This window comes from Schistocerca cancellata, chromosome 5 (assembly GCF_023864275.1).
Source record: "Schistocerca cancellata isolate TAMUIC-IGC-003103 chromosome 5, iqSchCanc2.1, whole genome shotgun sequence".
Taxonomy (NCBI): Eukaryota; Metazoa; Arthropoda; class Insecta; order Orthoptera; family Acrididae; genus Schistocerca; species Schistocerca cancellata.
In genome coordinates this window covers 825,445,473-825,517,561 of record NC_064630.1, presented here as the reverse complement: position 1 = coordinate 825,517,561, position 72,089 = coordinate 825,445,473, and positions in this window count along the sequence as shown.

The following is a 72,089-nucleotide window of genomic DNA, read 5'->3' as shown; positions in this document are numbered from 1 at the left end:
ATATTTACTAATTTGTATTATCTGAAGGTATTTTTGAGACAAATAAGGAAGTATTTACTAGGGAGATGGTAAGCTGAACTGTGCTTCATTCTTCCCTTGAAAGAGAAAGGTGGAGAAATTTTTCTCTCCCACTCAGCCTAGGTAGAACATAGTCTATGAGCTCTGGCAATGGCAGTGATGCAGAGACTGGTGGCAAAACAAGCAGATGGTTCCTGCACTCTGTGACAGCTGAGTTTGTGAAATGAATGGTTAGCCAGAAGGAAAGTTCAGACTACAGTGAGTCACTGTAAGTGAGCATGAAACAGCCATGAAACAAAACAAATCAGAAATATTAACACATGAAAGGATAATCACTTTAAATGACATGTACAAAATGCTTCAGAGAGTAGCAATGCAGGACAAGTGCATAAACACTGTCACGTTAGTGGAAATTCCAATGTGACATACCTGCAATGGAAACACCCTCCAGCAGAGCACGCTACAGCAAGCTATGAAGCCCAGATATCTGTGAACTTCCCTCCATAACGCAATCAGGCTATTCAGGGAATCCCAATCATTGTTGGACTAAAGAAATTTATTGGAGACAATTTATTGAAGATGTTGTTCAGCACCTGAAAAGAGTTAATGTCAATATGTCCCTATTGAACAGCAGATCAAAAATAAAAATTAACTGTGGATTAAAAACATGAGTTTTTAATTCATTGTTTATTGTCACTACATGACCTTTGATCAAGTCAGGAGAAAAAACAAGACTTGTTGAACTGTCATCTGCTTTGTCAGAAGAAAAATTTTATTTCATGTTGCTATCAGAATCATGGTCCAGTTTAAATGATGATACTGATTAGTTGTCACAAAAGTTGATGCACTTTTGTAATTTGTATTTACAGATATGTGTGAAATTGACTTCTCTGCTAATGTGTCAACAACAAAAAATTATTGTTCTGCAACACCCTGATCCTGAAACTGTTCCAGGAAATTTCATTCATACTGCCTAGTATGAAGTATATTCATGAAAATGAGAATCATTACCACCTACTTCAGGAAAGATTTGTATTAATTTTGAAATCATCTTCTGAAGAAAATAAATATTACCTTACCAGAGGAATAACTGCCACCTTCAGGTATACAGAAGTCAGTAATCCAACATATTTTGCATATTTTCATTTACTAATGTTTTATGCTATAATATTATGGAGTAACTCCGCACTTAGGCAGAAAGCATTCATTGCACAAAAGAAAGTAATTTCAATTATTTGTAGGGTTCACACACAAACATCTTGCAGACATCTTTTTAAGCAGCTGAGAACATTAACTATAGTCTCACAGGACATTTATTCAATTATAATTTTTTTATCAACAGTACATCTTAGTTTGAGAGTAACAGAGATATTTGCAAGTACAGTGCTAGAAGAAAAAAATCATCTGCTTTACCCTTTAATGAATCTAATTTTGACAAAGAAATATGCTACTGTTTAACAATCTACCCGTGGAAATAAAAAGTCTGATAGATATCAAAAGTTAATGAGGAAGCTGATTTCTGCTTGATTTACATTTAGAAGTCTCTTTCACTGAGTTATCCAGCAGATGGGACTGCTATCATATTTTCAGTCAGTACTGTCCTGTGGTGTGATCTTCCAGGGCAACGTAGCTAAAGGCCAAAAAGTATTTATTCTACAGAAATGTACAGGATAGGTATTGTGTAGATTTGGTAAGTGAATATTTTGCAGAAGCTTCTTCAAAGACCTAGGGATGCTTACACTAAAGTACCACTAGTTTTGCTCCACAGTGGTATTTATGGTTGATAGTGTGATCTGCAATGAAGTGTGAAGGTCAAAGCCAGAATAACAGCACTGAAAATAATTTTCATGTAGGTCAAGTGCTGCCATCTGCATTTAATTTACTGCAGTGGCTGCCCGCTAAGGTCATATATGGTGAAGGAATAGCAACACAACATAAGTTTATTGTAGCAGATCGTGAGGTGAAAGTATGTAAAAGACAGAGGCACATAAATCAATGTGAAAGGAAAATTAAGTGGTGGAGATAAAAGGATAAAAATTTGAGAGAGGAGTTTAGTGAAAATGTACTGGGAAAGGTAAAATTGTCAGAGAGTGTCCAGGAGTGGTGGAAAATAAATAGTGCTGTCATAAGGAAGACCAGGGAGGAAGTGTTTGGGTTAACATCTGGGAGAGGGGTGCCAATAGATATGGAGGCATGGTGGTGCAATGAAGAGGTGCAGAAGGTTGTGAAGGAAAAGAAAGACACTAAGAGGAAGTGGGATATGTCTGGAAGTGCTGAGGATGGGCAAGCATACAAAAGTGCAAAGTAGGAGGCAAAACGAGCCGTGGCAAAAGCTAAAGCTGAATCAGTAAGGGAGGCATACAAACAACTACAGAAAAATCAGGATATGAGACAACTGATACGGATAGGCAAATCAAGAGATAAAGCTTCTAAGGATCTAACACCAATAAAATAAATGAAAGATGAAACAGGAATAATTCTGCATGACCATGGAAAATTAATCCAAAGGTGGTTGAGTTATCTCGAGAAATTGCTGAATGAGGAGAATGTAAGAGTGAAAGCTGAGGAAGGAGGGGCAAACGAATGATTAACGATGGATATAAGTAGAGTTGAAGTTGAACGGGCAGTTGAAAAGATGAAAAATGGGATGGCAGTTGGTCCAGAGCAGATCCCCATTGAGATATGGAAGTGTCTTGGTAAAAAAGGAATTTAACTCCTTTGGGATTTAATGAAGAAGATTTGGCGACAGGAGGAGATGCCAGGCGAGTGGAGAACTAGTGTAATGATTCCAATATTTAAAGGGAAAGATGATGTGCCGGACTGCAGTAAATATAGAGGTTTTAAACTGATGACACACACACTGAAAATTTGGGAAAGAGTTATAGAAACAAGATTACGCAAGGAGACTGTGGTGTGTGAAGAACAGTTTGGATTCGTGCCTGGAAGAGGAACGACTGATGCAATAAAGTGTATAGTGGGCAGGTGTATAGTGGGCAGACACGGGGAGCTACAAGCTGATCTACATATGGCTTTCATTGATTTGGATATTGACAGAGTCCCAAGGGATGAAATACGGAGAAGCATGAGAGAGCAGTGTGTGCCAGAGAAGTATGTGAGGTTAGTGAAGGAAATGTACAGAGGAGCAATGACACAGGTGAGAAGTAGTGTGGGCATGACAAAGGAGTTTCCAGTAAAAGTAGGGCTACATCAAGGGTCTGCGCTTAGTCCCTACCTCTTTGACCTGATTATGGATGTGCTGGTGAAAGATGTGAAGAAGGAAGCACCGTGGAATATGATGTTTGCAGATGATGTGGTTCTTTGTGAGCAGAGCATTGACAAACTTGAGGAAAAGTTGGAGGATTGGAGGAAGGCACTAGAAGAAAGAGGGATGAAAATTAGAAGGACAAAGTCAGAATATTTTGCACTGAAGGATGTGCAGATGAGGTCTTGCAAGATCCAGGATGATGAGCTGAAATCGGTCTGCAAATTTAAATACCTGAGGTCGTACATACAGAGGGACGGAGGACTGAAAAGCGAGATACAACACCAAATAAATTGCAGTTGGAACAACTGGAGGAAAATGAGTGGAGTGTTGTGTGACAAGAAGGTGAGCACTGGGTTGAAAGGGAAAGTGTACAAGTCAGTGGTAAGGCCTGCTATGATATATGGGGCAGAGACATGGCCAATCACAGTAGCCCAGGAAAAGAAAATGGAAGTGGCAGAAATGAGGACGCTGAGGTGGATGTGTGGAGTAAGAAGGAAGGACAGGACTAGAAATGAATTTGTTAGAGGAGCTGTGAAAGTGGGACCCATGGGGAAAAAGATACTAGAGAGCAGACTAAGGTGGTACGGACACTTACAGAGAAAAGGGGAAGAGTATATCGGAAACAGAGCTGAAGATATAAAGATTGAAGGAGCGAGAAGGAGAGGAAGACTGAAGATGGGATGGAAGGATAAGATATCCAGGGACCTAAGGGAGAAAGGATGGGAGAAGGAAGAGGCAATGGATAGAGTACTATAGAGGAGAATGATCCAGAAGAGCAACGCCGACCCTACATGACATCGGACAAGGTGACGATAAAGAAGAAGAAGAAGAGTGGCTGCCCACTAAAGTGCAATTTGAAGTGTGATTTATTCATCTTGTTATGAGCAGTTTCAAGACAGTTGATCTGATATATAGGACATGTGTGAAGTTATACAATAATGACGTTTTGAAGAGAAATACAATGAATCAATTATACTGTTTCTGAAGACGGATGTATGTCATCTGCTTGAAATATATTTCTTACATTGGTATATTAACAGTTCCACATTCCATACGACTGATAGGTCGGAAACGCAAGCAGTCTAACATTACAGCCCGTTTAAAGCGCAGAACACTGCAGGCTTAGGAGAGTGTGTATTTATGTTCTCTCTTACCAATACCTTCCAGGTACTGAACCTAGAATCTAGAACAATACTTTAGAGTTGATAGCTTGGATGATTAACGTAAAACTGCGCCGAACTCCATACGTCTGGAGCTCCATCGTGCATAAAAATTATCTGTTTCCTGTTCTTCTTAACCATCTCCTATTACATCACGCCACTTTGAAATCTGCTACTATACATCGATAAGGAGTGCCTACCTCCTCGACATGGGCGCATCTCAAGAAATCTTGTGCATTTGGTTGGGTGAGGACTCGGCAAGCTCCATTCAGTCACACAACATGGAGTGTAGCGGCCTACTTTTGGTTGGTTGCAGATTAAATCCGTAACGGTGCTGCAGGGCGGTTTGGTCAATGACAGTGTGAGGAGGGTCTTTCACTCTCTAATTTTACCCTAAGACAGCGAGAATGTTCTGTGACTCCCATACGCAGAGAGATAGATCATAAATTAAGCACTATGCTCGAGGTGTTAGAAATATGTAGAGTGCTGTCGAGAACTAACAATGAATGGACATGTTGCACAGTCATCTATCCACGTTTGCAATGATACTCGCAAAAGTGGAGAAGGGGTGGTTTAGCTATGATGCTGAAATTGGGAAACATGCTGTCACATCATTGGTCGGTGTTGAAATTCGTTTAAAGTTGCTAAAATTGTTCGCAATATCAATGTGATGCTTATTATTAGAGTATATCGATGATGTCTTTTGCATAATACCCGTCCACTGGCATGCTGTTGGTTACCACATAATGACTGACTGACATCGCTTGTTTGAGTTGGAGAAATTGGTTTTGGTGGCTGGACAACACCTTCTGGGGTGGATAGCACCGAACAGAGATCTCCCACATGACTGCACTATGATGAATCAGTCGAAACAGAATGTAGAATCATCAGCCATTCCATGAGTACGACAGATGAGTTTATATGTATAGCTCGTGAATCACCTTTGGACTATAATTACGAATCTCTCCACAACGCTACCAAACTCTACCAGTTTCATTATGTTGTAACTATCTTTTATTTAAAATCATCCAGTGTGTGTGGTGTGTTATGGTAGCTGCAGTAACAATATGATTTACGCTGTGTGATGTCTAGTTTTCTGCTATAGTTCGTGGATCAGAAAGTGTTAATGTCAGTTTATAACCTGACACAGGCCTCGAAGTCATGGCGGAAAAACAAAATTTATGGCAGTGTACAAACTGTGCTACAACAACAAAAAATGTTTCAAACAATGAGACATGGCCACAGGGAGCGTGTCTTGCGATTTACAGTATAGTCCGCGGGTTACGACCATCCTCCTACAGTACAGGTGACGAAACCTTAAACTGGACTCTGCAGTGGATCAACACCTGTTTACTTAATAGGGTCGTCCCACATGGGCGGCAGCAGCAGCAGTTTGACATGCGAATTCAGAAATGGACGAGCTCTTCCATTGGGTATGCTAGGAGAAATACACCCTACACTATTCTGGGGAGCATTGCGACACCTCTCTCTCCGTGCTGGACCCCCAAAGCAGCTACACATCGCTGCCTAGGTGAGTTCTATATCGGATGAAGTTAGTGGAGCTTTTATAGTTCGTAATTTTTCTCTGTTGGATGGTGCAGAATAACTACGATACCATGTTGGGCTGATAGATGTGAATGGACACGGATCTGCTTCGGACTGTAGTATCTGTATCTGGTTTGGAAACGCACCACAATGAGCGCATTTCCGCCGAATGGTCAAAACATGGGTCCCGTTGCACTAACTGAGCTCGTTCTGTTTCTACATGGGTTTCTGAAGGTGGTGGATATGGCATTCTCCGACTTCTGCTCAGTTGCAAGTTGAATTGGAATGGTCACATTTACAAAGCTGTAGAAATGGCAGCAGTAGCAAGTTGCGTGTCGACTGACTAAAACCAGGTTGGAATTTCACTGTAGCAGATAGGTTTGAGAAAAGTGACTCGTTTCGAGATATGAGAGTGCGAAAAATATGAGTGAGTTGAGGTTGTAACCATTAAAGGACTTGTCAGTAGGATCCAATGCATGTATGTGCTTGAATGTAAAGACCTGATTCCAAATCATAGACATCATTTCTAGCAGATAGCGTAACACTGGAGATCTCAAAAGCTAGTGTATATTTTCTTACGAACTCAGTCAGCACATCATCTAATACTGTTTGTGATCCTTGTCAATCATTCATTTGTTGTCTTCCTCCGAGATGCTGTCGGGACGTACGAGCCTGTGGTGTAGCGGTAATCATCCTGCATTCTAAACTTATAGTCGCCTCTTCGCGTCCAACTATATTTTTTTTATTTTTTTTTTTTTTTTACCACATTTCAGCCCTCGTCTAAAGTTATGAGTCTGAGTGAACATTGAAGATAATTCGCTTCACATTCTACCCACCAGCAATAACAAGTACTTCCAGAAACAATTCCGCAGGACAGCTCGTAGCTGCGTCGCGATCAGAACAGCTTACGCTCGAGCGTTTCCTCGCGCCGCAGCGGCTACCGGCCACCGGCCAGACGCCACCCACCGCCTGAAATCCGGCGCCGCCCATACGAAAGCAGCGCGACCCTTTCAGTGCATGTATCATCTGTCATTTTCAAATGTGAAGTTCTAGTTATTATCTTGCAGTTAAGCATTGGATTTTGCAAACTTGAAAATCATGAACTACGGTTAAGCATTGTAGAACTGATACGCAAGTGGATAAAGGTTAAACATCCGCAGCACAATAGTTACTTTTGGTATAACAGAGGGGTGAATGCAGAGGAGGCAGCTAGAAAGAATTGAACTGTGTGTGGAGCGAGTGCTTTTGGGAAAAATACGCCAGATCATTCTGGCATGAATGATTTTACACATTAAGGAAGTCTCCACTACTCATATATGTGATGGATTACCATTTAAACATCATGCGAAATTTGCATTCAACAGGCAAAGTTCAGAAGTCTGGTGTAGGAGTACTGCGTGCTTTAATTCGAAACAAAAAAATTAACGGAGAGATTTTTATTGAACGTCATCAGGTCGCTCATTGAGCATTCCTAAGCAGTACTGTTACTGGTGACGCGTTATGATGAGGAATCGTTAACTTCCTAAGAAGAAATGAAAGGCTGAGTCCCACAGGAAGACGTAAACTCGAGCAAAGACTAGTGTGAACATAATATTTTACATCTTATAGCTCCAAAAGTGTGTTTTGGGCTACGGACTCTGTCCCAAGGAGACTGTGAGCATCACAGCTGGAATTTGTTGCCAACAGCTGAGACACCTTTCGGTCGCAGTGTAAGAAAATCGAGCAACAAAACTACGTCACCTGTGCTGCTGCATGATAACGCACTCTGTTGGTTTGAGCAACAAAACTATCCAGGAGATTGATAGGAAAGTCGTCTCCCAGGCACTTGTATTGATAGGGAAGTCCTCTCTCAAGCACTTGTCCCTCTCGTCATATACTCGTAAAATTTTACCTTTCCCGCTCTTGATCGATCAACCGTCAAGGCAATTCATTTATAGATGAAAATATTCTTAAAACTACACTGGTTTAATGGCATCGTTAGAACCAGTAGGTTTCTACGGGCGTAGAATTTGTAAAATACTTTAGCATTGTCAGATTGTTTTAGATATCGTGAAAGAAAATTCTGCTGCTGATTAATTTCTCCTTGATGATTACTGTTGCGTTCAGTAAACTAATGAAAAACGCAATTAAAATATTCACTCTACTAATACAAATTAAATTCAGCTTACTACAGAAACATCACGAGTGCAGTCTATCTAAATAAAGCATTAAGTCTCTGTAAGACGATTGAGCCTATTTTAACACGAATTAGTAGATATTACCGACTTTTGACTTCGATAGGTCTGTATTTACTTCATTTCCTGTATCATTCGCAAGTATAATGAAAATGTGGCAGTTTATAGATAAAATTATATCTTCACAACAACAAAAAGTATGTCGGCAGAAAACAAAAGTGGCATTATGAATTTGGCGGTACCGTAAGGTTTTCACTCTGGCACTGAGGGTTACTGAAAGTAACAAGACGAATTTTGCTCGAGCGTTGTCTTATGATTCCCTTATTGAGTTTGTTTCTGCCTGCTTGTAGCTCTGCTACAAAAGAATTAAAAATGTGGCTTTCAGCGAGTCTCGAAAGGCGAACGAAAGGAGCTTGCACCAGGTAGCCAAGCTTGTTACCTGGGAACTGGCTTTTTCCTAGAGTGGGTAGACATCATTTTGATGTTGAATTGTTGGCAAATGTCAGTCAGACGTGTGTCGTTGATTGAAGTGTTTCGGTGTGTTGAACTGGTACCAATGATTTTTCTATAGGTTCTTTCTGTCCCAAATAGAGAGTTGAAGTTTCCCATTAGTATTTTCACGTCATGTTGGTGAATTTTACTCACAGTTTTTTCGAGTGTGTTCCAGAATTTTTCGACATTTTCGGTGTTTTTCTTATTTTCGATGCTGGTGGGGGCGTGTGCATTGATGAGTGTACATTTTTTACTGGGGCTCTGAATGAGCATAGTCGTAAGTCGATTGTTGATGGGTGTGATTTCTTTGGCAGCGTTGATGATAGATCTGTGTTCGAGAAATGCCATGTCGAAGATTGGTGCGCCTTTCGCTACCTTTTGTTGTATTTTTCTGTTGAAGATGCAGTGGTTTCCGTAATGCAAGGCTTCATTGTCAGTTAGTCGTGGTTCTTGAAGAGCAAGGATGAGAACTTTTTGTCGGTCGATTTCTTATGTGAGATTATTCAGTTTTCGTGTTTGATCAATGTATCGAAGTTAAGTTTTCAAATGCATGTTTTCTGCTTGTAGGGAAATTTACCAGAGATCTTCGATATTCTCTGCCGTGCTAGCCTGGACTCCCCAGGACAGGACCAGAGGGTGTTGAAGCCTTTGGAAGCAAATATTTTCAGCCGAGCTCATTAAGCTAACAGACGGTGACCAGAGTAGCGGTGATTTTCACTCAGACGTGTCTGGCTTTTGGGTTCAACGGATTGAGTAGCCGTTCAGGATTGTGTCAGTATTTGGTCCACCCCAAGTATTTGATTTCCTCGGTACCACCCATATGTGGGAGGCTTTCCGCTATTCTCCTCACGGGATTATTATTATTATCATTATTATGTCATCAGCAAATCCGATAAGGTGTATCTTCCCACCACTGAAATAGATGTGTATTGTTCGATACAATATTTCCATCACACAAATATGGGTTATAATTACGCTGCTAGTAGACATATTTCTCGCTTTTTCTTAGACAGTTGCTAAATGTTACTCCTTCAAAGGAATTACGTGCGGAGCATTGTTGCAATACAGACGTTCAAATTATCCGATTTCTGTAATTTCATTTCGATACCATATCGTTCTAAATTGGATTCAGCCAGTCAGTCTTAATGTGGATATCCGACTATGGCTCTCATCATATGATAGACTGGGTAAACCACATTCTTAATCGGACTGTTGAATGTAGATCACTTATCTATGACAGGGCCTGAATTCTTAAACACTATAGAAAATACTAATACAATTAGCTTATTATAAATACGTTATTTAAATATGAATATATGAAGTAACGAGATAACAGTTTATTTACAGGAGCAGAGCCCCATCCATCATAGCAGAGCAGTGCAAGATTGGTTTCAGGGCCAAGAGAGGATAAAGCTGTTGCCGTTTGTTCCACGATCACCGAACATCAACCAGATAGAGAATATGTGGGCAGAGGTAACAAGGTCATTGCCATGTGACCTACAAATGCAAGCGACGTTTGGACAAATATAGAAAACGTATAGTGGGAAGCAAAGCATGACGCTACACTATCGACGACTTAATGAAATCAATGCCTCTACGCCTTCGAGAAATCTTACGTAATGAGGGTGGGTGGGTTGGTTAATAAAAGTATACTCGTAAACAAAACCCATGTGGACAATTATCTGAATCGGTCAAGCTTTGCTTTGTTGCAGCTCTTTAGCATATAAGTCCATTTACTTTCAGTCTCCTCCTTACAATTCTTGCAATGCAAAGTATTGAAAAATCTCATCCACTCGACGCCAACTGAGGAATTGATTGGTGCATGTGTTGTTCAACACACAGTAGTCGTCACCCTCACTGGAATCAATGACTGTGTGAGTGTGTGTGTGTGTGTGTGTGTGTGTGTGTGTGTTTGTGTGTGTTTGTGTGTTTGTGTGTTTGTTTTCATGTTTACGCACAATCTGAATCAATACTATTAACATTAGAGAGACAACCAACAATAAATATTGCCTCAAATATGACTGTAAAGTATTTTAATGCGATGGGAAGTTACAAAGTGAATTTTTACCCAACCCACGTCCTGCATTTCACGTTAAGTAAGATGTATGAACTCCATAGTATCGTTAGCAGAGACAGTGCGCTCTTGTTGTCGAGGCTCGCGACAAGTGCAGCGATTAGCAGTGCCCAATGCCGCCGCGATTTGTTTATGTTGGCTGAGCGTGGACACTGCAGCAGACGCTTCGCCATAAACAGAAAGAAATCACCTTGGCTCTGACTGCAGTGAGCGGACATTACTACCTGCATGTTCTTATAGTAACCAACGTGAGACTCTACTCACAGGTGCCATGGAGCAATTACAACGGGTATCATGTCATTAGTCATCAACATGTTAACCAGTGATGAAATGTCCACTCTATTCGAATCCCAAGAAAATAGGAAGCTTCTCACAAAGGAATGTGAGGTGATATCAAAATTTATCCAACATACAAAAATTAACTGCAGGGCTTTCATGTACGCAGTAGTAGCATACAAGGAAATATGTCTTGGAAGCAGATATTTCATTTCCTCTTCTCATACCAACGCCCTTGTTTTAGAATGAAGTGAGAAAATAAACACGAAAAACTAAAGTTCCTGAGAAGCATATGTCATTTCCTCTTATATCATAGCTTTTGTTTTAGAATGAAGTAAAAAAAATAAACAGTTTAGGGTTCTGAAGCATAATATGACACCAAATTCTTATCGTAGGCGCTATCGGAAACGCAAAAAGCAGGGAGCTGTCCATTCTCCCGCTAGGAGATTCTTAATCAAGTTGTTCATCAGAATAAGCCTTATGTTATTGTGCTAATTACGGTATGGAAAAAATACAACAAAGATGAGTTCCCTAGAGCAGTGAGGATATTTGCACATTTCTGTATTCAGCCATGACCGCCAGCTGCCACAACACTTCACAGAATCCATGCGGTAGGCAACACAACTGTGCGTGCACTTCAGACTTCATACAGTAAGACGTCATGAGATGGACGGAAACGTCAAATTAACGTCGCTTTCCGAGTCGTATTCAATCCAGAATGAGGTGTTATTAAGGTAGTTGAGCGTTCTAGCAGCTACACTCTGATAATTACTATATGACTATTCCGGTAGCCAAAGGAACCCGTTAGTGTGAAACCACCGGGAACTGCATTAATATCAAACTGCAAGAACTTGAGACAATACGTGGACTCTTCTCTTCACTGGGTGACCTATTACTGTTATTAAGGGTTCTCTCCGTCCTAGGCGTAATGCAAATGGAACTTCAGAGGCGCTTTCCGCTATTCTTGACAAAAATCAGCAACTTGTAATCACTGCAAGTTACAACTGTGTGATGATAATCGTACAGGTTGTAAGTAGTTGTGTTGTTGTTGTCAGACTGCTTACAGTAACGTTAATAGTGTCGCACATAATTTAGCGCTGACTACCTACTTCAGTAAAGATAGTGTTGCGGCGTCGTCGCTTCTCTTTATTTGGCATCAGCTTGAGTAATCCTATTTAACGACCATAGTACTCCATTCGCGAGCTGCTAATGATGCCGTATGACTACAGAGATCATAGTGCGGGAATTGCATTAATGCTGCAGTGAATTGCTTAAGAAATATTACCCTCAGCTATGCAGCTGGAATAACTCATTACACAGGTACTCTATGTCGCACTTGGATAAGTGATCAGTTCGCTGCAATCCTGCTTCTACTGTTCGTAAATACTTGGTATACTGATCATTCGTTATTTGACTAAGTATGCACTACAATCTGATCAATCTGATTCGCATGTATATGACGTGGGTTAGCGACGTCACAAAGCAATGACTAAGGGCTGTATGCCGTTGAATTCCCGCTACATTGATGGCAAGACAAATGTTCGAAAATCACCTCTATTGCCTCAAAAAACAATTACATCTTAAATATCGAAGGACTGACGTCCACACTGTCACAGCGCCTTGAAATACTGCAACGATGGCAGATGAAAATTTGTGACCGACTGGGCTTCGAACCTGGACCTCCTGCTTACTAGACAGACGTGCTGAGCTGACCACTGCACTATTTTATTTTTAATTTTTATTTTAAGTTGAGAATTTCAGCACCAGGTAGGGGGAGGCAAAGAGGGCAGGGGTCGAAGATCCGAGGCCTGGCCACAATGCCTCCCCTATACCTGTCACTGAGAAACTGCATCATTTCCATGTATTCCATTCTTGTTCCCATATATGCCTGAAATTGTAGAAAAAAATTGAAGCAGTAATTAAGGTAAAATAAATTACATTTTGCCGCCTCCAATGGCGTGCGTTCCTTGTAGAATGCGTTCCTTGTAGAACATAACTTATAACAGTGAAAAGGGTGACGGAAAAATACGTAACAAACATTCATTCAGAAATATATTAACGATTTTAGTTATTATGCACTGGATGCATATGAGGTCTGTAAGGAAGCCATATATTTTTCAACAAATGAAAGAAATTTCGGAGCCGGAGGCATTTTGCCAAATTAGAACAGTTTTGATTTTAGAGCCAACATAAAAGAAGATTCCAGGAATAAAAAAAGTGAATGAATAATATTCTGCTTCTAATCAATAAAACTGTCCACCTCTTTGTAGCCCACATAAAGCAATAGATAAAAAAATTTTGAAACTATTCCGTATATTTGTTATTCTTCTTCAGCTTAAAATGATCTTCTGCAATATAAAACATGTACTCTTCTAAGTTCGAAGTTTTGTTTGTTAAGACGTAAAACACAAACTGTCGAAGAAGCCACGAATAACTATTATTCTTTGCGGACGGGTACCATTTCCAGTCAGGTTGTGAAGCTTCAGTTATCGGTATATGACTTTCTGCGGTTCTGTTGATACTGCTAATTTCTTCCTATTCCAGTTCCAAATTCTGATTCTATTTTCACACAAGAAGATGTGCGCTACAGTTTCTACAAGCCGAGATTTGTCGCAGTATGGAGATGGTCTCAATTTGATTTTCCATAATCGTTCCGCTGTGGGTATGGTTTCGTTTACAACGTCGCACCATACGGCACTGACTCTAGTTGGTAGAATTTTATTGTTGATAGTTTTACAGACGTTCATCCAGTTTTTAGTTGGTTAATTTACCGGAATTGGGTTGTGAAGACGATGTCTGGTAATATAATCACAGACGGTTCTAGTATTGCTTTGTGCTGGTGAAAGTCTTATACAGCTGCAATCGCCATAGTACTTTCGGGACGTAATCTAGGCTGGCATCTATATGTGCTACATTAACAGGAGCGTTCCTGTCCTCAGGATCTAACGACGGGAACAGAAGTTTCGTGATGCCTGTCTTAGTGGCGTGTATTAGTTTAAAAGCACGTCCTTAATTCCAAGTCCTCCGTTTTGCCTCTGCAAAGTCGCCGTGTGGAAAAATAATTTGAAGATATTTTGTTTCCACCCATACCAAGGCGCTACAGCTGGTATTGTATGTGCGGTAACCTGCAGTATCGGTAAGACTGGTGTGGCATGATATATTTTGCTGAGTATGTATGTATTTATAAACTGAATTTTCTGCAGTCTGTCTAACGATCGCATGTCATGGTCCTTAAACAATGTTCCGATGATATTAAGTTTCCGCTCCCAATTGTTCGTAGCCATGCGCTTGGGATTCGCCCTTAAGGGGCTCCGGAACGCCCTATACTTGCAATGTTAAAATAACGCTTATAAATTACATCTTTCCTCATAAAGTATTTGAGGTAGGAAGTTGAACTTTTTACAGATTATTTATTGGAATATGGGCTACAACTTAACACAGGGATTTTACAAAATTTTTGTTCAGTTATTAAAGATGATTTTTTTTCAATTGTAATGAAAATTCACAACATTTTTTTGCAATTTTTTATTTATATATTCAAAAATATACAGTTTTTTGGAAAAACGCTGTGTTAAATTATGCAGAAGGTACTGTGTAACATTTACTGAAAGTTTGAAACAAATATGTTTGGAAGATCCTTAGAAAACATGTAATTAGTATGAGAAAATAAAAGTTTTGGGAATCGAGCGACAAAGATTGGATTAACTTTTTAGTGCATTCCAGGTCCATAGGATGGATTATCTTCATCCTCTGCAAACTCCTCCTCCAGCTTCCTCTTGTTCCTCCTCCTGTTTACTCTTGCTTGTATTTCTAGACTCTTTACAGCCCGGTCTGCAGCCCGAAGGCGTTCCTTGTCTAAAGCAAGCACCGCTCGTACCATGTTAGAACCTATCTTCATTCCCATATTTCTAAATACCTTGCACCTTACAATGTTGCCATCATTGAAAGTCGCAACAGCATCATACACACCAAAGTGAAGTGTTTCTATTCCAACAAATACAGTCTTGGGGATTCTCGACCATAACACTATTTACACTTTCAATGGGGTTTTGAGTTTTTCCGTGAATACACTTTTTCAACAGTTCAGGTGCTGCTAAGTCTCTGAAAATAGGTTAGCCACAACACATACTTTATCTCACATCAGTAAAATGTACCTGATGAACACGGACGTTAATAACAACACCATTTGACAGCAGTTTAACAGCGCCACAGTAGGTCACGCCCATGTAGAACACATTTCAAAAAAAATTTAAAAATAGTTGTAGTCTTCGGAATTGAATAAATTATATATCTATTAAAAGGTAATAGTCTGCAGATTCAGAAAACGCAAAAAAGTAAAAATTGAACTTTTCATGATTTTGAGCCTTTCCGGAGCCCCTTAACCACAATCCGAGTTGGAGTCTCTCGTCAGTTACATCTAACCAGTGCGCACCTATGGCACTAGTGTAAGAACCGAGATGCAGTATTCTGGATTTAAAATTTTGTAAATTTGTGAAAGATCTTATGGGACCAAGCTGCTTAGGTCAGCGGTACTTAAACTTACACACTACTTAATCTAACTTAAACTAATTTACGCTATGGACAACACACACACACACCCATGCCGCAGGGGGGGACTCGTACCTCCGACGGTGGGCAGTGTCGGGTCACAGCAGCCAACCTCTCTGTAGCACCTATCTACACACGCTCCTCGTCAGGGGCGAATTCCCATCTTTGCCGCCGCATACCACATGCGCTGTACCTTCCGCCCTCTCCGCCCCCCCTCCCCCCCCACACACACACTCGTCCATTATTCGACTCGCTCGCGGCCACACTGTATTTCCACGAGGGTTCGGACGATAACGTGCGTCTAGCACTGAAAACTTTCGATGACCTGTAGAGACCTGAGTAATTATTCAGCAAGTTTCAGGAGGAATAGTAAATATTGTAGGAGGTGGTAGTATAGACATATTGCAGAAAAAATGCCATATAACATATGTCCAATAATTATGGCATACACATAGTTGGGTTCAACGCATTTTCGTTTCGTATGTTGGTCCTTACAAGACCCAGTTGTCTACACTTCCTTGAAAATGAGCTTCCAGCGTTACTGGAAGAGGCTCATTTGGCCACAAGAATGCGTATGTTTCTCCAGCATGACGCGGCTCCTGCACATTCTAGTCGTCAGGTGACACATTATCCAAACCTAACATTTCCCTGAAGAAGGATCAGTAGATATGGGCACTTTTCTTGGCGTTCAAGGTCCCCAGACATTATCTCTTTAGATTTTTACCCGCGGAGGTGGTTAAAGGCGAAGTCTACAAAGAAAAAGTAAACCCAAGGGCCGATTTCATCGTTCGGATTATGAATATTGCAGCCCTCATAAAAGAGCGCAAAGACGACCTCAGAAGAGCTACACATGGTGTTATCAAGAGAAGTCAAATGTGCATTGAAGTTGGTGGGGAAATTTTTGAAAATCAACTTTGAACGTCCTCATTTGCTTTGAGTTTGTTAGGGTTACGTACTAACAGCTGTATCTCTGTACTCAATAAAAAGTGGCGGCATTTATTTGGAATTTTTTATGCAACTCGTCTGTACTACCACCTGCTAAAATATGAACTATTCCTCCTGAAACACCCTGAATATGGATATATGTGTGGTGTCTGTTCTTTAGGTCGGAAAGAAAAGACACTACGAATCCGGGTTCGAACCTGGTCAGGTACAAATTTTCATCTGACGCCATTGTTCTATTTTAACGCCCATGACAGCCTGGATATCTGTCCTTCGATATTTAATTGATTAACAAGGCTGCCAATTTCGATTCGTAGTGTCTGTTCTTTCGGAAATGTCCGAAAAGACACACACACACACACGCACTCACACACACACAATTTTTATCTTAAGTGCTATTCGGAAAATGTTTGGCAATTCAGTGATAGTGCCGGACTGGAGCTGCATCAACCTAGTCATTTCACTTCACTAGATATAGTTGTAATTTTCTGAACAATTCCTGTTTAATAAGTGACAGCGACAATGCCTTTCATCGTTTACTTTGTTGGAAACCTGCTTCTTTCTGCCCTAGCCTATGCTACAGCAATGAGTGATTGCTCACGTTCTTGATACCTTACTTGACGTGCTACTGCAATTGTAGCCAAAGATTCAAATCCCGCTGGAAAAGTATGTTTCAAGTCAGATGGTTTTGGTCCTCCCCTACTGTCATTGAAAACGATCACAACGAAATTAAGTATAGGAATCCTATAACACCCTTGAGTTCATACTGCAGTGCTGTGCAGATGAAAAAAGTAGTTTTTCACTGTTATCAGATGACAGATGGAATTTGTCAGATTCCACTAATTATGACTCCATTATTAATTGTTGGTTCACAGGCGCTTTTCTACCGCTTATTGTAACTGTTTTTGAATATTAGAGCTGGAAGAATAGAAACATCAAATTTTCGCCATATGGAATGTTCGAATTCACCTTAAGTCTTCGCGTTTCGAGCAGAATATACGTCAGAAAACCTGACAACAAAAGCCAGGCCATGCCTGTCTTCTGGCGGATGTGCCAGTAAGAGTGATCTCAGTAACAATATTGTACAGCAAAGATACATGGCTAACTCAACCACTGGAGAAGCTCCAAAATTGTGAATCACGTCTGGTGGATACGTTTTCAAGGTTTCGGTCCGATTAAGACAGTTAAACACAAATAACTATCGCTGTTATTAATTTATGCCATTTAGTTTGCATTCAGTGCATCGATGTATTACAAGTAATTGCACTCTAGCCTCTAAACCTAGTTACAGAAATGCGAATAAGACTCATTGAAATATAACGAGGATCTTGCGGCCCTTGCCACCCGCAACTTTGAGACCCAGCTATAGTCACTTCTGAGGTCACTCACAGGACACATCAGCTGGTATCCTTCCTGGCAGTATAACTGAAACTTGGCAACAGCGCAGAATATGTTTGGCAACTCTGTGACAGACGAGTTATTTCCTTGATGGCTCAGAACTATCCTGCTAATTTCACTTGATATTATCGTGTCATTTCAATTGAATACTGTGAGTGATTTTCTCTTGAGATGTGACATAAAGATATCAGTTAATGCTTTTGAGTCAACGAAAGTGGTTCCACACAGGAAATACAACTGCTCTCGTCTGTTATGTTGCGATTTATCTGCCATTGTGGCTACTGCGCCAATAAGTATGCCAAAGATACCGCACTTGTTCGCTAGCTCCTAGGTAACGTTCTTGCCTGTGAGGTGCATGCTGCCGGTGTTCGCCTTTCGAGACTAGCTGACAGCCAGATTTTTAATTCTTTTCTAGCAGAGCTACAACCAGCCAAACTCAATAAGGGAATCATAAGACAACGCTCGAGCAAAATTCGTCTTGTTACTTTCAGTAACCCTCAGTGCCAGAGCGAAAACCTTACGGTACTGCCAAATTCATAATGCCACTTTTGTTTTCTGCCAACATACATTTCGTTATATATATGAAGACAGTAACTGTTCTCAAACGAACAGATTACTGTTGTTGACCGTGCAGCTTTTCCCTGGAATAAAATATGACTAACTGAATTGTGGACAGCTGGGAATGTGAGTCTCACGGGAAGCGTGCAAGGGATAAGTCCCTGCAGTCGCGCTATTCATCTGTGTCCTCGGTAGCTCAGATGGATAGAGCGTCTGCCGTGTAAGTAGGAGATCCCGGCTTCGAGTCCCGACCGGGGCACACATTTCCTGCTGTCCACATCGAGGTATATCAACACCTGTCGGTAGCTGAGGGTTTCAGTTAGTCATCATTTATTCCAGGGAAAAGCTGCACGATCAACAACAGTAATCTGTTCGTTTGAGAACAGTTACTGTCTTCATATATATAGTTACAGGCTACCCAGCCATTGACCTTCGTCTGTGCGAATACGCACAGGTAGCCCAAACTCTTACGGGAATCGCCAAAGCGTGTACGAGTAATGAGTGAATGGGCAAATGTCTATAATGTAAATTACATATGTAGAATTGTGGACAGCTGGGAATGTGAGTCTCACGGGAAGCGTGCAAGGGATAAGTCCCTGCAGTCGCGCAATTCATCTGTGTCCTCGGTGGCTCAGATGGATAGAGCGTCTGCCATATAAGCAGGAGATCCCAGTTCGAGTCCGGGTCGGGGCACACATTTTCAGCTGTCCACATCGAGGTATATCAACAACGCCTGTCGGCAGCTGAGGGTTACAGTTAGTCATCATTTATATTGTTGTTGTGAATACATAATTTTATCTATGAACTGCCACATTTTTATAATACTTGCGAATGATACAGTAAATGAAGTAAATACAGACCTTTCGAAGTCAAAAGTCGGTAATATCTACTAATTCGTGTTAAAATAGGCTCAATCGTCTTACAGATACTTAATGCTTTATTTAGATAGACTGCACTCGTGATATTTCTGTAGTAAGCTGAATTTAATTTGTATTAGTATAGTGACTAATTTAATTACGTTTTTCATTTGTTTACTGAACGCAACAGTAATCATCAAGGAGAAATTAATCAGCAGCAGAATTTTCTTTCACGATATATAAAACAATATGACAATGCTAAAGTAGTTTACAAATTCTACGCCCGTAGAAACCTACTGGTTCTAACGATGTCATTAAACCAGTGTAGTTTTAAGAGTATTTTCATCTATAAATGAACTGCCTTGACGGTTGATCGATCAAGAGCGGGAAAGGTAAAATTTTACGAGTATATGACGAGAGGGACAAGTGCTTGAGAGAGGACTTTCCTATCAATACAAGTGCCTGGGAGACGATTTTCCTATCAGTCTCCTGGATAGTTTTGTTGCTCAAATCAACAGAGTGCGTTATCACGCAGAAGCACAGGTGACGTAGTTTTGTTGCTCGATTTTCTTACACTGCGACCGAAAGGTGTCTCAGCTGTTGGCAACAAATTCCAGCTGTGTTGCACACACCATGGGGCAGAATCCGTAGCCCAAAACACACTTTTGGAGCTATAAGATGTAAAATATTATGTTCACACTAGTCTTTGCTCTAGTTTACGTCTTTCTGTGGGACTCAGCCTTTCATTTCCTCTTAGGAAGTTAACGATAAAGGCATCATAACACGTCACCAGTAACAGTACTGCTTAGGAATGCTCAATGAGCGACCTGATGACGTTCAATAATAGTCACTCCGCAAATTTTTTTTTTTGTTTCGAATTAGAGCACGCAGTACTCCTACACCAGACTTCTGAACTTTTCCTGTTGAATGCAAATTTCGCATGATGGTTAAAAGGTAATCCATCACATATATAAGTAGTGGTAACCTCCTTAACGTGGAAAATCATTCATGCCAGAACGATCTGGTGTATCTTTCCCAAAAGCACTCACTCCACACACAGTTCAAATCTTTCTAGCTGCCTCCTCTGCATTCACCCCTCTGTTATACCAAAAGTAAGTACTGTGTTGTAGATGTTTAACCTTTTTCCACTTGCGACTCAATTCTACAATGCTTAGCCATAGTTCATGATTTTCAAGTATGCAAAATCCAATGCTTAACTGCAACATGATAACTAGAACTTCGAATCTGAAAATGACAGATGATACATGCACTGAAAGGGTCGCGCTGCTTTCGTATGGGCGGCGCCGGATTTCAGGCGGTGGGTGGTGTCTGGCCGGTGGGCGGTAGCCGCTGCGGCGCGAGGAAACGCTCGAGCGTAAGCTGTTCTGATCGCGACGCAGCTACGAGCTGTCCTGCGGAATTGTTTCTGGAAGTACTTGTTATTGCTGGTGGGTAGAATGTGAAGCGAATTATCTTCGATGCTCAATCAGACTCATAACTTTAGACGACGGCTGAAATGCGGTAAAAAAAAAAAAAAATAAAATAAAAATTGTTGGACGCGAACAGGCGACTATAAGTTTAGAATGCACGCCGATTACCACTAGACCACAGGCTCACACAACCCGACAACCTGTCTGAAGTAGACAACACTTCCTCCTAACACTTCTGCAACTTGCAGTGTTGCCAGATTTTTCAGATGGCCGGACTTAAGTGTTGTCAGGGGCGGTCAATTTTACTGGCCACCTTAAGTGAGCAACTCAGTCTCCGTGACGGCCCGCCGGCGGTCAGTTTTTATGTCTAAGACTGTACATCCGTCACTGACATTTATTACTGATGATTATATAATTTTTGTACTGGTTGTCACATTCTTAAGGTAAATACATTGTTTGCTATCCAACAAAATCTTTCCTTTGCTAACCACTTGCCTATTAGTAGTTAGAGCATTCAGTATTTAGAATCTTTTATTTAGCTGGCTGTATTGGTGCTTGCGGCATTGCTGTAGTTCGGGTAATGAAGATTTTTATGAGGTGAGTGACTTATGTAATGTATAGGTTTTTGTTAGGATTTCTACTAATTCGAGGCTATTCTTTTGAGACAATTTTAAAGCAGTCAGATCGTGTTACTGTTGAATATGATGAGTAATTAATGAATAGGAAAAGTCTGAGTTCTGTTAGTCAGGGCAAATTCTGTAGGTCAGTGTTGAACTGATAAAGATAAGCAAGGAGACTAGTTTCAGTACGTTCAGTTTCACTCTGCAGTTTAAACAGGTTTACTTGCATTCAGTTTCACTCAGCAGTTAAGGAACATTGATTAGGCATTCAGGAGTTTAAGTAAAATCTTTTAAATAAAGAAATTTCACCTTCTCAGTTATTTCAGTTTAAGTAAAAATTATTAATTAAGAAGTTTCACCTGTCGGCCCTTAGCCAGGGTATCTCAATGGAATCTTTTGATTTTTCTTATACACTCCTGGAAATGGAAAAAAGAACACATTGACACCGGTGTGTCAGACCCACCATACTTGCTCCGGACACTGCGAGAGGGCTGTACAAGCAATGATCACACGCACGGCACAGCGGACACACCAGGAACCGCGGTGTTGGCCGTCGAATGGCGCTAGCTGCGCAGCATTTGTGCACCGCCGCTGTCAGTGTCAGCCAGTTTGCCGTGGCATACGGAGCTCCATCGCAGTCTTTAACACTGGTAGCATGCCGCGACAGCGTGGACGTGAACCATATGTGCAGTTGACGGACTTTGAGCGAGGGCGTATAGTGGGCATGCGGGAGGCCGGGTGGACGTACCGCCGAATTGCTCAACACGTGGGGCGTGAGGTCTCCACAGTACATCGATGTTGTCGCCAGTGGTCGGCGGAAGGTGCACGTGCCCGTCGACCTGGGACCGGACCGCAGCGACGCACGGATGCACACCAGGACCGTAGGATCCTACGCAGTGCCGTAGGGGACCGCACCGCCACTTCCCAGCAAATTAGGGACACTGTTGCTCCTGGGGTATCGGCGAGGACCATTCGCAACCGTCTCCATGAAGCTGGGCTATGGTCCCGCACACCGTTAGGCCGTCTTCCGCTCACGCCCCAACATCGTGCAGCCCGCCTCCAGTGGTGTCGCAACAGGCGTGAATGGAGGGACGATTGGAGACGTGTCGTCTTCAGCGATGAGAGTCGCTTCTGCCTTGGTGCCAATGATGGTCGTATGCGTGTTTGGCGCCGTGCAGGTGAGCGCCACAATCAGGACTGCATACGACCGAGGCACACAGGGCCAACACCCGGCATCATGGTGTGGGGAGCGATCTCCTACACTGGCCGTACACCACTCGTGATCGTCGAGGGGACACTGAATAGTGCACGGTACATCCAAACCGTCATCGAACCCATCGTTCTACCATTCCTAGACCGGCAAGGGAACTTGCTGTTCCAACAGGACAATGCACGTCCGCATGTATCCCGTGCCACCCAACGTGCTCTAGAAGGTGTAAGTCAACTACCCTGGCCAGCAAGATCTCCGGATCTGTCCCCCATTGAGCATGTTTGGGACTGGATGAAGCGTCGTCTCACGCGGTCTGCACGTCCAGCACGAACGCTGGTCCAACTGAGGCGCCAGGTGGAAATGGCATTGCAAGCCGTTCCACAGGACTACATCCAGCATCTCTACGATCGTCTCCATGGGAGAATAGCAGCCTGCATTGCTGCGAAAGGTGGATATACACTGTACAAGTGCCGACATTGTGCATGCTCTGTTGCCTGTGTCTATGTGCCTGTGGTTCTGTCAGTGTGATTATGTGATGTATCTGACCCCAGGAATGTGTCAATAAAGTTTCCCCTTCCTGGGACAATGAATTCACGGTGTTCTTATTTCAATTTCCAGGAGTGTAGTTTCAAAAATTATTGCATGATTAGAAATTAGTTACTGTTATTGCTAGTGCGTAAATTTCCTTTGTAGTTGTAGTTTTTCATTATTGTACTGTATTGTTGTGAGCAAAGTCGTTGTGGTATGCATGTGGATTTGTACCAAGTATCTTGCAGTCACGTGTGCAACTAATTAGGTATTGATTATCTTTTCAGATCTTTTTTCATATGTTATTGTGTAAAATAGTGTGATAATCATGGCGTGTGAAAAGCGTAACACTAGGCTGCAAAGCAAATTGAGAAATGACAGTGAAGACGAGCGTAGCGTATTAGCACCACCTTCTAATGAAATGACAAATGTTATCCACAGTAATTTGGTAATAGAGCACAGGGACATAGACCAGGCAGTAAATAATGGTGCAGACAGTGAAAAAATTAGTGAACAGGAAAGTATCGTCGATCGATCGGCCAGTAACAGATCTCCTCAGGAATCCGAAATGACAGAACCAAATCTTGCAATTACCGTAGATTCCGGTTTTGCGTCATTGCACTTTTCTCAATTAAGTCAAGACTCACTCTCTGCTTTTCCAAATACGAATATTGCCGATGCAAATGCACTGCTGAAAAGCACAAAGGAACATGTTCCAGACACTAATACATTGTTATTACAATTTATGTAACAAATGGGCAAAAAGCTTCAAAGGTTAGACACAATGGAACAAAATCTTCATAAGTTAGACACAGTGTAACCCAATCAGAAACAAGAACAGCAAGAAATGGAACGAACACAGCGACAGCTTCATAAGTTAGACACTATTGACGAAATTAAAGAAACACTTGAACAAACACGCGAAGCGTTAACTGCCGAGTTACTTAAAATCGAATCTAAATGTCAAAAAGTTCGTAAAGATGTAAAAACACAAATTTGTAAGCATTTTCAGTCTATTTTTTCGCGACATGAAAATGCATTACAGAATCATGAAGCACCCATATAAGAACAGCAGATTATAGTGCACACCTTGCAAGCTAAAACTGACTCAGTTGCATCTACCGATTCGGTTATGCAACTTGCAAAAAATCAGGAAAACTTAAAGGACGCAGTAGATACGATTTCAACACAAATGGACACTAAAATTTGTTTGAGAAAAACACACGGAGGAAATTAACATATTATCAGGAAAAGTAACCGAACTTTAGGATCAGTTCACAAATTTATCTATGAAGGTAGATGATTTGAACAATACATGACCGGTAGCCTTTACCGACACAGAAGAGTAAGAAGAAATTAGAAAATTTAAACAAAATCAGAAGCAAATTAGTACGCAACACAAAAGAGAAATATGGTAAGTACAAGATCAGTTGGCACACGTAATAGAAGAACTACATATTTCATAGGATACTCACGTTTCGTCACGGGAAGAGAGGTTTAGGAACTACTGAAAAGTCACAAAATAGTAACACAAGGTAGATCGGTGATTTTGAAAGGAATTGGCAAGGTGCAGCGAGCCTTGGGATGGAACCGCCGACGCGACGTAACAATGACCGATTTGCGACTCCGAGTCATGATGACCTTGACTACAAGCTCTACATCACTATCAACATTAAAGAATACCAGTAGTGACGTTCATCCACAAGCTTGGCTTCATCAGTTTGCTCATTCCTTTCCTCCTAATTGGTCATTAGAGCACAGATTAGAATTTATGTGTGGAACCTGCCGCAAGAATGCGATCGATTATTCGTGACTGTCACAGTGAAGGAGATTTCTATCGTGCTGTCCTTTCTGCATATTGCTCCCAGGCTACTCAAGATCGAGTAAGGCACAGCATCACAATGATGAAACACTTCGAACAATGTGAATTTTCCAGCCCAGTGAAATATTTTGAAAATATGTTGCACAAACATCAGTATTTGTCAGACCAGTACAGCCCCTTGGAAGTCATCCGGATTTTCTTGATTAAATTACCTGTACACTTAAGACATGTTGTTTTGGCAGGACTTTGCAAAGATGATATCGAAGCTTTTCAAGGACTTTTGCAAGAATTGGAAATTGACACTGACAATCACATGATGCATAAACAGGAAAATAACAATTACAGGTCACATCCGACACAATTCCGTAACGACAGAAATAATAACTAGACACGACAAGGCCATTATTATAATGCACATCGTGAGCAAAACAGACATTACCCGTATGACAACCATCGGGAGAATAACAACAGTTGTAGCGAAAGATCGCTTCTCAGTGATAATGATGATGACAGACAAAACCGTAGAAACAGACAATATAGGAACCAGAACAATTATTATCAAGGGAGACAAAATAACTTCAGCCGCAACGGTCCACCTCGCAATTATGATACTGGGAGAAATTCTTCACAACGTGATCGTCAAGAAAGAAGTTACAGACATTACCGACATGACGACAGACGTAATAATCATGAAGACAGACCTGAATTTAATCAGAAATGGCGTGATTCAAACAAGTCAGGGCCCTCTCAACAAGTTGAAGTTGTAGAAATTAGATCTCCAAATCCCAGTAACGACGTGCGACAACAAAGAGATAACAGTCAATAACTCGCTCCGCAGGCAGCCACAAAACGTACTTATGAAACTGATGACGTAGAGCTAGCATTAATATTTATTAAGACAATTTTATGAACACAATTTTATGGGGAACAGACGGCACAGTCTTATTGTTGTGTGTATTTTTTTTTAGTTGCATTATTATATAACGACATTAAGGCTTACATACTTGGATTATATACCTATAACGAGGATATACTGCAACATTTTGCTGTACTTAAAAGGACATTCTTTAATTAAAATACTTTCTGAGAGGTCACAGATGATGCAGTATTTGGTTTATTTGACAGCTACATGATTACAATACGACGCTACTAATGAGTGACACAATCTTCATTATTGCATTTGTGCTGTATCTGTTATGTTTTGGTAATAACTTTTGTGGCATGGCTACAGTGAGACAGTTATTTTCGTAACACAACAATACATTACAGTGCAGTACTTTCAAGGTCACGGCAACAAACGAAATAACTGTGGTGTCACCGCCAGACACCACATTTGCTAGGTGGTAGCCTTTAAATCGGCCGCGGTCCGCTAGCATACGTCGGACCCGCGTGTCGCCACTATCAGTGATTGCAGACCGAGCGCCGCCACACGGCAGGTCTAGAGAGACTTCCTAGCACTCGCCCCAGTTGTACAACCGACTTTGCTAGCGATGGTTCACTGACAAAATACGCTCTCATTTGCCGACACGATAGTTTAGCATAGCCTTCAGCCACGTCATTTGCTACGACCTAGTAAAGCGCCATATTCAGTTACTATTGATATTGTGAATCATGTACCGTCAAGAGCGACGTTCATCATTAATGGATTAAAGTTAAGTATTCCACCAGCTACGTCCGTTTTTCTAAATTCTAATTTCATTGTCCTGTTCCAGACCTCACGCCAGCTTGCGCGAGCTAAAATGCGTGCATTTCGGCCTCCTCTAGTAACACGGTGTTGGCTCTCCTGCCAACCACAACAATAACTATGACATTTGTACGTGTAGTTCTTTACGCTGGTATATGACAAAGGTAAGTACATTGATTTTTGGAGAACTTTGCTTATAAACGACGATAACTACGTCACGTGGTACATTTTTTACCGTCAGCCAATGACAGAAATTATCTTACAGCAAGAAGCACAGTTTAGAGCTACAGGACATGCATTTGAGTGATTAATTTTTGTACTTCAAAGACTTTAAGAAATATTTGTGAACTACAATGATACAGAAAGTTTTCGGGGATACATTCCCTTCCGCAGTTTTAATCTGTAGTACCTAAGGGTATAATTACATTAACCATCATGGGGGTACACCTACTTTGTGTACTTTGCGTGTGGCAAACCCAAGGAGCTCTAGCTAATACGGTATTTGCTTATACAATTTTACGAATTGGTACCGTATTTCTTTAACATAGAATTACACAGCTATCTGGTCATTTTAATGAGAGAAATGAACATTTACTGTGTCAGTGACACATGCCTATGTAATTACACATTTCGATTACTTCACACTTATGAAATTGTACTTTGTCTGTACTTTGCGAACAGTTCACAATTTTTCGGAATCATCGTGATACTATGAGAGATTTGAGTGATGTATTTTGCATGGGATCACGATTTTTTAAGTATGTTTGAGGTAGATAACACTATTGAAAGAGCAGAGAATTTTTTTTACAGGTTTTAAGATTGTTGAAGAAAACTTCGACGATTTTGAGATCTGATTGAACTGTTATGATGATGTTATTACGATGACGATGTGTATTATGATGTTGAGGTATGTTTATTATCAGTAAGATGATGCTATGTGAAGAATATGATTATGATACGTGTTTATTATGATGAAGTATTGAGGAAGTATCGACGAATACGTACATGTATAATGAGCCAATGAATAATGAATAGTGGTTAGGAACTCTGGTTTGTGAAAAAATGTTGGAAACCAAGAACTGTACTTTAAGAGTTGTGGAAGGTGAGTATATATGTGAATGGGAGTACCACAATGCCGATGGAAATTTTTGGACACTGTTAGTCATGAGATTTCGTTTCTACACACTTCCATAAATTTTCAACCTGTGAAATTTTTTTATTGGTGTGAAGCTTTTCTTATAGCTTAAACTGCTGTCGTAAATATTTTGGTAAAGTGTGTATGTGACCTTGACATAACGCTGTGCTCAAGCCTCTTTGAAATATACCTATTGTTGTGTCGACCCTAAACCTTATTCGTGCCGCTTCAGCAACTTTGAAGCTTGCCACACTTCTGCAAGGGCTTGCATAGCTGTAGAAAAGAGAGGCCATTGACCTCACTATTGGCATTTCTTTGTAGAACGCACCAGAAACACGACACACTACTGCACGTAAAAAAATGATTACACTTTGGAGTTTGTACTTTGTGCTACTTACTGAAATGCTTATGAAGTGCTGAGAAATATTTTTACATCTACACACCTGATAATGACAAGTGTCTTTCTACGAGTGCTGAGAGTATTTTTACTGACTTATGAAATGCCATATGACTGGTGAATGATGTTTTATGCTTTGCTTTGTACATATTTGCTTATTTTATTTAATATCTGGTTTCTAGCTGCGCTGAAACATTGATTTTATAAAATAAAAAAAAAGTTTTAATACATATGCTAATGTGAATACTTTCTGTCAACAAATCCATTAAATAAGCATTTTATGATTCACATTCTTACAAAAAAAAAAAAAAAAAAGAGCACTAGGAAAGGAAAGAAGCATAAGCAGGAGAAAGGGCTAGTAACAGGAATTGCATACATAATTTTCTGTTCAAGGGCTTGATTAATTTTTTTTTGTAGAACAAGTTGTTGTGGTGCATAACTCTAGATTTAAGATGTTACATAGACATTGAAATGTAAATAGACATTTCCCTTATCTTCATTGCTGTCTTTACTGTAATATTTTTTCTGCTTGTGCTTTCTCATGTTTAGGTATAAGATATTGCATTTGTTGCTGCTATTTGTCAGACATTATCCTACTGAATTTTACTTTGTATTACTCTGACGAGCCAGTTTTACCACTGATTTACTTTTCTTGTTTACTGCGTATTGCCTTGTATTACTTGTAACGTTGCCTCTTTTTGCTAATTTAAATATGCTGCTGCTTGCTCTGCCACTTTGCATTTTTTGTCGTTCTTGTCTGTGTTAATGTTTGTGCTGCTGCACTGTCTCGTTCTCTAGTTCATATATCTTAGCTCAGTAGATTTAAGTTAGTTTAAGAGGGGGTATGCTATATAAGAGAATGAGTTATGATGTGTAGGGAAGATTTGCATTGAAAAGCTATAAGAAAAAAGCTTGGGCAAAGAGTATTGTATCATGAGGAACAATGATTTTGTTAGGTAGGATTTTCTTGGAAATAAATGATGAGGTGAGAAATATATGAATGTATAAATACAGAAAGCATGCTTAGATAGGATATTTTTGGGAACAAATATTGAAACAAGAAGAAAGATCTGTGGGAATTTAATGAAATTTTGGTTAGACTGCAGTACTAAATGTTACACTGAAAACAGACCCTGTCCTTTCCTTTATGTTATTCCTCTATGTGTTTGTGTACCCTTGTGTGTCTGTGTTCTTCTTGTCTCTATGTGTTTACCTGATAAGATAATTTTGAGACATATTTTTTTTCTAATACTAAGCTGCAGTCACTATGATGAGGAATACTGTTATCCTCAAATCTAATTTTTTTTTTTTTTTTACTTTGGGAAGATGCTTAGACATTATTTATTCTGTTATGGTTTCTTTTAATGCTCATGTGTCAAGTTAATGTTTCTAAGAATATTCTTTTTTTTTCATTTATTAACTAATGTCATAATTCCTGTAATACTCATGTATATGGTAATTTCTGTTCTTTTGTAAAGCCTGTATTACTACAAATGTTATCTGTATTATTACGTTCTTGACTGTAATGCTGTTTTTTGTACCTTTATAATTTTATTCTTATGCCTTAAAAATCGTAATTGTATATACACCAGTTCTTCAAATTAATTAAATCGTAGGGATTCATTTTAATGTACACACTTCTGTTGGTCATACTATATGTATAAAGTGTCAGAGGTTATATGATAGTGTTACTGCTTGCATGTGTGTTGATAATTCATCAAGGGACTGGTTAACAGCATTGCTGGTTCTAAGGATATAGCAAAAAGTTTGTGAGTGCACAAGTGGTGGTTCATGTACTTGCTACATTGTCATCAAGATTCTTCAATTGTGAGTGTGCACCCGCACATTCGCAATGGATGGTTACTGGCGATCTCTACAAGGACTACAGTGGGTCTGCACCTTATGTGGCCCACTACTACCATAATCTTTACAAGGACTACAGTAGATCTGCACCTGGTCCATTACTGTCATAATTTCTGCAAGAAATACTGTGGGTCTGCTCTCTGGTGACCTACCTACCAATATTCTTCAAGACTTCGACTGACTCTGTGCTCTGTTGTGGCTCATTACCAGTCTTCATGCCAAGAGTCAGCACCGTGGTCCTGTTGGGAGCACAATACTACTTTTTCAAGACTGCATGGAAGTCCACTACTTGCGTGTGCATTTTCTTTCACTGCTCAGACTTTGTACATAAAACTTTTAATGAATGATTTAAGACTGTCTTTAGGGACTGGGAGGTGATTTTATTTATTTATTGACCAACAGTCAATTACTAATTGTGTGCATGTGATCTATTAGATAAAATTTTTTGAGAGGAGCAAGGGGCTATGTAAGTAAGCTGTTTACGTGTTTCTTTGGTGGCAGCATTAATAACTCTGATGGCGCTGTGCGCACTCTGTAAAGACTTTTGTGTGGTATCAACATTCGATACCACACTTGTTAGGGGTTGTAGCCATCGACCGCGGTCCGTATTAATATCGCTGGACCCACGAGTCGCGACCAGCCCCGCTCCGCGGCTTGTTTCAAGTTTCTAGCGAGCTCTCGTCCACTCTTGCCTGGGACGTCAACTAATAAAGTAGCATAGCCTTCAGCTGATAGGGAGCAACCTCTAAGAAGGCGCTTAGTAACATATGGCCTAAGTGAGGGGCAGTAGCTACCTTTTTATAATTTCATTCGTCACCATCATAATAATTGGTGACGACTTTAAAGGTACAGATGTTTTGGAAAGCGGAACAGTGAAAGCAGAGCTAATTATATGTGTTTAGAGACTATATACCCGGCTGCGCCACCCATCGTCTCTGCATGGTGTCACTGATGAGTGCATGACATTTTTTCCTACTCCCATGTCTGATTATTTGATTTCATTGTGATGGCAAATCCAGAGGAACAAAAAGTACTGGCAGAACTGTTAAGATTACAGAATCAGCAGTCCAACACACTACTGGATGCCTTGGGACAGCTCGTCCAGGGACAAGAAGAAGCTGTGCCACAGGTACCGGCTGCACAGGAGTCGGCCGTACAGCGGACCACAGCACCGCCGTACCATGCGTTCGACGCCAGCGTAGAGAGCTGGCAGGAGTGGCAGGTGCAGTTTTCACACCACCTTGCTGCATATGTGAAAATTACCAAACGATCAGTTTAATAAGTCACGAATGCAAAATACTAACGCGAATTCTTTACAGACGAATGGAAAAACTGGTAGAGGCCGACATCGGGGAAGATCAGTTTGGATTCCGTAGAAATATTGGAACACGTGAGGCAATACTGACCTTAGGACATATCTTATAAGATAGATTAAGGTAAGGCAAACCTACGTTTCTTGCATTTGTAGACTTAGAGAAAGCTTTTGACCATGTTGACTGGAATACTCTCTTTCAAATTCTGAAGGTAGCAGGGGTGAAATACAGGGAGCGAAAGGCTATTTACAATTTGTACAGAAACAAGATGGCAGTTATAAGAGTCGAGGGGCATGAAAGGGAAGCAGTGGTTGGGAAGGGAGTTAGACAGGGTTTTAGCCTATCCCCGATGTTATTCAATCTGTATATTGAGCAAGCAGTGAAGGAAACAAAAGAAAAATTCGGAGTAAGGTATTAAAATCCATGGAGAAGAAATAAAAACTTTGAGGTTCGCCGATGACATTGTAATTTTGTCAGAGACAGCAAAGGACTTGGAAGAGAAGTTGGACGGAATGGACAGTGTCATGAAAGGAGTGTATAAGATGAACATCAACATAACCAAAACGAGGATAATGGAATGTAGTCGAATTAAGTCGGGTGATGCTGAGGGAATTAGATTAGGAAATGAGACACTTAAAGTAGTAAAGGAGTTTTGCTATTTGGGGAGCAAAATAACTGATGATGGTCGAAGTAGAGAGGACTCAAATGTAGACTGGTAATGGCAAGGAAAGGGTTTCTGAAGAAGAAAAATTTGTCAACATCGAGTATAGATTTAAGTGCCAGGAAATCGTTTCTGAAAGTAGTTGTATGGAGGGTAGTCATGTATAGAAGTGAGACATGGACGATAAATAGTTTAGACAAGAAGAGAATAGAAGCTTTCGAAATGTGGTGCTACAGAAGAATGCTGAAGATTAGATGGGTAGATCACATAACTAATGAGGAGGTATTGAATAGGATTGGGGAGAAGAGGAGTTTGTGGCACAACTTGACTAGAAGAAGGGATCGGTCGGTAGGACATGTTCTGAGGCATCAAGGGATCACCAGTTTAGTATTGGAGGGCAGTGTAGATGGTAAAAATCGTAGAGGGAGACCAAGAGATGAATACACTAAACAGATTCAGAAGGATATAGTTTGCAGTAGGTACTGGGAGATGAAGAAACTTGCACAGGATAGAGTAGCTTGGAGAACTGCATCAAACCGGTCTCAGGTCAGAAGACCAAGCAACAACAACATTGCTGCATATGACATCCGAGGTACAACACGGCTGCATGCGCTTTTATGTTGTGTCGGCGTGGTATCAGCCAGTTGTCAAGGCCTCACTCGCGACTGTGAATTTTTATGTTCTTGTGGCATATCATATTCTGACATAATGGTATGGGGCGCTATTGCGCAATCAGACACACACACATTAGAGAGCAAATTCTTAAATTATCTAAGCCCACCTTAGAACAGGTGTTAGACATTTTGGACAGTCAGGACACTTTGGACTTTGCTGCAAATTCTTTTGAGTCGCCTCCAGCTGTCTGTCAGGTTTGCAAGCTGTCTGCGCACGCATCACACATACCTGATGCTGTACCGACTCGGATTGCGCCTGCCCATTTCACTTCCAGGGAACAGACACGTGTTACGGGCCGTCCAAAGCCGCCTACTTTGCACTCGTGCCCGCAATGTAATGCTAAGCACTCGCGCCAGAACTGCCCACCACGCAAGGCCGTGTGCCATTTTTGCAACAAGAAGGTACATGTCCAGGCAGTGTGCCTCAACAGACAAAAATCTGACGGTCCGTATTATGTTTCTGGACAAAGTAGCATCTGACGGAACGGTTTCCGAAATACATCTACATCTACATACATACTCCGCAAACCACCATACGGTGCGTGGCGCAGGGTACCTCTTACCACAACTAGCATCTTCTCTCCCTGTTCCACTCCCAAACAGAACGAGGGAAAAATGACTGCCTACATGCCTCTCTACGAGCCCTAATCTCTCTTATCTTATCTTTGTGGTCTTTCCGCGAAATGTAAGTTGGTGGCGGTAAAATTGTACTGTAGTAAGCCTCAAATACTGGTTCTCTAAATTTCCTCAGTAGCAATTCACGAAAAGAACGCCTCCTTTCCTCTAGAGACTCCCACCCGAGTTCTTGAAGTATTTCCGTAACACTCGTGTGATGGTCAAACCTACCAGTAACAAATCTAGCAGCCCGCCTCTGAATTGCTTCTATGTCCTCACTCAATCCGACCTGATAGGGATCCCAAACGCTCGAGCAGTACTCAAGAATAGGTCGTATTAGTGTTTTATAAGCGGTCTCCTTTACAGATGAACCACATCTCCCCAAAATTCTACCAATGAACCGAAGATGACTATCCACCTTCCCCACAACTGCCATTACACGCTTGTCCCACTTCATATCACTCTGCAATGCTACACCCAAATATTTAATTGACGTGACTGTGTCAAGCGCTACACTACTAATGGGTACTTCCTGTCACAACGAGCCACAAGCAATGGAAATAAATATTGTAAGTTCGCCTCCAGGACCTGTGACGTTGCCCGAGTGTGACAATTTTGCTTGTGATGCCAGTACACGCAGATGCAACAAGTCCCGCCACGCACGATCTGCCCGTCAATATTTCCCAGTGACCATTGCTTCTCAGAATGACATGACATGACCGACGACAGAACAAACTTTTTGTAGACTTGAACATTGAGAATCATACGATTCCTTTTCAGTTGGACACTGGAGCGTCTGTTTCATTCGTGAATCGTAAAACTTACGAATTGCTTGGTTCACCCCCATTGCGTAACGCAAATGTTACGTTAGCTGCCTACAGTGGTCAAAGTATCCAGATTTTATGAATCTGCAGTGTATCAGCGACGTACCGTGGACAAACTCAAGTGGTTTCTTTTCATGTAGTGTGTTCACCCTCAACTGTAAATATTTTTGGTCTAGATTTATTTGATGTATTCTCCTTAACTGTGCATGATGACGTAGAAGCTGTCACTAAACGTGTTCCCACAAACAGTGTTTTCGAACTGTGTCAAGAGTATGCTGACATTTTTTCGCCAAGTTCAGGTTGCGTGAAAAACTTTCAGGCGCATATTGAACTGAAGGACAATGCACAGCCTAAATTTTTCCGCGCCCGCACAGTGCCTCATGAGCTTCGAGTTCGAGACAAAGTTGCTAAAACATGGCATGAACTTGAGGAACAAAGAGTGATTAAACCATTGACAGCATCACTATGGGCTTCACCGTTGGGTGTCTTAACGAAACCATCAACCAAATTGCGACTGTGCATGGATTTTAAAGCCACCGTCAATCCTCAACTTGTTGTGGCAACGTTTCCTTTGCCATGTCTAAAAGATTTGTTTGACAAATTGTGTCCAAGCAAATATTTTTCTAATTTATGTTTGCAACATGCATATCTTCAAATTCCTGTGGATGATGAATCCCAAAAGATTCTCGTTGTGAATACTCATTTAGGTCTCTACGAATTTAAGAGGCTTCCGTTCGGATGTGCCTCTGCCCAGCACTATTTCAGCAGTACTTACAGACTCCTTCAGTGTGTAATTACCTAGCTGACATCGTAGTTTCTGGTTCTACACAGCATGAACATTTGCATAATTTGAGACAGTTATTTGAAGTGTTACATGAAAATGGACTTACACTCAATAAGGACAAGGGTACATTTTTTCTGAACAGTTATCCTACTTGAGACACATAATAAACTCTCAAGACATCCCTCCAAGTCCGGATCATTTAAGAGCAATATCAGGGTTACCAGCGCCCAAGACAGTTAAAGAATTACAATCCGTCCTTGGAAAGCTCAATTTTTATCACAAGATTTTGCCTCATGCATCATCTCTTGCAACACCGTTACATCGACTATGTCGAAAGAACGTTCAGTCCAATTGGTCGCCTGAATGCGAACATGCCTTTCAGCAGCTTAAATCTGCGATGTTATTTAGTACATTTCTTACGCCCTTCGATCCTACAAAAGCTCTTGTCCTCATGGTTGATGCTCCCGATTTCGGGATCGGAGCTGTTCTTTCTCACAGAATTGGATTGCGCGATCGCCCGATCGCATTTGCATCGAAGATACTCTCTTTTGCGCAGCGTAACTACTCGCAGATCGAGAAGGAAGCTCTCGCTTTGATTTTTGGAGTTACAGAATTCCACGATGGTCGCAAGTTTACAGTTTACACCGACCATAAGCCTTTGAAGTCTTTGTTTCACCCGTCAAAGCCCGTGCCTCCGTGTACAGGTCTAAAATTTATTCATTTGTCACTGTTTTTGTCGTGGTACCGTTACGACATCTTGTATCGGCCTGCTGCCCAGCACGGTAACGCCAACGCGTTATCCCGATTGCCAACAGCAGAAGACACACTGTTCGACTCTTCCGAACAGGCTTGTATGTTCATTGATCTGCAAAATGATGATGCTGTAGAAAGTTTTACTGTTGACTTTCGTCGTTTCGCTACAACAGCTAACGATCCAGTATTAAGTGTTGTTTTGTGTTATGTCACTACGCAATGGCCTTTGTTTAAAAATCGGATTGGAGATCCGTTGGTCCGTCTTTTTTCTTTTTTTTTTCGCCGACAACGACTATTTGTCCACCATGTTGCATGTTGTCATCTTCCTCCACACGGAAAACGATCAGTTTCATGTGGTTGTTCCACGTTCTTCGCAGTCAGCTGTGCTACGACTTCTTCACCAAGATGATTGGCGTATAGTACAAGCAAAACAGTTAGCTCACCGTCACTGTACCTGGTTTGGAATTGATGCTGATATAACCAAGATTTGTTCTTCTTGTTCTGTGTGTGCAGAAAAGCAATCCGCACCACCGAAAAAATTTTTCTCTTTGCCATGGAATCGCTTACATTTCGATTTCGGTGGTCCTTTTTGGGACGCACAATCGTTAATTCTTGTTGAGTCTTTTAGCGGTTTTCCATTTATTGTTCGCATGTAATCAACGAAGTCGTCTGCTACTATCAAAACTTTGTCTTCTATATTTTGCATAGAAGGATTGCCACAAGTCATTGTCACCGACAATGGACCTCAATTTGTGCCTGCAGAGTTCGAAACCTTTTGTGAAGCTAATGGTATTCACCATTTAACTTCAGTAACGTTCTTCCCTCAGTTGGATGGAGCCACTTAAAGATTCGTTCGGACATTTAAGTCGCAATGTCTACATTGCACGACTCTCATTCTCGCGAAGACGCTCTTTTGTTGTTTTTATCTTCGTACCGATCTCAGCCCCGTGACGGTACTTCGTCGGTTGAATTGTTACACGGTCGTCCTCACCGAACTGTGATGAATTTGTCGCATCTTCCGCAGAGAGTTTCTTTGCCACGGCAGACCCACAAATTCTTGCCAGCTGATATTTTCCTCATTTCCGCGCCAATCGCCGATAGTTGAAAGTGTGCATTCTTCGCCATCTTGGCCGCGCTATATTTGTCACATCAGGTCCGTCTGGTGAGATGCACAGGCATCAGAATCAGGTGCGCCTCTTTAGTCGTGGGGTCTTTGCCGCTTGCCCTACGTTTCCAGTGTCGGTGCCAATGGGGCTGCCCCCGCGGAAACCAGGAAGTGCAGACTGTTCTACGATGGTGGACGGCATTGTAACTGGAATTTCCCTGTGCCCTATCACAGTCGAAGGCACCTGGTCCATATGGTCATCCGGGCGCTGCAGCGATGCTGGCACTGCGGACGACTCCGGTCCTCCACCCGGTGGTCGTAAGCCGTATTCGACGGCCATTCACAGATTAGCGGGGGAGGAATGTGGTGTCAGTGTTCGATACCACACTTGTTAGGGGTTGTAGTTATCGACCTCTTCCTTGCTCTCCTCATCCCTGGCTGCCAGCACCCGTAGCTTCATCTTCGTCACCCGACGACGCGCCAGTGCGGACGCCGTGTCTCGCGCCGGAGTCGCCCGCAGTGCCAGCATCGCTGCAGCGACCGGATGACCGTACGGACCAGGTGCCTTCGACTGTGATAGGGCACAGGGAAATTCCAGTTACAACGCCGTCCACCGTCATAGAACAGTCTGCACTGCCTGGTTTCCAGTCTTTGTTGCCGGCCGGTCGGGTGCCCCACCCGATGGAGTCGACCCTTCAGCTCCTCCCATTGTTGTTGAAGTGCAGACACCTCATGTTGACGTGCACCCTGGAGCAGGTTTCCAGGCGATTCCTGTCTCCCCACAGTCCGAATGGCAGGGTGCGGGTGAGCGTGCCTCGCCTGCAGTCAGGCTCCCCACCTCCTCGACTACGTCAGCACGGGGTCCTCCACCTGGCAGCCGTAAGCCGTATTCATCGGCCGTTCACAGATTAGCGGGGGAGGAATGTGGCATCGACGTCACTTGTTAGGGGTTGCAGTCATCGACCGCAGTCCGTATTAGTATTGTTGGACCCGGGAGGCATTCTGCGGCTTGTATCAAGTTTCTAGCGAGCTCTCGTCTACTCTTGCTTGGGACGTCAACTAATAAAGTACCATAGCCTTCAGCTGATAGGAAGCAGCCTCTAACAAGGCGCTTAGCAACGGATGGCCTAAGTGATGCATCAATGGCTATCTGTTTATAATTATATGTATGCAACCAAGAAGAATCCATGTACGACCAGTTAAGTACAATATATATTATTTTTTACCAACAACTTATAATTATTTTAGTCATTGCAGATCGAGACCATGCAGCAAGCAGTTTATCGACATTACTGACAAATCTGCTGTAACTTATTTGTCTCTATTTAGCATTGACCACCAGTCAACATTGGCGATAACATTTTGAACTGGGAGTCACATTCTTAAGGGGAATACATTGTTTATTTAACAAAATCTTTCCTTTGCTAACCAATTGCTATTAGCAGTTAGAGACTTCAATTGTTAGAATCTTTTATTTAGTTGGCTGTATTGTTGCTTGCGGCATTGCTGTAGTTCGGGTAATGAAGATTTTTTGTGAGGTAAGCGACTTACGTAATGTACAGGTTATTGTCAGGATTTCTACTAATTCAGGATCATTCTTTTGAGTTAATTTTAACGCAGTCAGCTTGCATTGCCATTGAATATTATGAGTACTTAATGAACAGGAAAAGTTTGTGTTCTGTTAGTCTGGGAAAATTATGTAGATCAGTGTTTAAATGATAAAGACACGCAAAGTGACGGTAGGTTCAGTTTACTCAACAGCATTCAGTATGTCAGTTTCACTCAGCAGTTTCAAAATTTTATTTTATTATTAAGTTTCAGGAGTAGGGGATGCATGATAGATTCACCTTGAGCATCAGGCTTATAATGTATGTGTTTATGTTCTGACATGTGCAAAGGGATAGCAGAGGGAAGAGTGTGTAAAGCCATAAGAATGGTACACATATTTCTATTTCTGAAGCCATAGCCGTCAGCAGGATGTATTTCCGATACTTTGCCCATTGTTAAATGTCATTCAACCAAAACCCCAATCGTAACATTTAATTGTAAGTGTAGTGATCAAATACGTATTGACCGATTTCGTAAGGTCATTCTGTGTATGGGTGGCCTGTGGTGGGAATGATTCACATTTCCCGTTAATGTAAGGAGCTGTCAGAATGGAGAGGCCTGTTGGAATGTAGGAATGTAGATGAATTAACCGTGTTTCCTGCAGACGACCAAATAGCTAATACTTAGTATGTGTTGGACAGTTTTCGTGATCAAGTGGAAATTTGAGAAGATTGAATATGGAGTTGCGTTTGTGCTGGACTGTTATCCCCCTCCCCCCCCCCCCCCCCCATGTAAATTGTTCGATTGACTGCTTCTGCACATTTCACGCCTTTATTTATTTGAGGGAAGATCGACTATGGTGTGTGCGTCTAGCATGTGGGAGTCACGTTTGCCGGTTCTTTAGACATGATAATCACCTTAGTTGACCTTGTAAATTATATGGATGATTTGGAAACTGTTACAGCACTGACACCGGTATTCGAGAATTGACATATCAGTTTGTTCTATTTGTTTTGTGTCCTCACGTAAAGGTCCTTGTAGACAAGATAAGTGATAAAATTTGTAGAGAAATGATTTACAGTCTATTTCTTCGGAATTATGATGCATGAGCAATCAGTGGGCTACTGATGTGTGATTGATATCGAGAGGTACCGCGAAAATGCATAATATTATGGCAAACAATGCGAAAATACATGTGTTCTTGTAATCCCATAATCTGGAGATGGGTGTAGAAAACAAGCAAGCAGGCCCACACTTCCGGAAGTGTGTTTGGTAGCCTTCTGTGTGAACAAGTGGAAAAGGGGCGGTGGACAGTGGTGCCTGCAGGTGTCTGTTGCATTATTCTGTGAGCAGGTCTGTAGGCTGTGCTGTGCTTTATTTGGACAGATTACGAGTACTGAGCATGTCTACTCATCAGTGTACTGCATTATTTAGAAGGAGTTGTATGTCTGTACTGAAATTACTTCAGTAATTTAGGAGTTGTTATTTAGAAGTAGTTGACAGGTCTGTGGGCTGTGTTGTGTGACCTCAAACATGTCAGAGCATGTGTTTTGTATCAGTGTGATAAATATACTAACTTTCAAAATCCATCCCTAAATAAATTGTTCCAAAATAAATACGCACTTTCCTGACTCTCTCCAGCACCCCTGCACAGGCTGACTCATTTCTGCACCACCTTCCCCCACCAGACCACCATCTCGGAATATGTCACAGGAGGGATGACAGCACCCTCTGGTGGCAGCATTGTGTACTAGGTCAGTTGGACTCGAGATCTCGTGGTGGAAACACTTCCTCCTTTTCCTGCCATTTCCCCCACCCCAGGCTGTCATCTTGAATTACGTCACAGAACAGACTAGAGCACTTTCTGGTGGTGGTACTGTGTACTAGACCCAGATCTCATGGCGAACACACTGTTTCCTGCCATCTTTGATAATGGTACTTGTGTCATCAGCTGGCGTCGTGGTGGCCATCTTGGATTACGTCAAAGATGAGAGTGCCCTCTGTCAGTGGTATTGTGTACTAGGTAAGTTGGAGTCCAGACCCCATGGCGACCATACTGTTTCTTGCCATTTCCTCCCACCATTTAGGATTACATCACAGGAGGGATGGCAGCATCCTCTGGTGGTAGTCCTGTGTACTAGGTCAGTTGGAGTCCGGATCCCTTGGCGACCACACTGGGTGGTGGTAGTGCCTCTAATTGTTTAAATAAAATAGTACATGCAAAATAATAAAGACTTATGTCAAGTATGGGTCGAATCCTCTCCCTGCCAATCCCTAGGAAGAGGTGGTAGTCGGGTGACTTAATTTAGTGGAGGTAGCCCAACTGCCCTTTCTTTCCCACCATTTTCTTATATTAGTAGAGATAGCCCAAATGACCCTCCTTTACTGCCAAAATTCGAACTTGGCGTCATTTCATAGGAAGAGGTGCCATTTGGATGACATAGATTAGTGGAGGTAGCCCAACTGCCGTTTCTTTCCCGCGGTTTTTTTAGAGTAGTAGAGGTAACTCTGGTGTGATACATTCTCCTGATGGAATTTGAAATTCCCGCGATTTTCTAGGTGAGTGGAGGGGGTGGTAGGTTATTGGAGGTAGCTCAATTGACCTATTTTCCTCCCAAAATTCAAACTTCCCACCAAAATCGGTCATCTTGGATGATGTCATCAGATGACGTCGTGGCCGCCATGTTGGAGGACGGCATCGCCGCCATTTTTGATAACGATACTTTGGGGTAGAACCTGCCTTGCCCCAATACTTACGTTCCTTGATTACATTATTAAAAGACTCGTATCAGGGGATACTGAACATGATAGAGTAATCACTGAATACAGTACACTAACAATCGCACAAAGCACAATGGAAACATCGGTACAAGAGCTTGTGAATCAATTTCAGAATTTAGATGTGTAGCAGGTGGATATGATCAAAGAAAGATTTGATGAGAAACGCAGGGAATTTGCAAATGACTTTTTTGCCCTGGTTAAGGGCGCAAGAGCTGCAAATTTATGAATCGCTCAAGACTGAACTACATGCTGGTGCACAGAGTGTGAGTCTAGAAGCGATACGTGAGCACAGTGCTTCTAACGACTTGGTAAAAAAATCAATTTTTATAGATGAAGAATGAGTAAAAGCACGAAACACCACAGTGGCGTGAACAAGTAGACACTGAGATCAACTACCTGTGGCTAGAGATATCAGCAGCGCAAGGTGCCATGTATGTTCCATCACCAGTAAGCATACATGCGGGTGATGCATTTCTAAATGAACACCTACAATTCGAAGAGGAGAATACACCAAACAGTTTCTACACAGACAGTTTATTCAGTCCAGTGGCTTCAGGACTGACATTATCTGCTATACTGTTGGAAGAGAGCATTCTGAAACGAGGCAGTCTCAGAACTTTTTTCCAGAGAAAATGTCACAACATCTGGGGAGTTCAGAAGAAGGTTTAGGGATGTGTTACCTAAAAACAGAACTACCAAGAAAGGATGAAATTTATAACAGCTTACAGACAAGGAAATGACACTTTTTAGGCCACAGAAAAAGCCAAAAATTTCAACATTAACGCAGAATTTGGAAGAAATTTCTTAAATAAATATTGCTCGGTATCCACACAGGAGCGACTTTGAAATTAAGTGTACAATACTGAGCCCTAAGCATAACACATGGAATTTTAAGAAAGTACTTTGAACTTAATCCAAACAAAATGAGATTCTCAGATGAAACCAGGGCTCACAAAGATGCTATTATACTTTGAAAATCGAAGTTACCCGCACAACACAAAGAGAAAATTAATCCATCTGGAAGTGGTGTGCATAGAGCAATTGAGCCTGCACTTGATTCGCTGAACTTGATACGCGATGAATGAAAGTGAAGCTCTCGGCAGCAGGTGGCAGTCAGTGGGTGCCACAAGAATCACACCAGAAAAGTGCTGTGATGGCACAGCAGTAGCGGACCTGCGAATATAAGCAGATAGCAAAATCAAAGCAGAACTCCGCATTTCTGTAAAGAGAAGAGTAATGATTACTTGTTCAATCTGGTATACAGCAACAGTCCAGACGTGAATGGTGATCAGAAAGGGCAAAATAGACACAGAACTCATGTGGGAATCACATATCGAGCCACACAGGACCATCCCATGTAAATAACATAAACTTAAAGGATGGGCAGATATCCAATCCAAGCAACAACTCGAACTTCAAACAGAGAACCAAAACTGGTCGCCACCACAAAACTAGTCTGCATGGATATTGGGGGTTAAAAAGAACATCATACTCCACCAACAAACTAAATACGACCATAGTTGGTCCTCTCGTGTGAGCAGTGCAGTTAAGTGAGAGCAGCACATATACTGCAGCACAATTATGCTGGGGTATAACGTGTATGTGCACAGTCATGTGTGTTATGCAACGATAGTGATGTATAAAAGGGCAAATGCAGGATTTAGTCCAGGTGGCCGCTAGTGCAATAATGGAAGGAGCCTCCCTATTAAACGCAAGTGCCATGGTAAACATTATGGTGAGAAATTTTTTGATAAGATGAGCGAGATCCATCGTATACCCACTTAGCCATTGAGAACCGGACGTTTTTGGGAGATATTTGTGTGAAATCGTGAAGTGTGAAGTGGCAGACGCAGCTTATATTGAATATAGGCAATGGAGCACTGAACTGCACATTCCTAATCATTAAAGGCTTAACTGTGACTGCATAACTAGTTAGAATTTATGCATGATAGGAACGGTATTAATAACCTTTCACGTGGTGTATCTATTGAAACCTAGAGCACAGCATGACAGATACTGCCAGAGTGACTGGGTATACATATTACAGAAATAATTACTGTGTGTCAATGATAAACAGTCTCAGTGTTTTGATGAATGAGAGTCATACTCTAATAGCAAGGATTTGTAATCGACATATCAGAAATTAATAAAATAATTGTGTCACTACAAATGAGATGTCAGATGCTCGAGCAGCATCGGTACTTAACTAGAATCGATTTGAGGGCTTCGTACTGACAGATCCACATATCAGAGAATTCCAGAAACTATACAGTATTCCTTCTTGGGGGCAGGAGTCATCAGTTCAGTGTACTTTCTTTTGCCCTAAATGTCAGCACCGTACATTTTATTACAGAACTGGGACCACAATTTCTCGACAAAGTGATGTCCTGTGTGGATGATTCTTAATAGCTACATCTACACATGAGAATCAGTTGGAGTAAATAGAAAAGATACTACATCGATGTGTACACTCTGGAGTCACAGTTAAACTAGAGAAATCTGAGTTCAGAAGAGACCAGATAAAATTTGTAGGCCGTATCATACCACCAGACGACAATGTACTGGATACAAATAAGGAAAAAAGCCATTAAGAGTTTTCCGTCATCAGGAACACAGAAACAACTAAAAGCTTTTCTTGGCCTCACCTAATTCCTTAGAAGACTGCTAAACAATGGTAATTTACTGAAGTTTTAAGAAAGAATATGCCATGATATTGGACATAGGAGTGTCAAGCAGCAGTTAATAAAAGTAAACATGCCTTAGTCCATTCAAAAATATTACACCATCTAGAGCGGAGCGGACTCTTGCATTGCTACACACGCTTCATGTTCAGGCCTTGGGTCATGATTACTGCAAAGTGTATAAGAAAATGGAACATCTGAGGTACATACAATGGGTTTTGCATGCAGAATGTTAACGGAGTGTGAAAGGTCATATTCAGCAACCGTCTGGACATGGTCTGGGCTTTGGAAAAATTTCATTATTACATACATGGAAAACGCGTAAAGGTATACTGTGATCGGAAAGTTTTATAATTTCTACTCGGTTGTAAATTGTTAGAGCCACATTTAGTCAAATGATCATTATCAGTGCAGGAACACAACTTCGAAACATTACACATAAGTGACAAGGATAAAATTAAAGCTGATGCTTTGACTAGATTACGGGAAAGTTTGCCAGACTTGGCAGACATAGTGGAAAAGGAGTCCAATTTTGAGGTGCACCTAATTAAAGAAGCTAAACACAGAAAAATTTACAAACTTGAAGCATGCTGAAATAGCTGTGGGTCAGCTACTTCCGTTAATAAATAAAACGAAAACACCAGTGCAAAATTGCTTTTTTTATTCACTCGACGATTAGTTTCGGGCCGCGACCTATTTTCAGATCATCATAACATAGCCAAAAATGGCATTTCCGAAGATGTGAAAACAATGCAAAAAATGTGCAACGAACAAAAAAATGGCTCTGAGCACTATGGGACTTAACATCTCGGATCATCCGTCTCCTAGAACTTAGAACTACTTAAACCTAACTAACCTAAGGACATCACACACATCCATGCCCGAGGCAGGATTCGAACCTGCGACCGTAGCGGTCGCGCGGTTCCAGACTGAAGCGCCTAGAACTGCTCGGCCACACCGGCTGCAACGAACAGCTACAGTGTGTACAAATGCCTAGTTATTCAAACATAATTGCAGCCAGACACGAAAATGCTTTGTTCGCCTTACCCAAAGTCGACGATGGTACAGAAACCGATTATAAGCAATTAATTAACCATTGAGTAGCCATCTGAAAGCTTTAGAGGCTCTTAAATCTCATGTCCCACTACACGAAGTTATTCTTTTGGAAGCGATTCTGACCAGTTTGAGACGTACAGATCGTCATGAGTGGGAAACAAAGATTTCTGTGTCCACTTTCACCACGTCTAATCACTGATAAATTTTTTGGAAACAAAGTGTCAGGTTCTTGAGTTGATCAGATTCAGGGACATCATCTCAAAGATCTGCAAGGAACTGTCGGTAACTCAAATCAAACGAGGCACGTGAGGAAGGCACATCTGGCCTGTGCTGATGCAGATGGGGTAAGTCAGTTTCGTTATGAACCTCGTGCTATCAGTAAATGCAAAGGGTTTCAAGCGCAAAATATCGACGAGCGTTGGGCATTTGTAACAAGAAATAAGATTTGTTTTTTGTGAATTAGCTCTAGTCACTTCTCTAGTAAGTGCAAGATTTTTCCTCGTAAGAGCTGTATAGGAAGGCACAACATACTCCCCAAAAGTCAGCTAATTCATAGAACAGACAGAATGGTGTATATGGAAGCCACTCCTTGGTCCATCAGAACTAACATAAATTGTAATGCTTAGTTGGCAAGCGCATGGGTAAGCAGCAGCCCACTAGGATGCTGCTAGATAGTGTGAGCCAGCTGTCCTTTATGTCTAAGGGCATGGCAGATGAATTAAAACTGAAACTACATAAACAGTCGTTTTCTGTAAGTGGAGTAAACAATGCCTTTCCAGCCTCCGTGTGTTTTACCTGTAACGCTGAACTGTCACCCAGGATTAGCGATTTTCATATTAGAGCTACTTGTGCTATTGTGGACAAAGTCACTAGTGACTTACTGGCAAGCTATATGGACCACTACCTGATCTTGAGTTCAACAATGTTGTGTCTATACAAGACAGTCTAGACACAGGGTGAGGTTACCGATAGGCACGCGTACACACACGCCGGCTGGCGTGAGTTCTGGAACAGGATAATTAGTGAATGCGATAAAGAAAAGAACGTAGCTACTAGAACACTTAACTTTTATGCATCCTTTGGTATACAGCAATCTTGATGATACAAGTGAGACTCAGTAAGATACATGCAATGTTACAAATGGCGCCTTGCTAGGTCGTAGCCATTAACTTAGCTGAAGGCTACTCTAACTGTCTCTCGGCAAATGAGAGGAAGCCTTCGTACGTCTAGTCGCTAGCAATGTCGTCCGTACAACTGGGGCTAGTGCTAGTCCGTCTTTCTAGACCTGCCATGTGGTGGCGCTAGGTCTGCAAGTACTGATGGCGGCGACACGCGGGTCCGACAGGTACTAATGGACCGCGGCCGATTTAAGCTACCACCTAACAAGTGTGGTGTCTGGCGGTGACACCACAAACAAACCTGCTACAGCAGAATTAATTCTTGGTGCTGAAGTTTTCCTAGACTTTGTATGCAGGGTAACGCCGGAGAAGACAAATCATCCATCATTGATTGAAAGTAAATACTGCTGGACTTTGTCGGGTAGGATGTCTTCAGCTTCATGCAACATGCCTCTTTCTACAACGATATCGTGCTTTGTTAGAAGTGAGGATTTAGGAGCCAAACTGCAAAGGTTTTTTGAGCTAGAGGAACTGTCTACCAAAATCGTGAGTAAGCAGGAAGAAATGTGGGAGGCTCTTTTCCAGTGACACACAGTTCGAGATGAAAATGGGATGTTTGTGATACGGCTGCCAGTGAATCATCACTGTAAACTCTTAGGCGAATCACGGCCACAGGTCTCTCGATGGCTGGAGCTTCCTGAGAGGAGATATAAAGGGCAACCGAATCTAAATGTGGAATATGCTGCTTTCGTGCACGACTATATTGACAAGGACACATGGAGGTCTCTAATTCTCAGGATATTCCTGGTCCAGGGTTTTACTTTCCACACCATGTTGTCTTCAAGAAATACAGCGCCATTACCAAATCGATGCTAGTATTTGATGGCTCTGCTCCCAGTTTTAATAGAGATCTCTCATTGATATCTTGATGGTTGGTCCCATTTTCCAACAAGATTTATTTTCCATTCTTATAAAATTTCTCTCCTTTAAAGAGGCTATGTCAACTGACACAGCAAAAATGTATCACCAAGTGTCTCTCCATCCTGATGGTAGTAACTTTTAGAGAATCCTGTGGTGAGAATCACCGTCTGAGCTGATACAAGAACACAGATTTTCCACAGTCACTTATGGAACCGCTCCTGCTGCCTTTATTGCGACTAGATCTCTCCAACAGTTGGCTTGGAAAATCAAGACAGGTTGCCAGTGGCAGCCTAAACTTTGTTGTCTAGTTTCTATGTGGACGACTCCCTAGGCGAGGCAGCTATGGAAGTTGAAACTCAGGAACTTCAAACCCAGCTGACTCAGCTACCTGCTTCTGGATGGTTTCCAATGAGGAACTGGAGCTCCAATAGCCACAAGGTTGTGGAATAAATTCCAGTGGAGCACACAGAAACGTCTTCATATTGTAATCTCCTTGGCGAAGAAGCCATAAAAAATTGGGAATCTTATGGTACCCCATTCTGATCCATGTCAGTGCCACATGCAGCTGAAGAATCATCGGTGCTCAAAGACTGGCTGTCTACAATAGCATCCATTTTTGATTCACTAGGCTTTTTGGGCCCATTAGTCACAAGATGAAGCCGTTCTTTCAGCGCTTGTGGCAACTAAGTCTTGGTCTGGATGAAGCTCTTCTATCCAACCTAACTCATGAATGGAATGTCCTTTATATGCAACTGCCTTCCCGAAATGAAATTTTGATTAAGAGGCAGGTCATTCCCTGTCCTCAATACGTTAAATTCGATATTCCAGGTTTCTGTGATGCTTCAAAGTTGGCATATGGTGCCTGTGTATACATCAGATGTGTTCTTCCCAACAATATAGTTTCACTGGCTGTGGCCGAATCTCGTTTAGCCCCTGTCAAACAACAATCTCTTACGTGACTGGAGTTCTGAGATGATCTTCTTCTTGCTAGACTCATTTATAAGTTGGCCAGTGCCTCAGACATTGTAAACGGTAGTGATATCCATATTTGGACGGACTCCGCAATAGTTCTTAGCTGTCTGCAACGTATTCTTAGTCACTGGAAGACCTTTGTTGTCAACAGAGTCTCTGAAATTCAGGAACTGAGTTGTTTCCAATTGGAGACACGCCAAATCAGAAGACAATCCCGCTGATTGCTTATCACGTTGCACCAGCTTTTGGTGTGACGTCATAAGCGAGTGACTGCGTGTGAGATCGCTCTCTAAGTTTCTTACATATTTTTAGGTTTCAGATACATGTTTTAACGGTTTTTGTGATAATATTTACTATATAAGTGACTTATTAGTGGTTTCTTCATTCACCTCTGCCTTTCTTGAGTTGTGAGCTGATATTTGTGTTTCGTAACGAGCAACGTAACCTCTTACCTGTGTTTACATTCCGCCCTGACTATTTGCAGCTGTAGCGACCCATCGAAAGCTAAGTACTAATTAATTGTTTGTGCATAGTGGTTTATTTAGGAACTTTAGTAGTCTTCAACTGGTGTTTTTTGTGTTTTCTGGTGAAATAATTTCAGAAGAACCTTTTGGGAACTGTTTTCAGCTTCCTTACTGTGTCATTAGACGTTTGACTCTCTTTCTGTATTAGTCTTTTGTTATATTCACATTTGTTGTTTATTAATACTGTTAATAATAGTAGTTACTTCCCTTGTAGAGTAAGTTTGTGATTACTGTAGTCAGGTTTTTAACATCTTCTTACTGTAGTAGCGGAACTTAGAAAAAGTAAATTTTACCATGAGTGAGAAGTGTGGGCTTTGCCATAGATTCGTGAGTAGTGGATTGCGGTGTGAGACATGTTCGAAGTATTTTCACTGGGGAGAATGCAGTGGGGAAGCCAGTGGGCATTCTGGTGAGATCCTCTCCTGGAACTGCAGGTTATGTAGCAAGAGTAAGTTAATAGAGGAGCAGGAGCGTAAAATCTGTGCCCTTCAGGTGCAGTTGAAAAACGCACAGGAGGAGCTAGATAGGATGAGGGGGGAGAAGGGCGTTGGAGAATGGGAGCTGGCTGTTGGCAAGAGATCTGCTAGTAGAAGAAGATTTTCAGATAGTTTTACTATTGGTGTTTACAATAGATATGACCAACTGTCAGAGTCTAGTGGAGAGGAATCTCTAGTAGCTGTAGATGTAGGAAGTATGCAGCAGACCTCAGTAGTTACGGTGGCTAGAACAGTTGCAAAGTCGAAGAGGAAGAAGAAGGCTCTGCTGTTAGGTAGTTCTCATGGCAGAGGTGTAGCCAACAGTTGCAGGAAGTGCTGGGGAGTGAGTACCAGGTCACCAGCCTTGTGAAGCTTAATGCAGGATTGGCTCAGGTGACTGTTAACATATGGGGGTTATGTAGGAATTTTACTAAAGAGGATCAGGTAGTGATAGTGGGTGGGGCTGGTAATAGTATTGATAGGGACGGGGAGCATGACATAGATGGTGACCTGGAAAAGATAGCCACTCAGACTGGCAACACGAATGTGCATTTCGTGGAACTGTTTCAGCGTCACGATCGGCCTCATCTTAATACAGCCGTCAGGCATAATAACATGAGACTTGGGGGTGCACTGATGACAGAAAGCATGGGTCACATTTGAGTGGTGTCGGTGGAGTCTATCAGCAGGACGGGTTTCACTAGACATGGCCTGCACCTCAACAGATATGGGAAGCGGAAGTTGGCAAAGCTTATAGGTGACTGCATAGGTGGGGTTGGTGGGATCATTCATGGGAAAATTCCTGCAGTAGTGGGTGTTAGAGCTGCACCTTTTTTAGATTGAAGTCAGCTGATAGGTATTCCTGCTTAAGGGAAGTCTCTCTAACAAAGGAACCACTTTTGACAAAGCTTAGGCATCTGAGTAATGAGAGAATTAGTATATTTCATCAAAATATACAAGGTATTAGAGATAAAGTTAGTGAATTGCTTATAGATGTTGACTCTGAAATTATTGGTATATCTGAACACTTCTTAAATAAGGAGATAATTCAGAGGCTTCCTTTACGAGGATACAGGTTGGCTGGCAGCTTTTCGAGGAGCTCTTTGCGGTGTGGGGGAGTAGCCTTGTATGTGAAAAACGGCATCCCATTTAAGTCAATTGATGTTTACAAGTACTTCACTGAAAAGGTGATTGAATGTTGTGCAGGTGTGGTTAAATTTAATGGAGCTAAACTTCTAACTGTTGTTATTTATAGATCCCCAGCCTGGGTGGCTGACTAGAGGGATAAGAATATCTTGTAGAACAAAGTGGCAATTATATCAAAACGTTAGAAACAGTCAAAATCTAAATGCAGCAGCCCATTACAAACAGTATTGTAAGGTGCTTAAAAATGTTATTAGGAAGGCAAAAAGTATGTGGTATGCAGATAGAATAGCTAAGTCTCAGGATAAAATTAAAACCATATGGTCAGTCGTAAAGGAAGTGGCTGGTCTGCAGAGACAGGTCGAGGATATAGAATCAGTGCGTAGTGGGAATGTCCGTGTTACTGATAAGTTGCATATATGTACAGTATTTAATAATCACTTTCTGAATATAGCAGGTGAACTAAATAGAAACGTAGTCCCAACAGGGAATCATATAGCGCTCTTAGAAAAAAGTGTTCCGAGACTGTTACCTGAAATGCTCCTCCATGATACTGACAAGACGGAGATTGAGTTAATAATTAAATCACTAAAGACTAAGAACTCTCATGGGTATGACGGGGTATTTACCAGAATACTGAAGTATTGTTCTATGTATGTTAGCTCAGTTCTCAGCCATATCTGTAACTTTTCCTTTAGGAGTGGTCACTTTCCTGACCGATTAAAGTACTCGGTAGTGAAGCCACTTTATAAAAAGGGAGACAGGGATAACATTGAAATTATAGACCTATTTCTATGCCATCGGTATTTGCTAAAGTTATCGAGAAGGTTGTATATACAAGGTTACTGGAGCATTTAAATTCACATAATTTGCTGTCAAATGTTCAGTTTGGTTTTAGAAATGGTTTAACAAATGAAAATGCTATATTCTCTTTTCTCTGTGAGGTTTTGGACGGATTAAATAAAAGGTTGCGAACGCTAGGTGTTTTCTTTGATTTAACGAAGGCTTTTGACTGTCTTGACCACAAAATATTACTGCAGAAGTTGGACCATTATGGAGTAAGGGGAGTAGCTTACAACTGGTTCGCCTCTTACTTTAAGAACAGAAAGCAGAGGGTAATTCTCCGCAATATTGCGAGTGGTAGTGATGTTCAGTCCCAATGGGGCACTGTTAAGTGGGGCGTTCCCCAAGGGCCGGTGCTGGGGCCACTGCTGTTTCTTATTTATATAAATGATATGCCTTCTAGTATTACAGGTGATTCAAAAATATTTCTTTTTGCTGATGACATCAGCTTGGTAGTGAAGGATCTTGTGTGTAATATTGAAACAGTATCAAATAATGTAGTTCATGAAATAAGTTCATGGCTTGTGGAAAATAATTTGATGCTAAATCACAGTGAGACTCAGTTTTTACAGTTTCTAACTCACAATTCAACAAGAACCGATTTTTCGATCAGACAGAATGGGCATATTATAAGCGAGACGGAAAAGTTCACGTTCCTAGGCGTTCGGACAGATAGTAAGCTGTTGTGGAAAGCCCGTGTTCAGGATCTTGTTCAGAAACTAAATGCTGCTTTATTTACCATTAGAACAGTATCTGAAATAAGTGACACTTCAACACGAAAAGTAGTCTACTTCGCATATTTTCATACGCTTATGTCGTATGGTATTATTTTTTGGGGTAATTCTTCTGATTCAAAAAGGGTATTTTTGGCTCAAATACGGGCAGTTCGAGATATATGTGGTGTAAGTTCGAGAACCTCTTGTCGACCCCTATTCAATAGTCTGAGAATTCTGACATTGCCCTCACAGTATATATTTTCTTTAATGTCGTTTGTTGTTAGCAATATTAGCCTATTCCCAAGAGTTAGCAGCTTTCACTCAGTTAATACTAGGCAGAAATCCAATCTGCATGTGGAATGCACTTCCTTGACTCTTGTGCAGAAAGGAGTGCAGTATTCTGCTGCATCCATTTTCAATAAGCTACCACAAGAACTCAAAAATCTTAGCAGTAGCCCAAACTCTTGTAAGTGTAAACTGAAGAGTTTCCTCATGGCTCACTCCTTCTATTCTATCGAGGAGTTCCTGGAAGAGCTAAAAAATTAAGCAAATTCCAGTGTTACACTGTTGATTTTCTTTATTTAAACTTACGACTTGTCACCTGAATATGTTTTTTTATATTTCATTTTATCTGTTTCTAATATCGTGTTATAATTTCATGTATTGACTCGTTCCATGACCATGGAGACTTCCCCTTAATTTGGTCCCTCGGAACAATAAGTAAATAAATATGAGCTCACTTTTGCATTGGTGCTCTACCCATAATGGCTATTCTGCTATGACCTGGACTACAGCAGTTGTCCTTCACAGGTGATAGAAGATGCGCTAGAAAGGTGTTTGTAGGTATCTTTGATGTCCGTTACTAAGCTTTATGCTGAACTGCCGTGTAAATATTCCTCTTTCAAGAAAACCTACAGGGTTTTGGCTTGTGCGCTGAGGTTTGTTAACAATATAAGGCTGCAACAAACAGAGAGGATAACTGGGCCACTCGCCCCACAGGAATGCCAAAACGCTATCAAAAGAGTCTTTATGATAGTTCAACATGATGATTATGGTAGAGAGATCGCATTATTGAAGGCCAGTTCTTCTATTCCTCATACTAGCGAATTAAGAGATTTGCATCCACCAATTGACCCAGAAGCTATTTTACGAGTGGGAGGGAGGCTGATGAGTGCCAACGCACCATATGATGAGCGACATCACACCAACTAAGCACCATAAATTCTCATGGTGTTTGTATATGAACATTTGTTGTATGCTGTGTCATAGTTTTCGCTTTCTGTGTTGCGTAGGAGGTTTTGAATTCCCAATGGGTGCAACACAGTGTCAAAGGAATTATCGGGAAATGTTTGAAATACTTGCAGTCCCAGGCTGCAGTTCAACTTATGGGCCACCTACCAGCATGTAGAGTAAACCAGTCTCGTCCATCCCAGTGGAGTGGATTATGCAGGCCCTGTTACTAATGGTTCAAATGGCTCTGAGCACTATGGGACTTAACGTCTGAGGTCATCAGTCCCCCAGAACTTAGAACTACTTAAAACTAACTAACCTAAGGACATCACACACATCCATGCCCGAGGCAGGATTCGAACCTGCGATTGTAGCGGTCGCGCGGTTCCAGACTGAAGCGCCTAGAATCGCTCGGCCACACCGGCCGGCAGGTCCTGTTACAGTGAAGGATGGTGGAAGACAGAGTAACATTACTACCAGAGCCTATATTGCTTTATTTATTTACGTAGGAACCAAAGCCATCCACCTACAGTTAGTTACCGACTTAGTAACCAGATCACGTGTAGCTGCTCTCACGTGATTCATTGCGAGAAGAAAAAAACTTTCTCACATATATAGTGATAATGGTATCATATTTGTAGGTACATTTTCTGAGATAAGGCTACAGTTGAGAGTATAGTGAACTTTTCGGCCTGAGACAGTATTATTTAATATTTTACTCCAGCTTGTGCCCCCCACTTCGGTCGATTGTGGGAAGCAGGAGTCAAACATATAGTTACATTTCAAGCGTGTCATTGACAGTACAGTACTGACATTTGAAGAACTGACAGGTAGAAGCACGCCTAAATTCATTGCCGTTGTGGGCTCTCTCTCGTGACATAAATGCTCTGTCTGCTCTCACTCCGATCGGACAGTCACTTTGTGCCCATCCTGGACCCCATATCCTTGAGATTTCTGTCAACAGTTTGCACAGGTGGCAACTTGTACAGCAGCTGCATCAGAGGTGGTCCACTGAGTACCTGCATCAGCTGCAGCAACACAGTAGATCGACACGAGCCCAGGAGCCCAAGATCGGCAATCATGTGCTGGTCAAGGGGGGATAACTTGCCTTCCTTGGTATGGAGTCTGAGTGAGTCAGGCAGCTGTTCCCTGAACCTGAAAAGCGTGTCAGTGTAGTTATGGCGAAAACTGCTATTGGGCAGATCAAGGGGCGTCTAGCAAAATCTGTTGCCACTATTGATTTCCTAAGTTTCATGTGTTTTGTGACAGTAATACTTATGTTGCTTTTACGTCTTACGTGTTAGCACCTTTAATGTCTCTTATGCGATATGACATTAATATTAATTGCTTTTTGTTTATGTGTTACACGTTAGTACCCTTCATGTTTCATATGAAGTGTGATAGTAATATTTTGTTGATATGTGTATTCTAATTCTAGATTATTTCATTTTTATATGCCTTGATACTGTCTCTAGTTAAATTTTTATTGTTTTTCTTGTTTGGAATTTACGTTTCCACTTTGTTATTTGTTAAATTTAGGTTTATCTTGTAAAATGACAAGACTCAATTTAGAGTGGAAATATGGTGTGTTCCATAGATCACTTGCCACTCTAAGTGCCATCTAGCCGCATTTTACGAACTGGACAGTCAGTCTGCCCAGTATAATCCGCTCCCAGGCAGGAAATATTGTAACATCATGTGTGAGGAACAGGACTTTCCAGGTCTTTTCTCCCCTCAGGTGCTGCAAGACAACCATTGAGAGCGAATGCCTCAGGTAGCCTGGAGACATGGCAACCAGCAGACGTATGTCTCGCCCACCTGCAGCCACAGCTCGCGGGTAATTTTTAATTAATCCATATATCACTTTCAGCGCTTGTGAGGCAGTACAGAATAAAGTATTTTCACTTAAGGGTTGTTGAAATCATTGGGGTGTGGAAATAAGCGGAGGGCAGTGAGTCCTTCGGTACTACACATTCTAAACTGAAATGAACGGATGCACGACCAAGGCCTACAAGTGAGCTGCATACAAACCCGGATGAGTGACTGTTCTAAACGATGAAGACCAGATGAGCGGTGATGGCTTCAGCGGATGGCGACCCCGCAACAGAGGCGGCACAGCAGCAACAGCGATCGCCTAAACGCCGCGATTCCCGCCTCTCTCATATCACAGAGTTCCACGCACACCCGCCATCCATCGCACGATAACGTTTTCAACCTTACGACATAGAAATACGGCAACATCTTGTTTTGTAAAACATTGCTGTTGCTGTGGTCTTCAGTCCGAAGAATGGTTTGATGGGGCCCTCCATGCTACACTATCGTGTACAAGCCCCTGCATTTCCTAATAACAACTGCAACCTATATCGTTCTGAATCTGCTTACTTACATCCCACACTTTCCTGCAGTACTATACTGGCGATCCCCCAGTTTCTCAGAATGTACGCTTTTGGTCAAGTTGTGCCTCTAATTTCTTGTCTGCCCATTTCTATTTGGCACCTCTTAATTAGTTACGTGATCTACCCATTTAATCTTCAACGTTCTCCTGTAACATCACATTTCAAAAGCTTCTATTCTCTTTTTGTGCAAACTGTTTATCGTCCATGTTTCGCTTCCATACATGGCTACACTCCAGACAAATGCCTTCAAAACAAGACTTCCTAACACTCAAACCTATATCAGATGTTGACAAATTTCTCTTCAGGTATGCTTTCCTTGGCATTGCCAATGTACATTTTACATTGATCGGTCATAACATTATGACCACCGGCCTAGCATCGGTATAAACCCGCCCAGGCAATAGCAACATCACTTGGCAAGGAATGACTGCTAGTAAGACACACGCACGGTGCATGTGCTGTCAGTAAGCATCCTGACCGTGTGTAGAGCGAGGAAGGCGCGCGACCTACACTCCTGGAAATTGAAATAAGAACACCGTGAATTCATTGTCCCAGGAAGGGGAAACTTTATTGACACATTCCTGGGGTCAGATACATCACATGATCACACTGACAGAACCTCAGGCACATAGACACAGGCAACAGAGCATGCACAATGTCGGCACTAGTACAGTGTATATCCACCTTTCGCAGCAATGCAGGCTGCTATTCTCCCATGGAGACGATCGTAGAGATGCTGGATGTAGTCCTGTGGAACGGCTTGCCATGCCATTTGCACCTGGCGCCTCAGTTGGACCAGCGTTCGTGCTGGACGTGCAGACCGCGTGAGACGACGCTTCATCCAGTCCCAAACATGCTCAATGGGGGACAGATCCGGAGATCTTGCTGGCCAGGGTAGTTGACTTACACCTTCTAGAGCACGTTGGGTGGCACGGGATACATGCGGACGTGCATTGTCCTGTTGTAACAGCAAGTTCCCTTGCCGGTCTAGGAATGGTAGAACGATGGGTTCGATGACGGTTTGGATGTACCGTGCACTATTCAGTGTCCCCTCGACGATCACGAGTGGTGTACGGCCAGTGTAGGAGATCGCTCCCCACACCATGATGCCGGGTGTTGGCCCTGTGTGCCTCGGTTGTATGCAGTCCTGATTGTGGCGCTCACCTGCACGGCGCCAAACACGCATACGACCATCATTGGCACCAAGGCAGAAGCGACTCTCATCGCTGAAGACGACACGTCTCCATTCGTCCCTCCATTCACGCCTGTCGCGACACCACTGGAGGCGGGCTGCACGATGTTGGGGCGTGAGCGGAAGATGGCCTAACGGCGTGCGGGACCGTAGCCCAGCTTCATGGAGACGGTTGCGAATGGTCCTCGCCGATACCCCAGGAGCAACAGTGTCCCTAATTTGCTGGGAAGTGGCGGTGCGGTCCCCTATGGCACTGCGTAGGATCCTACGGTCCTGGCGTGCATCCGTGCGTCGCTGCGGTCCGGTCCCAGGTCAACGGGCACGTGCACCTTCCGCCGACCACTGGCGACAGCATCGATGTACTGTGGAGACCTCACACCCCACGTGTTGAGCAATTCGGCGGTACGTCCACCCGGCCTCCCGCATGCCCACTATACGCCCTCGCTCAAAGTCCGTCAACTGCACATACGGTTCACGTCCACGCTGTCGCGGCATGCTACCAGTGTTAAAGACTGCGATGGAGCTCCGTATGCCACGGCAAACTGTCTGACACTGACGGCGGCGGTGCACAAATGCTGCGCAGCTAGCGCCATTCGACGGCCAACACCGCGGTTCCTGGTGTGTCCGCTGTGCCGTGCGTGTGATCATTGCTTGTACAGCCCTCTCGCAGTGTCCGGAGCAAGTATGGTGGGTCTGACACACCGGTGTCAATGTGTTCTTTTTTCCATTTCCAGGAGTGTATTTGAGTTTGACCGAGGGCAGACTGTGATGGCCCAGAGACTTGACACGAGCATTTCGGAAACTGCACAACATGTCGGGTGTGCGAGGAGTGCTGAGGTGAGTGTCTCCGACACGTGGAGAAACCGAGGTGAAACCACGTCGAGACGTTGTAGCGTTCGGCGGCCACCCCTCATCACAGATTTCGGACGTTACAGGCTGGGCAGACTGCTAAAACAGGACAGGCTACCGACTGTGGCTGAATTAACGTAAATCTTTAATGCAGGGAAGAGTACAAGTGTGTCTGAATACACAGAGCATCAAACACTCCTAAAGGTGTGCCTCTACACTGACGACCCACGCACGTGCCAATGTTTACACCACGACATTGGCAACTGTGACTGAAATGGATACGTGACCATCGGCACCGGACATGGCCGCAATGGCAGAGTGTTGCATACTCTCGTGAATCCCAGTACCTTCTTCATTGTGCCAATGGGAAGCCGAAAATTCGCCCTCTTCTACGAGCACAACTCCTTGACACCTGTACAGCAGGACGGAGACATGCTTTTGGGGCTCCATTATGGTCTGAAGATCATTCACGTGGGAACCGTGGGTCCAGCGGAGCTCGTGCGAGGCACCGTGACGCCCAAGGAGTGTGGCACACTGGTTGGTGACCGTGTACACTCATTCGTGACGATCGTATTTCCTGACGGCAGCGGCACTTTTCATCAAGGTAATGCGCCGTGTCAGAAGGCCAGGAGTGTGATGGAGTGGCTTGAGGAAAACAGTGGCGAGTTCCAATTGATGTGCTGGCCCCCCAACTTGCCAGATCTGAACCGGATCGAGCACATCTTGGATATGATCGACAGTGGCGCCAGAGCTCATTGCCCCACTCCCCAACATTTACGGGAACTGGGTGAGCTGTGGGTGCCGATGTGGTAACATCTCCCTGCAGCGACTTACCGAGGCCTCATTGCTTCCATGCCGTGATGCTTCACCACTATTATCCGTGCCAAAAGTGGACATACTGGCTGTTAGGTGGGTGATTATAATGTTGTCGCTGATTAGTGTATATCCTCCCTACTTCTGCCATCATCAGATTTTGCTGCCAAAATAGCAAAACTCATCTGTGAGTTCAAACGTCTCGTTTTCAAATCTAATTCCCTTAGCGTCACCTGATTTAATTCGACTACATCCCATTGTCATGTTTTGCTTTTGTTGAGGTTCATTTTCTAAACCGCTTTCAAGAGACCTTTCTTTCCGTTCAGCTGCTCTTCCAAGTCCTTTGCTGTCTCTGACAGAATTACATTGTCACTGGCAAATCTCAAAGTTTTTATTTCTTCTCCCTGAACTCTAATTCCTACTCCAAATTTTCTTTCATTTCATTTAGTGCTTGTTCAAATGGTTCAAATGGCTCTCACAAGGGAACATCCCCATCGCACCCCCCTCAGATTTAGTTATAAGTTGGCACAATGGATAGGCCTTGAAAAACTGAACACAGATCAATCGAGAAAACACGAAGAAGTTGTGTGGAACTATGAAAAAATAAGCAAAATATACAAACTGAGGGGGGTGGGATGGGGATGTTCCCTTGTCAGCACTATGGGACTCAACTGCTGTGGTCATAAGTCCCCTAGATTTTAGAACTACTTAAACCTAACTAACCTAAGGACAGCACACAACACCCAGCCATCACGAGGCAGAGAAAATTCCTGACCCCGCCGGGAATCGAACCCGGGAACCCGGGCGTGGGAAGCGAGAACGCTACCGCACGACCACGAGATGCGGGCAGTGCTTGTTCAATGTACGGACTTAATAACATCGGTGATAGGCTACAGCCCTATCTCAGCCCCTTCTCGACCACTGCATGCCGCTCGACTCTTATTTTATTTATTTTTATTTACACACTAGGACCAAATTGAGGAGCAAATCTTCAAGGTCATGGAACGTGTCAGTACACGAAACTACAACACAAAAGTAATAACAGATAATATAAAATGTTTTTGAATCCGAAAAAAGTCAAACCATAAGTTTAAGTAAACACAGTCAACAATATAACATAGGAATCAGCTTAATTTTTTAAGGAACTTCTCCGCAGGATAGGAGTGACCCATGAGGAAACTCTTCAATTTCGATTTGAAAGCGCGTGAATTTTGGAATTCTTGAGGTAGCTTATTGAAAATGCATGCAACAGTATACTGTACACCTTTCTGCGCAAGACTTAAGGAAGTGCAATCCAAATACAGATTGGATTTCTGCGTAGCATTAACTGAGTGAATGTTGCTAATTCTTTGGAATAAGCTGATATTGTTAATAAGAAACGACAGTAAGGAATATGTATATTGAGAGGTCTGTGTCAGAATATCCAGACTAGTGAACAGGAGTCGACAAGAGGTTCACGAACTTACACCACTTAATGCCCAAACTGCCCGTTTCTGAACCAAAAATATCCTTTAAGAATGGGATGGGTTACCCCAAACTATAATACAGCATGACATAAGCGAATGAAAATAATCAAAGCAGATTAATTTTAGTGTCGAACGATCATTTACTTCAGATACTGTTCGAATAGTAAAAATGGCAGCTTTAAGTCTTTGAACAACACCCCGAACGTGAGAGCCGGCCGTGGTGACCGAGCGGTTCTAGGCGCTTCAGTCTGCAACCGCACGACCGCTACAGTCACAGGTTCGAATCATGCCTCGGGCATGGATGTGTGTAGTGTCCTTAGGTTAGTTATGTTTAAGTAGTTCTACGTCTCGGGGACTGATGACCTCAGATGTTAAGTCCCATGGTGCTTAGAGCCATTTGAACCATTTGAACCGAACGTGGGATTTCCACGACAGTTTACTGTTTATCTGAACACCCAGAAATTTGAACTATTCAGTTTCACTAATCATATACCCATTCTGTGACATTAAAACGATGGGTTTTGTTGAGTTGTGTGTTAGAAACTGTAAAAGCCATGAACTTATGTAATGAACTGTTCTGTTTGAAACAGAACTAATATTGCACACAACATCCTTTACTACCAAGCAGATGCCATCAGCAAACATAGATATTTTGGAACTACCCGTAATAGTGGAGGGCATATCATTTATGTAAATAAGGAACAGGAGTGGCCCCAACACTGATCCCAATTGACTGCGCCCCACTCAGACCCCACAACACAGCCATTCTCAACACTTGAATAACGACATTTTGCTGTCTGTTGATAAAGTAAGAGGTAAATCAATTGTGAGCTACTTCCCGTATTCCATAATGGTCCAACTTTTGGATCAATATTCTGTGGTCAACCCAAAAAAAGCCTTAATAAAATAAAATAAAAATGCTTAGCTTTCAAAATCTTTTGTTTAACCCATCAAGTACTTCACAGAGAAAAGAGAATATAACGTTTTCAGTTGTTAAACACTTTCTAAAGCTGAACTGCTCATTTGATAGGAAATTATGTGATTTAGTATGCTCACTTATCCTTACATATGCAGCCTTTTCAATAACTTTAGCAAACGCTGATGGCATAGAAATAGGTCTAAAATTGTATACATTATCCGTTTCTCCCTTTTTATGAAGCGGCTTTACAACTGAGTACTGTAATCGTTCAGGAAACTGAACATTCGTAAAGAAAAAGTTACAAATACGGCTAAGCACAGGGCTAACATGTGCAGCACAGTACTTTAATATTCTGATAGGCACTCCATCATAACCATGACAGTCCTTAGTCTTCAGTGATTTAAGTACTGACTCAGTCTCCCCCTTGTCAGTATCACAGAGGAGTACTTCAGACACCAGTCTCGGAAAGGAATTTTCCAAGAAAGTTATGTGATTCTCTGTAGAAACTAAGTTTTTATTTAATTCGACAGCAATGCTCAGAAACTGATTATTAAATACTGGACATACATCTGACTTATCAGTAACAGAAATATTTTTGCTCCGAAGTGATTTCATACTGTCGACCTTGTGCTGCTGACCAGACGCTTCCTTCACAGCTGACCATTTGGTTCTAATTTCATCCTGTGAATTAGCTATTCTATTTGCGTACCACATACTGTTTGCATTCCTGGTAACGTTTTAAGCACCTTACAATACTGTAATTGGCTACCAAAGCTTCATTGCTACTGCTTCTAACATTTTGATATGATTCCCACTTCGTTGTACATGATATCCTCATCCCACTAGTCAGCTGCCGAGGCTGCCTTTTACTGCTAGCACCCTGTTTAGCACTTTCTAATGGAAAGCAGCTCTCAAAGAGCACCAGAAATGTTTTAGGGCAAGTATTATATTTTTCATCTATGTTATCGCCACTATAAACATCCTGTCACTCTTGTTCCTTAACGAGGTTTAAAAAGCACTCTATTGCAGTTTGATTAGCTCCCTTACATAGTTTGTAACATTTGTTTGAGTACAACAGCTTTTTACTGTTAAAATTTCCTCTGACTGTCAGATTACTTAAGTGGTGTTCTGATATATCAATAATATCAGACTCAACATCTATAAGCAGTTCACTGACTTTATCTCTAATACCTCTTATATTTTTATGAAATATGCTAATTCCTTCTCTACTTGGATACCTGACCTTCCCTGAAGGTGATTCCTTTGTTAGGGGGTCTTCCTTTAAGCAGAAAGAGAGCTGTCAGCTGGCTTCAATCTAAAAAGGGTGCAGATCTAACACCAACTATAAAGGAATTTTTCCATGAGTGATCCCACCACCACTCAGTACACGGTCCTCTGGTTTCTCTACAATTTGTAAATAGCGTTTCATTCCCTGTATTTCACACCTGCTACCTTCAGAATATCAAAGAGAAAATTCCAGTAAACATTGTCAAAAGCTTTCACTAAGTCTACAAATGCTGTAAACGTAAATTGGCCTTTCCTTAACCTTTGTTCTAAAATATGTCGTAGGGTCAGTGTTGACTCACGTGCTCCTACATTTCTCCGGAATCCAAGCTAATCTTATCTAAGGTCGGCTTCTCCCAAGTTTTTCAAGTCTTCTGCAAGGAATTCGTGTTGTTATTTTGCAATGTAAATGTAAATGATGTGCGACTAGGACCTCCCGTCGGGTAGACAGTTCGCCGGGTGCAAGTCTTTCGAATTGACGCCACTCCGGTGACTTGCGCGTCGATGGGGATGAAATGATGATGATTAGGACAACACAACACACAGTCCCTGGACGGAGAAAACCTCCTACCCACCCGGAATCGAACCCGGGCCCTTAGGGTTGACATTCCGTCGCGCTGACCACTCAGCTACTGGGGGCGGACTTATTTTGCAATTATGACTCATTAAACTGATAGTTATTGACACCTGTCAGTAACAGCTTTCTTTGGAGTTTTTACATTCTTCATGAAGTCTGAGGCTATTTCGCCTGTCTCAAATATCTTGCACACCAGATCGAAGAGTTTAATATGGCTGGTTCTCCCAAGGCTATCAGTAGTTCTGATGGAATATCGTCTACTACCGGGGCCTTGTTTCGACTTCGATCTTTCAGAGTCAAATGCGTCTCACAGTGTCATATCTTCTATTTCATTTTCATCTATATCTTCTTTCATTTCTACAATATTGCCTGCAAATTGATCTCCCGTGTAACGAGCCTCTATATACTCCTTCCGCCTTTCAGATTTCCCTTCCTTGCTTAGGACTGTTATTCCATCTGAATTCTTGATATTCATACAGTTGGTTCCCTTTTCCTTAAAGGCCTCTTTAATTTTCCTGTAGACGGTATCTATCTTTCCCCTAGTGAAATAAGCTTCAAATTCTTACGCAGGCGATGCCGTATTGGCTTCCTACCCAGACTGCTGGCGAAACGCCGTGACGTCATTAGGAATACGGGAAGCAAGAAGCGGTACGAGAGAACACTGCACGAACATTGTTAACGCAAATTCCCAGATCCCTGCGTTGAAACAGATACACTGCAGTAATTACTTATTTGCTGTACTTTTTGTCGTATTATGGGCGAAAGTGGAAAACATTGTGCTATTACTGAATGCTATAACGCTTCTCATAAAACTGCTTACGTCGTTTACCACAGATTCCGAAAGATAAGGGAACTGCAGCGCTCATGGGTGCCTTGTTATAAAAGAACTGAAATGTGAATAATGCAAGGATTTGTTGAGATAATTTCCAATCCGAAGATTGTGAATGGGAATCAAAGAATGAGTTTATGGGGTCTCCTTTGAAAGGATAATTAAAGGAAGACTTTTTGCAATCACAAAAAATTCCAAATGCATTCGAGGTTGATGCAAGCACCAGCAAGGACAACGTACAGGAAAAGTCAAGACATTCATCCTGTTTAGAAATATATTTCTACGATTATAGCTTTTGGAATTATTCGCGAATAGCTTATTTATAGCGTTGCAATTTCGTTTTTAGACCACGATAATGTTCTTATAAAATATTGTGTATTAATAAGTAACATGGTCAAGAGATCGCCGATGTGAAAGGAGAAGCTTACGCTGTCTTAAAGGACATCTTGCAAAACAGTATGAGTAGCATTTAAAAGGTTTTGATAGCCATACCGGCGTTCTAGTGTACAGCATTTAACAGAAATTAAATTTTCGTCTTCTTTAGCTATCTGAATAATTTCTTTTATCTCATCATACATTTCTTCAATCTCATCATCATCATCTCCGGAGCTAGTTGGCATATAAACTTGTACTATGGTAGTAAGTCTGGGCTTCGTGTCTATTTTGGCTACAGTAAAGCATTCACTTTGTTGTTCGCTGTACCTTACCTGCATTCCTATTTTCTTATCCACTATTAAACCCACTTCTGTAAAACATACTTATCTAATCTGCAAACTGAAATCAAAACTCTATAATACGATCACAATGAAACATAAAGAAAAGTCGTTATAGAAAATACCTTTAAATTCACCACCTTAACGCAAATGGACCTCTTAAATTTCAAGGTACTATTGCAAAACATCAAGAAAATTTACTCAAAAGTTAATTCTTGTTATGTTGCAATCGAAAACATTAGAATTATTCTTTGTCTTTTTACAAACTTAGCACTTATTTCATGGCATTTTCCAAGTTACGTAAATGTACCCACTTACTGAAAGTCATGTAATTAAACATATTGGAAATAAGTATTTCTGAAGATTCAGATTGGTGTTTTAGTCCAGTTTCCTCAATACGCACCCAAACTGGTGATCAAACCAAAATATCTGTCCGGACCAAGGACAAAATGTTTCCAGACTCCTTGAGTGAGTCATTAAACTCTCAAATGTTCTGAGGAGACTATTCAGTTTTTGTTAACTTGTAAGAGTGTGTGAACGAAGGAATCTGCATGTAATCTAGTCAAGTAACCACCCCACAATTTCAGCCGAATCCTAGATGTGAAGTGCTGTTATTCGGTAACTTTCAGAATTCAGGAGGTCAGTGAAGCGTAAAATAAAAAATGGCGTTTCAGTCTCTCCTTTTCTACACAGAAACTTTCAAATCGTAAAAACTCCTGTGTCACGAGTAATATATATAATGTCAGTGATTAAGTAACAGATGTAATGAAAAATTCAAACTATCTGTATGAAACATAAAAAAGGAACTCTCAGCAAAAACGTTAATTTTCTGAAAGAAGCAAGTGATTTTGGAAAGAAATGGAGGCTTTCTCTTCTTGTGATTCACTTCTCTTTTGACATTCGATGTACTAAGATGTAGGGTGCCGAAATCCCTATATTATATATTTTTTACGGAATAATTCATAAATATCGGTGTCTGCAGTTACTGTAGTGAATCTTTTAGTATTATCCTACTGAATTTCTTTAACGATTTTATATTTTTCAGGTAGATGTATCGCGAAATTGCGGTCACGTTATTTGAAGGCGAAACGAACGAATACTTATCACGTTTCGATATCGACAATCGCGACTGGAAAGTCTGCGCTGAGAGTTCTCTACCAACTGCGACATCTGTTTGATATCGACATGTGATCTGTGTCGATTGCTGGTACGGAATGCAGACAATGGTACCCCATTAACTCCGTTGCGTTGACTGCGTCAGTTCGGGCATGTGGCGTGAGGCTATCGGCTGCGTTGGGAGAGTAACAGCAGTATCACAGTTTGCCGGAAACGGGCGCGTGGCATATTGCGGACGGGAGTTCCATTTCGGCTGCCTGCTGCAAATCTTTTTATCTGACAACTATACAGTGACTTGCGTTTAGACGATAACGAAATGGAGACGAGGGCGACAGCTACGAAGGCGGCTGTCCGTGTTTTGCGAGCGGAGCGTCCTGGGTCTGTACCTCACTGCTGTTCGCTGTCTGACGGGCGCAGTTCTCGGTAAGTACGAAGCTTTCTTGGCTGATACGCCGCACAGCGCAGCTGTTACAGAGTATTGCCTTTTTATCGGCGGGTAACGGAAAAGCTAATGCGTGATGTCGCTACAATCCTGTGTTTAGCGAACTTTGGTCCACTTTAATTCCTTAGACAAGTTTCACTTAAACTTCGGGAAGCTGGTTGCTTCAGCAGGATCTTAGTAATTAATTGGAAATTGTTTGAATGAATGTTGATTCGGGGATTTTGACAGTTTGGCCAACAACTGCTTAGGGAGATTTAGCTTCGTAGTTGCTCTCTGTAGTCAAATGTCACGTGATTTTCATAGCATAGAATGCTTACTAGAAAGATTAACCACAATTGGCAATGGTGTTGGTAGACGGGGCGCAACGGGTGTACAGCGATTTAAAGTAACTAATGCTGCGCATCACGTTGAGCCAGTCAGAGCATCTACGAATAGCTATTACGTGGCGGCTAGAACATCAGTTTATGGCGGAGTAGTGGTTAAACTAGGGTAGCGTGAAGATGCCGCCCCCCCCCCCCCCCCCACGGTCCCGTACGCTATAAAAGTGTCAGATTCCACTATAATTAAAATACGTAGGGAAGTGCCTTTCTAATCTGAAACCAACGCTTACATTTTTTTATACATATTAAATCGGGTCGCTCCACGCCCATATTTGATAGGTGACCATCCAACAAAATCTGACACCTAGGTTTTTATGTCGAAAATGCAGCTATTTTCGCATGGTTCGTTACCCGTTTTTAACTTTCAGAGACATGCCATGAGTGGCCAATCTTGAGTAAAATAATGATTTAACTGGTTTCGACTTCGAAATTAGTTTCTTTGTACAGTGTAACCTCTGACATGGTATGCAGGCATGACTGCAAGAGAATCTGAAACAGTGGTTTATTAAGTTCATGAAGTTACGAACTGAGGAAGAGAGTTCAGTTGCTTGTGGAAAAGCACATCCTCGTTACGAAACATGTAACTTCTTAACTTTCGTTGTACCAAAATCCGTAGCATTTATCGTTTCGTCAGCTATCGATTGCCCTTCAAAATTACGTTCTTTCGTCGAAAAAGTCTGTAGTTAGTGGAATAACACGGCAGATACGATTTTGCGTAATCGTAAGGCGAAATTCTCCCCTTTGTGTGGTATCATTTGCAAAATCTATTTTCGATATCAAACCGTTTATGAAATATGGGGATTGTTGTGGATATTTCACTCTGGCTTTACCGCTGGCGCGGCGCCATAACAAATGACTGTGCTGCATCAGAAATTTTCTCGAGACTGGTGAGACCCCCACCGAAGTCTAAAAAAGAATAATTGAATGCGTCAGATAAATTTCATATGCAGTGACATATTACGTAATATTCACTAAACGTAAAAATCATAGCAACCTACATTTTTCGTTGCGAACTCAAATTCGCGCAGTCTTACTTCCGCGTAAATACGACAGTAACTATGACCATTAACGGAATATGCGCATCATCATAAATACAAGGCTACAGGTAAACCAAAAGTTAATTTTTTTTGCCGAATGGTTTCTGTGAAGTGATTTGAGAAAGATTGCAGCGCATGTCTGGATTCAGTCATTGCAGCGCGTTGCTGACCAGTGGAAAATGGGCAGACAACGTTCGCCTATCCCTCCGAACAAGAGTTAACACGCCCAGTGATTTGGACGAAAGCTGGTAGCCGAGCATCGGCCACCGTATTAACATACATTTGTAAATGTATTACATTGCACATACTCGGATATTTCTGCTTACATGTTTAGTTCACTTTTATTCATATTTGTACACAATCCAACTCCTGCATCTAGTTTTTGAACTCGGCGTTAGCTATGTTCCACAAAATACGCTGTTCGGATATTAACTCCATAAGCTGCTCATCTGAGACAGAGAAGCCGCGAACCGTCATTTCTGGTGACTGTTTCAATAATTACGTAGGAAGAATTATCTACCTTGTTCCTGCCCGTGCGCGTGAAACAAATACTGCATATATCGCCTAGTAGCTCGCTGCTGTTGGACTTCCCCCCCCCCCCCCCCCCCATTCTTCCAGCCAAGCAAACAGCTGTGACAGATTTTAGATATGGGTGGAACTTATTTTAGAGATCGGATCAGAACTGGTCAGTCACTGAAATCAACTTCATTCTCATGACTCATCACTTTCACAAAATAAGTGAAAGGAAGCCACATCTTTTTAATTCAGGTCACTAAACCTGTATTTTTATCTGGTTTGATTCTACTTCTTTAGAACTGGCATAGTAGCAATAATTTTATTACGTCCCTATTAATTTTTTCTCACAAGTTTTAAACATCGTCTGGTGTAAAAGTTAAAAATATTGCAAAAAATACTAAATATTTGTCAAGTGATTCTCGTTACATTTTGATATTTTAATTAGGAAAAATACAGTACAACAATTATAGCTGTAATTAGCGTTCCCTGCTGTCGTCATTGTCAGTATTATACGAATCCAAAAAGGAATTTATAAATAAAATCTGACCCTATTTAGTTGGTCTTTCCTCAGTGGATATTTGTCCTGCTTCTGAAAATATTCGTTAATGGGGCACTGTTGCTGTGATGCATAACTCTTTCAGAACAAATTGATACACCGTTGGTCACTGCAATTATCAACATTTTTAGGGATCGCTGTTTCTACGCAAATATCCCTGTGCTAAATATTAGTCAAAGTCGAAAATTGTCGCACATTGCACGTCGCGACTTGCTTCAAGCTGGACCAATAGTTTCACCAAACTTCTTCCAGGTTGCTCAGGTATTACAGTGGTAAATGTTCATAAATGAGCTGTGTTCTTGTTGAACAACCAATGCTTACATTCCTGCTATTGCCTTCATATAGCATCTTGAAAAATTTTGTGCTTAAAATCCTTGTTTTTAATCGGAGGTCAAATAACATTGCCTGACCAATTCGTTCCTGGAGATAACCCCCCAAAACACTCAAATAACCCCCCTGCGGGTCTGGGGGTTAGAATAGGCCCGCAATATTTGTGCCTGTTATAAGAAGCGACGAAAAGGAATTTCACATGTTTCAGCCTTTGTGATGGTCCCCCTGTAGACTTTGACCTCCATACTTCCAAATGTTTCTGAAGAGTGAGCCAATTCGGGAAAGATGGCCTACATGGTGTATCATGTCCATCATGCATTGAGATCTTTAGCCCACTTTCTTGTAACATCTGTCTCTTGGGCGAGGATGCATTCCTAGGTACAGTTTCCGCCATCCACTATGCTGTGTCGCTTTCCGCACCGACGACGACTGTGAACTTCCTTGCACCTCATAACCAGAACAGTAGCCAGCCTGTTGTGGTAGGGTCGCCATGTACACCATTGGTTTTAGCCCCCTGACCACACAGGGATCGCTCTGCTGATGGCTGTGCCATTAACTCCCAACCTATGCCAAGGAGTAGATGCCCATCACCCTGGGGCTTCAGGATTCCTGGCAATGGCCATCCTGCCAGGTAGCCCTTGCTGTGTCTGGGTGGCACCCATGGGGAGGGCCCTTGGTTGGAGTGGATGGCTTCAGGGTGGATGACATGCAATGAAGTGTGGCACATCTTCTCTTGCTGGTGGCCAGCTGCCAGCAGTCTCTAAGTGCTCCAGGGCTCAATTTAATGCAAATGCATACTACCCCAACTCGTTTCCCTCTCTGCCCACACCATGGGAGGAATGAAAGGCTAAGTATGACAGCAAAGCTTATTCACCCACTACCTAGTATGTAGTGTGCTGATGGGGAATCCTTTGCATCAATGAAGCCTCAGTTCTTTGTAGAGAATTAGGACAAGTTTGGGGAGGTAGAGGGCTTGTCCAAAATGTGCTCTCAGTAAGTGCCTAGTCACAGGCATTACTCGCTTGTGACAAGTTGGGGGCTGTTTGTTACTGTCACACCCCATGAGTTTAAATATAGTCCAGGGTATTATATTCCTCAGGGACCTTCTTTTGTAGTCCGATTACGAGCTGCACACAAATTTAGAATGGCGAGGTGTTCATTTCGTCCGTGTTCATCGGAATCTGAGGGATAATCAGGTCGCCACCGGTGCCTTCATCTTGACCTTAGAGGGTGATGCATAGCCTGAGAAGGTCAAGGTAATTGTCGACTGCTGTGATGTCCTTCTCTCCCCCGATGCAGTGCTTTAAGTGCTGGAAGTTTGGCTGTATGTCTTCCCACTATACTTCCAGTCTCACATGTCGAGATTGTGGATGCCCAATACTTCATGGGACCCACCTCCAATCTGTGTCAATTGTGGAGAGCATTATTCACCTTGCTCGCCAGACTGCAGGATTTTACAGAAAGAGCGGAAAATCATGGAAAATAAGACCTTGGACCAGCTGAAGTACACTGAGGCTAAGAGGAAGTATGAACAACTCCATCCTGTGTGAATGACTTCCTCTTAGGCTGCCAAAACAGTGATAGCCCCATCAGTTCAGAACATGCCAGTTGGCTACCTGATCCATAAGACTACACCTGCCCCTTGACCATGGGGGCAATACCCTCCCAGATGCTCTTGTCACTTCCTTTGGGAGCAACACCCCCCTCCCACCCATTAGGGACGTCTGTCCCCACTTCTGAGCCAGAGAATGTTCCAACTTCACCTCCTCTTGCTCAGAAGGGGTCCCTTGTGTCCCTCCCTTCCCAGGTTTCCACCTTGGGTAGGATGACGCCTGCCAGTGGTGTAAGTGCCCACAAGCAGCTGGTCATAGGGTTTCACAATCCCCTGTCCCAGAGACTGAATCAGTGAAGCCTGCCCAACCAGTGAAAACCAAGGAGCAGTGAAAAAAGTCCAAGGAGACCTCTAAGGTCAAGGAACTTGCGGTGGCGCCAACCCCACCACAACCTAAAAGCTCTGAGGATGGGGTGGAGATTCTGGCATCTGCTGAGGACCTAGATCTCGCCAGACCCTCACACTGTGGAAGTAGATTGCACAGGTACTGTCAGTGGCAGCATGTGATCCAGCAATGTAATCTGCCTCCTCGGTCCCATCACACCTTTTTCAGCTGTGGACAATGTCATCCTCCAGTGGACCCCCCAGGGGGTCCACAACTCTTTTGTGGATACGTGCGTAGCGAGCACGGGACCCCGAGCTAATGTGGCCTTCCTTCCTTTCCGGGCTGCATACCTTCCCATTCCGCATCCTTCCCCATCCCTATCTTCGCCCCTCCTCCCCTCACCTCTGGCTCTTTCCTTCTCTTTCTCCCCATCTGGGAGTATGGTTTGTGCCTACGTCCGGAGACGGACGCTCGTAAATGTACTGCATTTCTTGCCTTCCTTGCTTTTATGTCTTCTTCCTTCCTTTGTCCTTCTCTGTCTTTTTCCTTCCTTTGTCCTTCTCTTTTCCTTACCTCTTCTCTTTCTCTTTTCTCCGCTGCGGCGTTTGAGACCTCTCTTCCTTCCCTTCCCTTTCTCTTTCTTCCTCCCTGTGCGTGTCTGAAGGCCGACCCACGCCCTTCGTGCGTAGCCGGTGACGGGGTAACGCGTAATTCCCCGCCCCGGGTAGACAGGTAGGACACGTACGTACCCCCTGGTAACGGCCAGGCCCAGGGAGGGGTGATTACCCGAGCTGATACCTTCCGAAAATGCCGATTGGTCCCTCCGTCCGTTTGTCGGGAGGTGTGACCTGAGGTGTGAACAATCACCTAAGGCGGGAGTGCCCTCAGAGAGGGCCCCCACAAGGGAGGAGCGCGCCATCGGAGACGCCGGTAATCATGGGGGATTCTTCCGCAATGGTTTCCTCACCTTCCACTAAGTCTAGTCACAAACGTAAGCATACTGAGTCTCAGCCACAGACGATTCTTCCATCGTTGCCACAGTTCCTTGTTGTTTCTCGGTCTGATGAAGGTCACGACTTCTCCACGGTCAACCCTTTCATTATTCAGAAAGGAGTCGACGCAATAGCAGGTCCTGTAAAGTCTTGTTCCAGATTACGGAATGGCACCCTGTTGTTAGAAACACACAGTGCCCTCCAGTCACAAAAATTGCTGCGTACTTCTCTGCTCCACACCTTCCCTGTCCGGGTGGAACCGCACCGTACCTTGAATTCCTCGCGTGGAGTCGTTTGTACACGCTCCCTCGATGGATTGTCTGACGAAGAAATTCAGCACTATCTGTCTGACCAGGGCGTAACGGCAGTTCATAGAGTAATGAAACGGGTTGACACGAACATCATTCCAACCCGCACTGTCTTCTTGACATTTGACACAGTTCAACTCCCATCGAAAATCAAAGCAGGCTATGAGATAATTTCCGTTCGCCCTTACGTCCCAAACCCTACGCGTTGCTATCGATGTCAGCGGTTCAATCACACCAGCCAGTCCTGTTCCAATCCAGCCAAATGTGTTACGTGTGGCACGGATGCCCATGAGGGTGCTTGTCCACCTCCATCCCCTCGCTGCATCAACTGTATGGGTGACCACGCTGCTTCCTCTCGAGATTGCCCCGTTTTTAAGGATGAGAAGCTCATCCAGGAAATAAGGGTGAAGGAAAAGGTGTCGACCTTTGCTGCTCGAAAATTATTCGCCAGTCGCAAGCCCACCGTGCCTCAGACAGGAAAATACAGCACTGTCCTTGCTTCTCCTCGGCCAACAAAGGAGGCGGCCACGCAGACTTGCGACCTCACCTTTAGTACCACGGTCGTCAGATCGGCCAGCGCAAAGATCGCTCGTTCAACCTCACCACTTTCGCCTGCCCACTCTATGGCTCACCCTTCGTCGGGTTCTGCTACATCTCGAGCCCAAAAGTCGGACGCCAAGTCTTCGAAAAAAGAGCATACTCG